At 43.0% G+C, this 70,322-nt stretch overlaps 5 protein-coding genes across 6 annotated transcripts; all 5 read left to right on the top strand.

Moving 5' to 3' along the window:
- The first annotated feature begins 3,322 nt into the window (after positions 1-3,322).
- Positions 3,323-13,264, top strand: LOC143102632 (hemicentin-1-like). Its single transcript, XM_076266368.1, has 10 exons — positions 3,323-3,510; positions 3,953-4,231; positions 4,372-4,710; positions 5,060-5,287; positions 5,486-5,713; positions 6,236-6,502; positions 7,817-8,086; positions 8,632-8,982; positions 10,605-10,841; positions 11,673-13,264. The coding sequence occupies exons 1-10, from the start codon at positions 3,453-3,455 to the stop codon at positions 11,906-11,908; spliced, it is 2,493 nt and encodes an 830-aa protein (XP_076122483.1). The 5' UTR covers positions 3,323-3,452; the 3' UTR covers positions 11,909-13,264.
- Positions 13,265-14,897: 1,633 nt separating this feature from the next.
- On the top strand, positions 14,898-20,557 carry LOC143102631 (intercellular adhesion molecule 1-like). Its single transcript, XM_076266367.1, has 5 exons — positions 14,898-15,341; positions 16,614-16,871; positions 16,995-17,315; positions 17,946-18,185; positions 19,188-20,557. The coding sequence occupies exons 1-5, from the start codon at positions 15,287-15,289 to the stop codon at positions 19,289-19,291; spliced, it is 978 nt and encodes a 325-aa protein (XP_076122482.1). The 5' UTR covers positions 14,898-15,286; the 3' UTR covers positions 19,292-20,557.
- Positions 20,558-23,198: 2,641 nt separating this feature from the next.
- LOC143102630 (vascular cell adhesion protein 1-like) lies at positions 23,199-28,722 on the top strand. The gene is made up of 4 exons (XM_076266366.1): positions 23,199-25,827; positions 26,319-26,588; positions 26,737-27,066; positions 27,538-28,722. Exons 1-4 carry the CDS (start codon positions 25,776-25,778, stop codon positions 27,789-27,791), a joined length of 906 nt encoding a protein of 301 aa, XP_076122481.1. The 5' UTR covers positions 23,199-25,775; the 3' UTR covers positions 27,792-28,722.
- Positions 28,723-30,190: 1,468 nt separating this feature from the next.
- Positions 30,191-49,436, top strand: tyk2 (tyrosine kinase 2). 2 transcript variants are annotated; one of them, XM_076266365.1, is made up of 24 exons: positions 30,191-30,348; positions 30,901-31,111; positions 31,213-31,333; positions 31,537-31,672; positions 32,069-32,232; positions 32,850-33,228; positions 33,657-33,836; positions 34,269-34,426; positions 34,999-35,116; positions 35,750-35,927; positions 36,485-36,603; positions 36,828-36,995; positions 38,083-38,170; positions 38,425-38,552; positions 39,004-39,139; positions 39,384-39,535; positions 39,671-39,821; positions 40,049-40,143; positions 41,493-41,685; positions 42,208-42,326; positions 42,489-42,661; positions 42,786-42,903; positions 48,372-48,482; positions 48,594-49,436. In XM_076266365.1, exons 2-24 carry the CDS (start codon positions 30,928-30,930, stop codon positions 48,735-48,737), a joined length of 3,513 nt encoding a protein of 1,170 aa, XP_076122480.1. In that variant the 5' UTR covers positions 30,191-30,348; positions 30,901-30,927; the 3' UTR covers positions 48,738-49,436. The 2 variants fall into 2 exon arrangements, with proteins under 2 accessions (XP_076122480.1, XP_076122479.1); XM_076266364.1 differs by having other exon boundaries at positions 39,384-39,821.
- A 293-nt stretch (positions 49,437-49,729) lies between these two features.
- Positions 49,730-66,947, top strand: raver1 (ribonucleoprotein, PTB-binding 1). Its single transcript, XM_076267167.1, has 14 exons — positions 49,730-50,059; positions 51,990-52,056; positions 52,800-53,269; positions 56,379-56,570; positions 57,271-57,391; positions 58,567-58,667; positions 59,274-59,352; positions 59,701-59,897; positions 62,245-62,326; positions 62,568-62,722; positions 64,296-64,364; positions 64,505-64,627; positions 65,763-65,828; positions 66,622-66,947. The coding sequence occupies exons 1-14, from the start codon at positions 49,730-49,732 to the stop codon at positions 66,766-66,768; spliced, it is 2,199 nt and encodes a 732-aa protein (XP_076123282.1). The 3' UTR covers positions 66,769-66,947.
- The last annotated feature ends 3,375 nt before the right edge of the window (positions 66,948-70,322 follow it).

Here is a 70,322-nt window from a genome sequence, read left to right as displayed (position 1 = left end):
CTGTTTTGTTCTACCCTTACACGATGGAATTTGCTTCGCTCTGTGCTTGTGAAAGTCATCTGCTCTCTGTCCCTCCTGCCAAGAAATGCATGTAGAGCACTCTGTAGGGAACCTGGTCATACAATATCGTATTTGACATAGCCTATATTATTACACGTGTGAGCAGTTGCATGATTTTGTTTGGAGTTTTGTTTAGTTTTATCACATATTTCATCTTACTATTTCCATTATACACTACTAATTTATTTCCATAAACAACACACACACACACACTCACAAAGACCATACATTTTCATCAGCAAAACAGCACTAACTTGTTATCTGGTGCGATACATTTCGTTGTTGCATGATATTGTCATCCTTTTCATATGGCCATCAATTCCAATTTTCCATCCCCCCATGTGTTCCCCCCATACCATCCTTGTAGGTTACCCAGTTGGCTTTATAGATACAGGGCAGTCGTGGCCTACTGGTTAGCACCTCGGAGGGTTGCCGGTTCGAACCCCGACCAGTAGCACGGCTGAAGTGCCCTTGAGCAAGGCACCTAACCCCTCACTGCTCCCCGAGCGCCGCTGTTGATGCAGGCAGCTCACTGCGCCAGGATTAGTGTGTGCTTCACCTCACTGTGCTGTGTGTGTTTCACTAATTCACGGATTGGGAAAAATGCAGAGACCAAATTTCCCTCACAGGATCAAAAGAGTATATATACTTATACTTATACTATTGATCAGTCCATAGGCCTATCCAAAAGAATCACTGACAGCATTTTAACTATTTCAGATTTGTTTACTGAGTCAGCTGAGACATGTGATTTCCAAAAATGTGAGTGAATTAAAGTGGTATACTCATGTGATACACATCACTTCCTTAACAACCTCTGACATTTACCACTTCTTATTAGACTTATGACTCCAAATATGCTTTAAGCCTTCTGTGCAGAAGTGAAAGTTATGTCTATTTTCTATCACTCCTGGGAACTGAACTTAACCACTGGGCCAATTTCTCCTTTGGGAGAAAAGGATTATCTTAAGGATTATCTTATCTTATCAAACCTGTGCCATGGGGGAAATCCACATTCTTCAAATTTATTCCTCTCCTTTTCTGCTTTCCAGAAATGAGAGCAATGGTTGAGAATACAGAGAGCAGAGAGAAATGGCAGCTCTTGTGAGCCTGGAGTCTTCCTGTGCCTTTCTTCAGGATTTTCAACATTGTTGGCTTCAGCATTCAGCATTGGCTTCAGATGTGGCTTGAGATGCGTGGGGAGCGGGAACCAGCTACCAGATGATAAACATTCTACCGTCTCTTCCGGACAACAGCCTAATACCCAGTGATGCAGCAGCTTACTCATCCTCTCGCCCACTCCTCCTCCCTACACAGTTGTCAGGTTTTCACGCAAAGCGTGAGCAGGCCATCCAATATGTGACTATCTATTATCGAGAATCTCTGCGCATCAGACATGTTCATTAACATTGATAAAGAACTGGTGGTGAAGGGTTCTGGTTCATTAGCATAATGCTTGCACAATGAAACCTTAGAACTGGAGAGGTTATATAATGTCCATTAGGAGACCAAGACAACCAGTTTGGAAACTGTTTGTTTTGTGAAAGGGAGATTTTGACCTGGTTGCCCAGACACAAGAATCAATGGTTGGATCTCTCTTTCTCTGGCAAGCTTGAGGTGACAGCGAGTACATCCAACAGTTTAGATCACATTCTTTTCATCATGCTGTGAGACCCTTGCTTTGTGTGATGATCAAGTGTGACTGTGCGTGTGTGTATATATATGTGTGTGTGTGTGTGTGTGTCTGTGTGTGTGTGTGTGTGTGTTTTTGTGTGTGGAGGGGGGTGGAGGGTTACCATTTTTTTATTATTATTATTATGCCTGGGACTGCAAATTCAACAAATATGTGCTTTGAAGGCTATTAGATTTCACACAAACACACAAATCACACTCTAATTCAGATTTATTTGACCACGTGAGTTAGTACCCACAAGTAATTTGTTTACAGCCGATGGTGTCACTCTAGCTTTATAGACAATATATCAACATTGTATAACACAATATATAGACAAAATACAATCACGCTGGTACCAACATGTTGCAAGCAACTGATAATGCCTACTTGCAAAGATATGTTTGCGGTTACTTTGTTCTGCTTTCTGGTACGCCCCCTTTCCAACATGTCACATCCTCCTTGTTCAGTTCGATTGTCATAGCAACGTTCTACACTTAATGACCTCAGGTTTGTCAAAGGGTCATGATTTTTGGTGGATTTCTACAAATCATTGCTGTACACCCAAGAGAGATTATTCATAGTTACAGAGATGTTGACGTCATAACCCATACTGGCAGACAATTTCTTGAAATCAAGAACCTTGTTGTGTGATTAAAAGTGTGACTGTGTGTGTGTGTGTGTGTGTGTTTTAAATCATGCCTGTGATGGACTATGTTGAATGAGGGATTATTCACACAAACACACATCTAACACACTTTCAGCTGCACAGGATTTTTAGGACCTCCCTCCTTTTCTCTGTCACTCACAAACACACACACACACAACGCTATGTCTTGCTGGGCTTGTTAAGTAAAATTAAACATCTTGTTAAGTTAAATATCTGATTGCCTCACAATTTTTTTTTTAAATCTGGAAGGGTTGTAGCTTAGGCCCTAGCCTTAAGAGGACAGCAAAATGTGCTGCATTCTTAGAATGTAATGTAGCATGTAAAAGCAGTAATCCAGAACGTATTCCCACTGTCCAACTGAAATAACAATAGCAAAACCAAGTTCATCTTCAGTTCTCAGACAGCGTCCTGGCCTTTTCACTTGCCAAAAGGCACCTGCTTAAGAAACTGCGAAAACACTTCTTCAAACCTTCTCTTGATAATAGTAACACATTCTTTGTTTCAGTGCAATGCTCAGGTGTTTTGATTTTTTTTTTGGAACAGTGCATTGTGAGCCGCAGACAACGTGTGGGTGTAGGCCTACTGTGGGCCTGACCTGCGTGTGGGCGAGTGAACAAAAATAGATGATGCAAAAAATAAACGTTATAAAGGTTTTTGGTCGCATAATTTAATCCCTATTTCAAATGACCTACACAAGGTTTGGTTAACTAAAATTACACCAGCTGTATTGAACCTGCCTCTGTGCCATTGCTTGATTTCAGTCAGGGGTTGTTTCTCCGTCTCTGGTAAAGATAATTTAACGTCAATTCACGTAGATAAAGAGTGTCAGCGTAAGAGCCCTTTCTTCCAGAGAAAGCTGTGGGTGCATCAGCACGTGTCCATTCTCTATTTTATCTAGCCCTGGATGTAACTCAATACAGAACTGAAATAGACTGAGAGACCACAGCAACAGACAGTGGACTACCTACGTGGACTATTCATTGTAAATTTTCACCGTGCGCCTCGTTTGTCATTATTTTTCGTTGAGTGGAGCTTTGTCACGTCTTGTAAATGTATGTGGGAATTTATTTTCGGGTCTTTTTAAGTTTGCTGCCCTTATGGGTTGTTGGTAAGTAACTGAACTTTTGCCTACATCAGCTCATTCGAGCATCATTGTTCAAATGACCACAACACTATTACTTTAATACTACTATTACTACTACTAGGCTACTACATTTTGGTTTGGTTTGTGCTCACATGTTGAACATTTAGAATCTAATAATGTCTAAACTTGCTTTGAAAGATTTACGCCGAGTCATAAAACTTAAATCGTGTAAAGGACTATAAACTAATGCAGCATAAATTGTAATAGCCAAGTTGATTAAGACCAACCCTACCCCCACATCAAGGAGAGAATAAACTGTCTACGTTAAAATATTAGGGTTGGAGAGTTTAAACTTAAAAACTTAACCACAGGAGGGCGGAATAATGCTCCCCTGTGTTTGTTCCTGACCACGATAACGTGAAACGCCATTTCGACACCAACAAATAGTTTTCTGTATTGTGTTTAGATGCGAATCAGTGTCCTGAAGGCGCGATAACACTCAATCCTGAGAGACTGACTGTGAAATATGGGGATTCTGTGGAGGTGAACTGTAGCTCCTTAGTACCGCACGATGGGATGGGCTGGGAGTCCGCGGTTGGGAAGACGGGCATTCGGGAGGACGTCCAGCTGGTCACCTGGACTGTGGAAGCGTTAACAGACTGGGATGTGACAGCCCTATGCTTCATCAATCGTTTGGAAGAGTATGGAGGACAGTGTATGACAGACCTTACTGTCATTGTATACAGTAAGTAGGCTATCACATTGAAAACCTTGATTATTTTCAGCTATCCACACACACACACACTCACACAGTGAGTACATTTGCAATCATATTTTTCAGCTGGTGTTAACTAATAATGATAGCCTAACTTTCACTCCTTACAGAGGATATAGAACATGCACCTGTACTCTCCTCTAATCACACTGGACCAATGATTGAGGGAACGACATATCATTTCAAGTGTGCCATATACAACGTTGCGCCTGTCCGATACCTCACTGTGACATGGTACAGGGGGAATTTACCTATAGGTCGTCGTGCCCTAGCTAACAGCAGCGATGAGGCCAGCCCAGTAAATATGACAGATACCTTGTGGATCACCCCAACCAGACATGACGATGGAGCCCAGTTTCGGTGCGAGGCAGAGCTCAATCTGGGAGAAGGGGGACCCCAACCGCCACCCCCTAAAATGACATCTCAGGATGTCAACATCACTGTACACTGTGAGTCTGAAGCATGTGTTGCTTAAATCACGGCAAGAGAAAATTCTAATCTGAGGGAGTGTGATTGCAATACGTTTGTGATTTCAAATGAAACAGAAGCACTCTCAACTTTTTTCCCTCTCTTCATTTGTCAAATGATAACCTCATGCAACTTATTCTTCATCATTCATAAATGCACAGCCATAGATTCGTTTTTGAATCACATGCATTATACCTTAGCCTATAGGATTAACCAAGTATCTTAGGCTAATGGTTAAACTTCATAATGATACTCCGGAGTCAATGTACTCTCAAATGGCACCTTACTTCTGATACAATAACACATGAAATATGTTTTTGGTCTCCTCAGATGGTCCAGTAACAAACAACTGTCCAGATAGCATTCAAGTATCAGAGGGGGAAGAATTGGCAAAATGTTGTTCCTATGAAGGAAATCCACATCCTACCGTTACATGGCAACGAAATGGGCTACCCATAGACCCCAGCCGTCCACTCAGCAGAGAGGACGTTGGTGTCTATACTGTCACTGTTACAGGGCTGACGCGGTTTGAAAAAACTATACTTGTCCATGTGATGTGTAAGTGTACTAACTGTCACACTATCACACAAGGTCTCAGTTATGTCTAATGTATGTGAAATGCATGCTAAAGATTTCACTTCTTTATGTTCACATCTATTTATTTATTATTTATTTATTTTGCATCCAACTACACATCTTAATATACCTGTCGAGCGTACGTTTTCTTCCTTGAACTGTCTCACACTTTGTTTTTAGATGGCCCAGTATTCGACTGTCCGAACAGTTACACCGTAGAGGAGTATAAGTCTCATAACCTGTCGTGTGAGGTGGAAGGTTACCCTACACCTGACATGCTGTGGTTTAAAGATGGTGAAGAAGTGGCTTTGCCAGAAAAACTCTCCAGGGGTTATGGGGGGCAGTATTTCATCCTGGCAAACAGCAGCTATGGAAATGCCTCTCACTTGCTTGAGATCAAAGTTCTCTGTGAGTAGTTTTTTTTTTTTTTTTTTTTTTGGGGGGGGGGGGGTGTAAACTTTTAGTTACATGGGATAGTAGAAACAGGAAACTTGTGGGAAAGAGATAATGTGATGCTATCAGGATATCATTTTTATTATCATTATCCTTTTTTAATTGTTAGCCTGTTAGCCCAGCTCTGTCAACAATGTTGTCACCATGTCTAATGGTCATGGGTGTTTTTTTTTTGTTTTTTGTTTTTTTTTGTGTGTGTGGGGGGGGGGGGGGGTAAACATTTAGTTACATGGGATACAGGAAACTTTTGGGAAAGAGATAAGGTGGTGCTATCAGGATATAATTATTGGTTGGACTTAAACCTATGAGCACATGGTCAATATGGTAGTGGATGCTGCTTGTGCAATAGGTCTACACTTCATCTTAAATGCTTTACATCCATATATTTTAAATGACCATGTTTTCTCATATAAACTGCATGTTTAGCTTGTTTAGGGCTATAATATAAGTGTGTGCATCTTGATCTTACATCCTCAGATCCTCCTTCACGTATTACTGAACTTGAGGACAGCGAGGTAGACTTGGTGGGGTCTGAAGTGGTGCTGAAATGTTCCTCTTACGGAGACCCTCGGCCACAGTATAGGTGGAGCTACCACCGGGTCAAAAATGTGAGGGTGAACAATGAGGATGGGGTGTCCCTTTTGCACATACATGGAGCCACCGGAGAAAACATAGGAACATATACATGTTTTGCCTTCAACAATCTTGGAGAGGAGAGCAAATCGGTCAGAGTCACTGTGAAAGGTAGGCTACAGAATGACATTCTCAGAGGTGAGCCTATGTATGGCCTTATACTATGCACTGGCATTTCTCAGTTTGTGTCCTGACTGTCCTGAAAACCGTTAGTTTGGCATATAGCGTCATTTCATTTAGGCTGTTATTAATTTACCGTTGACCGTGTAGGTTACTGGCCAGAGAATTAATGTTGTGTTATGGGCAATGTAGCATATTATAGACGTGGGGGAGGTCTGATAGGCATTAGGGCTACATTTAACCGGGAGCCAAAGGAAAGGAAGAGAGATTGGGCAGTGCTTTTCCTGAACCAAGGGAAACGCGCCTCTTTCCCCCCACAATGAACTTAGGGAAAAGCCAGAGAAGTCAGTCGACGACAGCCATATGAAAACCTACCAGTTAAACGTGAATCAAAATGAAACTATCATGGATAGAATTTGTAACTTTTGTTGTTTGGAGTCTTTACGGAGCGACATTGAGTAAGTGTTTGAAGCATTTCAGTTTCTCTCTTGTCCACGTTTTGTTTAAATGGGAGGAATTTTAGTTTAGCCAACTTCCTGCTGCTGATGTGTGCTGCTAGAAGCCTACGTTTAAACTGGGCACAAAAACTAGGCTGGTGTAAAGTAGCCTACGTTTTGGCATCTTATAGCCTATCGTGAACCGAATGGAATAGTCTTTAGCTGCGAGCTTGCGTGATGATGCTTTACCGAACAAAAAGTGTTACATTATCGCGTCCTTCTCACTCGAAATCAGTTGCCCTTGTCGGAGCTGAATGTTGGCCACACTCATACGAAAAGCTGTAAATATTATGCCACTTGCTCTGGAACGGATTTGGTAGTCTAGTCTACAGATGTGGCTCATACACCATTAACCATTAACCGCTCCGGCCATAGGGCGAGCTGATCTCTATTTTAGTGCCACGAGTGATAGTCACACTGTGTTGGTCATCTGAATACGCCCTTCCACCAAGAACAGCAAACTTTTTGTCTCGGTATAAATGGCTACTTCTTTATCGTTAGCCTTTGACTTCTCAAACAACTAGAGGTGTTGCCCTCAGACGTCTCTGTCAACGACTGTATGTTGTCTCCATGTCTAATGGTCAGTCAGTTTGTCGGGTGTTCAATTCGATCTGGCACACAGCTTTCCGTGAAAGAATGAGAGGAAGTTGACAACATAGCGGGCCTGCCATGCCAGTCATTCATTATATCCTGTTGTATCCCATTAGTGTCAGGCTGCTCATTCAGGAACTATCACAAATTATACTTGAATTGATTGTTAAATTGTACTAATATAGCAGCTATTGTCTCCCTTTTTTTACTTATGCAGGTGTACAGGCTTCATGCCCAATAGAGTTTTCCATTGATGGCAAACAACTAAATGAAACAGTGGTGGAATATAGCAAGAATGTTTCAGTCAAATGTAAAGTGTCTACCAAAGCACAAGCAACGCTTCAGTGGTTAGTTTCACACAAACACATCACCACAGGAGACACTTGGACAGAGAGAGCCCTAACAGACTGGGATGTGAAGCCAAACTGCACAGCAACTTTTGAGGGCCGCGACCCCTGCCACCAACTCTTCAATGTTACTCTTTTTAGTAAGTTATCATTAGTTCAACCAGTTATTCAATTAATTGTCGTATGTGTTTCCTTCCGTCATAGGCAGAGCAATTTTAAAAATATTGTTTTTTTTATTATCATTGATTGGGGTTTAAACAGAAAACATTGTAGGCTGTACAAATCCAAGCATAGTCTGTAGCAATGCAGTTTGTATTGAACATTGAATACAGTAGGAAGTTTTGGCTAAAACTGCCAAGACGTCTAGATAATAGCCAACAGACTGCTTGTTATATAGTTTGTACATACTTTTGTGATCTTGTGGTTTAGCAATTTTTAATTTCTTGTTTGGTTTCTTATCCGGAAGGAATATGCACACGTTACGCTGTTTACATACTGTGCAATATAAGTCTATTATTTGCTTGTTTTTCAATCTACCCCTTTGACAAGTCCAACTGGATAAAGTCTAGTTGTGCAGAGAAGAGTATATCTCTCGACAGTATGTACCTGCAGCTTGTCATAAAGGAAAAAGGGGAAAAAGAAACTCAACGATTGCTAAGGTGTTTTGTCTATTTTTATTTCACAGAATTTCCAGAGGTGTTATCCATCCGTTATCAGAACCACTCTCAACCAGTAATTGTTGATGGCAACAATTATACACTTGTGTGTGAGATTCTAAACATTGCTCCAGTCAAGAACCTTGTTGTGAACTGGTACAAGGAAATAAAATCGAATGAAAAAAATAGCTCATCAATGGTTTATGAAGAACAGTTCTCGGAAAACACCAACAAGCGACCTCAAAATGTTTCCTCTACAATCCTCATCAATGCCAACAAATCCGAAAACGGGGTGCAATACTGGTGTGAGGCCACACTGAGGCTGGGACCACATGGACCCCAGGAAGTGAAATCACCAGCCCTCACCGTCCACGTGCACTGTAAGTGATGTTTTGATCAGGGAAACTAATTAAAGGTACAGTTTGTGATTCTAGGCTTGTTAAAGGTTTTTGAGATCTGGGCTCAAACAGCCAATCAAATTACACCTATACTGTGCCTAATAATATCTTATAATAAACCTATAAGATAAACCCAGAGGAAGTTGTCAACCTGATCATTAAAAGAACAGCCTGGGTGGCTTCAATCTCCAAACTAAACAAAGCTTCTTCTATTAGGAGGTTTACCACTTCCTGGTTAACTTGCCCAGGTCTGCCACTTAACCATTACCATGGAATACACCCCAAATGCCAAGAGTTTGACACTGACAGGGTTGATTCAGAGAACCTGTGCAATGGAGTTGAAAGGAAATATCCATCAATACATTGCTACATAGTATAACAGGATTTACCCCATTTATACTTGATCATAAATATACATAGATTTTGTTTGCAGTCAAAGATCAAATTATCGTGATTTTTGGTGGATTTCTACAAAACATTGCAACACCCAAGAGAGATTATTCATTACATTGCATTTTGGCTGACGCATTTTTAACCAAAGCAACTAACAACATGGTTAACAGTTTAAGCTTTTTGAAACAATTTCCTCAACAATTCTAGGACAGGATTAAAAAAGAGGGCTTGTACAATAAGAATAAGTGCATCAGTGAGTGCTGTTTATTAAACAACCGAGAGTCAGCTCTAGTCAGGTGGTAAGTGCTAGGATCAGCAAGACTAGTTGTAAGTAGTGCTATGAGAGTAGATGTTCTCTGAAGAGCTGGGTCTTCAGGTGTTTTTTGAAGATGGAGAGGGATGTCCCTGCTATTCAGAGCTATAGAATATCTAATTGTACAATCTCTGCATGACGTGGGTTTAATACCCCTAATCAATTATCACTCAGATATTAGTACGATTAAACTTAATCATGAAGGTTCAGCTGATCCGGAACCACACACATACAAGATAAACACTCATGGTCATACACTGATCCTATGGATGTGTATACTCATGGACACATTACAGTCACGTTCTGATTAAAGCGGCGGTACTAAAATAGTATTACAGTTCAGTACTGCATCAGAGTATTATAGATGTTTTTTACAAAGCACTTATACTTATTCATTTGGCTGACACTTATAACCAATGCTACTTACAGAAGTAATTTATTACAAGGGCCAGTCTCCCCACACCAAACCCAAGGCTCTTTCCCATGAGACATGAGCGAGTGGGGAGGGAGAGGGAAGCTGTTGATAAGAGGAGCTGGGCAGGTGGGAGGATGCTCTTAGATAAGGTCTGTTTGCTCACCGAGATGCTTGGGGAAAGGTGGGGATGGATTGTGTATGGGAGCCCACACTGTGTTCCAACAAAGTACATTTATTCATTTAGCAGACACTGTTGTGCAAAGCAACTTACATGTCAATTATTATAAGGGCTAGTCTCCCCAGAGCAGCTTGGGGTTAAGTGACTTGCTACTGAATGCTAGCCTAGCTCATTAGCCACTTTTTTATCAGCATGTGTGTTGAGCACATTGAACCCATGATATTGGTGTTGGTAGCACTTTGCTGTAATTGACGTAGCATTGACTTTCTGCTACCCTTTCCCATGTCTCTTCCTACACCCTTTAGATGCACCAAGTATCATGCAGCCAAATGTCAGTGTTGTGCCTGTGTTCAACGACTACAAGGAGGTATTGGTTTGTGAAGCAGATGGAAACCCCAAGCCAGAAATCACTTGGATCTTCAATAATCAATCCAGCAAAGGACGCGATCTCACCATCAGCATCGAAATGGTGGGGTCGATCATCTGCAATGCAAGCAACAAGTATGGCATCGCTTTGAAAACCATCAAGTTGGTGCCCAAAGGTAAACAAAATCTCCAACAATGCTTAAATGCTGCTTTAGATGCAATGGCTGCTTAAGTGTGTCACTAATGCTTTCTCTTTCATTATTATTCAGTACGTTGGTCTGTAGCCTGTGCTCTTGCTTTGTGTGCTTTTTGCATGTAGCCATTGCATGCTTCATTCCCATGTGTCCTTGTCCTTTGTCCAAGAAAAATGGTCCACAAAACTCTGATCTGGGACTTTTTTGTAACCACCAGAGTAGCAGTACTCCCACTCATTGCCATTGTTTCAGGGTAGATAGTCATGAGAATGTCAGTTAGTAGGTACTTTTTTCAAATCCCTAGAGATATTCATGATTAACATTATCTTAACAGTATCTGAGGTTGAAGACTATTATGTGAGCCAATGGACTCTGTTTGGGCACACCCTGCACATACAGAACTGTTTTCACCATGAATTCTTAAGCAACAGTTTTCCATTAAGGTTCTCCTCCAAAACAAAACACAAAAGTGATACAGCTTATTAGCATGCAGCATACTCTAATAAGAGTTGCTTAACATGGCTTTTAATCCAGTTGAGGAGGTGTGTGTCAAGGGATCTTTGAGACTAAAAGGACATCAGGGAGTCCCTAAAATCTCCCTCGGCATATGGTGGACTGAACAGCAATGCTTGAAAACCTTTTGTGCCTCGCTTTGCTCCCTTTAGAAGAGGCAAACTGCCTTGTTGATGCATTGATGCACAGCTGTTCTAAACTGGAATTAATTGTTCTTACTTTTGGATGATAACGTCATGATGGACGCCGTTTCCATGGAGAGTGATTGACAGCTTTTTGTTTTTGTTTCTCTTGCAACAGAGGACTACTTGCCCCTGATTGCAGGCTTCGTGGCTGTCGTGGTGGTGATCATCTCCGTGATCTTTGTGTTCATCTACTCCATCTACTACACAAACACCAAGATGGGCCACTACAGCCTGAAGGACGCCAAGCCCAACACGCAAAAGGGCGACGTAGCGCAGAACGGCCTTGACAGCAGCCTTCCCATGAAAAAGCTCTCCCAACAGAACATCTATGTCATGGGCATGACTCCGTGACTTTGATGCACCATCTGAGGACAAGCCTGACTTTAACAAAGCAGGCTCGAGATAGATTTGAGGCTCTGGAACAGCCCATGAGACACTTACATGAACGGAGAGGGTTATGGGTCCTGAGCCTGGTTCACAGGAACACACACTTCAAAAGTCTTCATCCAAATCTGCTCAAACCTTGGCAGATCTGTTTAGCTTGGCAGCACAACAGAGAATGACATTGTTAGAGAATAGCAATGTCATGATCCCCCCCCCCCCCCATGTGATATCTGTTTTGCCCTGGGAAGCCAAAGGACCCCTTGTGGTGAATGATTATTTTACACAGTACAGCCCATGCTGTAACCTAAAGCTTATACAGCTTACCTACTAAGTGTAGCCTACCAAGAGAATATTGCACATTCCAGCATGTTCTTTCCTCCGAGTCAGGTATGTAGCTTGGGTTCCTACTGCATATGCAGGAGGTGCTGTGTTCTGAGGTCATCACTACTACATTGTCATCAACATGCTGGACTGGATGTATGGCACTGTTTTGTTTTTGTTTGTTCATTTGTTTGTTTTTAATGGTGCTTTTGTAGATTTCTCTTTCTATGATTGTCACTGGAGACATGCCTGGCCCTGTGCTATCTCCTGCATGTTATGGGCCATATTAACTTATAATTGTATGTCAGTATCTACATATATGAATGTAAATATGAAGAGTTCAGATGCAAAAACCCTCTAAATGCCACCTCCATCACACTGAGATCATGGTGGTGAGTGAATGCTCTCCACACATAGTCTACGTTGATCAAATAATTTTGTTTCAAAACCCGCTAAATACCACTCTTTACCTGGTCTGAAGTATCGAAAAATCTATAGGAGCCTAATGAAGAAATGCTCATTTAAAAGAAAAATGGTCAGACAAATTTAGAGGGTTTTGCATCTCTGTCATTACTGTTTGGGAATTTAAACAAGATGCAAAGCAGAAGGCATGGGAAAATGCAGAGCTCCTGACTTAGATACAGCTGGGTTTGTTTTAGAGAGACGTACTGTAGCACAATATCCACCGCTGAGTGGAAATTATGAGTCGTTAAAATTAAAATGTAACTTATCACATGGGCAAATACCCATAATGGGATATTTGTAGGAATGCCTATGGTATTTGCTATGAGGGCCTATATGTGCCTATATGGAGGATGTCCTCGGCTTTGCAGAAATGAAATTGACTGCCTGCATTAGCATATATACCTGCCTTGATTCTGGAGCCCGTTGTACACTGGATGAGATCTGTGATATCACACTGTAGGCATATGGAGTCTGTTTTTACGAAGATGGAAAGCTAATTGAAGGATGTATTTTATTTATATAAAGTATTTCATAATATCTGTTTTATGACTGCTTCACTTAATCAGAATGTCACATTTGTTTTGAATTTAGTGCACAGTTACATACATTGTATTGCACATGTCCTTCCAGGTATGTGCAGGATAGGCCTATGGACATTGCTAGTTTTTAGAGAAGCAAAATAGAGACCACTGGAATACTATTTTTTTTTCAATGCGTTCAGCTGTCTTGATAATGATCTTACTCAATCTACATGGCTTTCTCAATCAAAAATCTGCTTATCAAAATTATGGTATCTTTCAAAAGTAGACAAAGTATGGTAGCCTATTACAGCCACATGAAAAAAAGAGAAAGAAATGATCACAAATTAAGTGAAATTCGAGAGATACTATTGAGTAGGCCTACGTTTTTTTTGGATGTGTTGCTGATCGGATCATAAACGTCCACAGTAGTGAAACAAAATGATTTTGGAATTTGTTGGTAGAGAACCCATCATGAGGGTGGTGGGTCTGACTCTGGACTGGCAGACTCCACTATTGAACCTTTTGGAGGTGTTGTGGACCTATTTCAACGAAAAACAGATGATGGAAGGTGCTTGCTTGATAACCTCAGTGAAATGCACACGATGGCTGTTCTGTTGGTGATTTTTTTCACCCACAAGGGTTCAGGGTGTCCACGCAGTAGTAAAAGGTAAAAGCAAAGTCCTTTTAGGCAAGTCCCTCCACTCGGCGGCCATATAGCAACGCTTTTTGGGCACTCATCGGGCATCCTCTTCGGCAAAAATGCGCGTGAGCAAGGCTTCACGACACCAATCTTGCTCCAGCGGCGAGTTCACAACACATGATTGGCACGATGTCTTCACAACACACCATATGATTGGCTCAATGTATTCACATTGTGTCATTTAATTTTGAGGTGGAAAAGTACAGCATGCTCATTTAAGTCAATTAAACTATACTTGAATTGTTGAAGTTTGTGCTATAAGGCCATGAGACATGTTGGTTGCTTCTAGGGATTGTGGGTAAATGTTATTTTCTTATTTCTAATGGTTTTAGACATTTTAGAGAGACTCTGGGTTCAATGCAAAATGTACGGCGTACGGTGCAGGTGCCCCAGCCAGTTGCGCCACGGCTGGGGCCTGAAATGTTTTTTAATCTTGGTCAATTGTATGATATTGTATATTGGGGCCGCATTTGAGGGGTGTCTGGCAGGCCCTTTGCAGCAAGTAATTTGTCTGGCATGGTGATAGTCGGGTTCGGTAGGATGTGCTTTTTCATGGTTTCATGTGGTACCTCCTTCATTTGATCTAGGCCATATCTGAGGGCAAGGCCGTAGTCATGATGTCAACGGGGGGGGCAAATCTGTGGTGGGGTCTGAGGGAACCATGTAGTTCTGCATTCATAATCTAGGCGCTTGATTTTATACATCTGTGGAAAGGGACCTGATGAAACCCATGAATTGTATTTGAGAGTGCGACATCGCGCGCCCCACTAGAAATGTGTGCGACTTCACGCCCCCACTTGCTAAGTGTTCGCGGCCCCCAGTTTGAGAACCAGTGTAAAGAGATAAAATGGGCTACGGTGTTGGCCCTAAGACGTAAAATATAGTCACTCCCGCGGCCCGCCCCGCCCGGCTGCCTCAACAAGTTCCAAACTTGCTGATTCGTCCAAAGGTTGTCCCTGCTGTATGAGTGACTAACATAGCATATCTTCAGAGCCCTTCTAGCCCTTCCTTATTAGACATTCTCTGCTATCTTCAATTCATTTCGGCTACTGAACATCGACTGAGAAATGCAATTATCTCTGCCAAACGACCGGTGCTATAATTTAGTCTACTCTACATGAAGACGGTCCACAATCAGATTGGTAAAGTTACCGTAGGCTGGTGGAGTTGTAATTTACAGTGGTCAGGGCTATGGATAGGGCTGTGGATATAACGTACTGGAACCGCTAGACTTGTTAAATTGTATTTTAAAGATTTTTACTACCAAAGGCTGCTAAGTAGGCTAGCCTACTCTTATAAATCTAACGACCGAAAACTGCGGAAGAAATCATCTCAACGATGACTCGACTATACTGTGGACTGCTGTTTTACCTGGTGTTGCTTGGTTTTTCAGGTAGGAAATTGTGTCAATTCTCGTTGTTCTGCACTTGTAGCCTATGTGATGTACTTGAGTTAACATAGGCTACTATTCGTGTCTCTCACTGTTCTTTCCAATTATTGTTGGATTCATATAATTTATATAAGTAGGCTAGCTCATGTCATGATCAACGCATAGGCTATTTTTTTCCACACGACTTTTTTAAATAAGTCATGAATTCGTCGATGGAGCAGACCTAGCCTATATTTTCGACCATGGCACTCATGTTGTAGCCTACCCTATATCTAAAAATACATCAACATGCTTGCTGGCTATGGATTGTAGTCAGGGCTCGTCGTTTGCTACTTGGATATAGGTTGGGGCTATGTTGAGTGCAGGCTAAATTCCCCCTGTTTTTGGACATTAGATTTTCTGGAAAATAGCACCCCCACGTTTGATGGGGGGGAAATCAAATTTCCCAGATTACATCATGGGTGTGGCCTTGCTTTTCAAGGAATACAAACCAAGTAATCCCAGATTTAGCAGTTTGATAGATGGATAGATGTCTAAATTCTAGGATAAACGATCTTAAGGGGTTTATCCCCAACTTTTGTAGGGTACCAGTGAATATTATGTAAAGTATTGTAACTGTAAGGGCTCAGCCATTCCATTAATGGATGCATGAACATTTTGGTTAGTTTAATGTCTGCACCAAGATTTGATCATTTGTTTCTGAATTGAGTTGCTATGCTTAGTCAATGTTATATTAAACTTTTTTCATGAGAGACAGTAGTATGAGCAAAAACTGTAGGCTACTGTATTGGTTTTGGCGGCACGTACCACTCGTCGACTCTCTTGTGCCACTTGCATACTGTTCCATGGCACTGACCTGTAGCACTTGCCAGCTATTCCAACCCTAAGCAAGTGGCACAGGACAGTAGGCAAGTGGCACGTGCCACCAGGTGCAGTACAGTAAAGTTTTTGATCTTACAGCTACTGTTTTTTTATTTATGAGCTAATACAAGGTTACACATGGCTTGGTAATATTTAATAACAACATAGAACATGTCCAATTAACTCAAATCCCAAAAGGTGAAACATATTTAAGCAGTTCCATCATACACTTCTTATGTATTGTATAATAGCAAGCTTCATATTTGTGTTCTAAGACACACTCTTTTTTTTTTTTACATTAAGTCTACTTTCATCAGATTCAAGGTAGAGAATGAAGTAGAGTTATATCATGCTATGGAGGCTCCTTTTTGATGCATTGCATGAAGCTGTAATTGTCCCACTGTGTTCCCATAGGTGGCTGTCCAGTTGCAATCAGTCCCTCTACTCTGGTGGTGAGGTATGGAGGTCCTGCTTCGTCCACCTGTCGTTCACTCGTACCCATCGACGGCATGGGCTGGGAGTCCCCTGTGGGGGCTGTGGGTATGGAGGAGGGAGTCACTGAGCTCAACTGGACGATGAAGGAGCTGAGAGAGTGGACAGTGACTCCACAATGCTTCATCAACAAAAAGGATGGTGAACAGTGCACGAAAGAACTTTCTGTTCTGGCTTTCAGTGAGTCACCTTTTAATTATCTTGTAATGAAGCCTTGTGTGATGTAACTGATTATCTTTTTTTATTTTTAAAAATGATAAATGTTTAAATGTCAGGGTTTATTTGTCATTGTTCTTTCTACAGAAATGCCAGACAGTGTGGCCCTAGTGGAAGATGATTCTGGGCCCAAGTATGTAAACAAGTCGTACAGCTTTGCTTGCCACATAAAAAATTTTGCTCCTGTCAAGAACTTGACTGTGAAGTGGTTTAAAGGAGAGAAGCTGTTGAAAGAAACGACTCTGCATGAAGATCACGAGGGTCAAGAAGGTCCACAGAACAGGACTGTTAAAATGGAAAGTGTCTTCTCTCCACCTGATGATGGATCAGAATATCGTTGTGAAGCTGGACTGGATTTTACACCTGATCTTCCTATTCAGTCACAGCCGGTCCTCATGGCTGTCCACTGTAAGAGACACTGCCTATGGGTCTAAGTTGTACACCAGTCAAGCATTTTTTTAACAGTACAGTAGAGAAGACATTTTATAAAATGTGACAGTTATTTCTTCACTCTTCACTTACAGAAGACTTATTCTACTGTAAGTCTACTGTAAGTCGCTTAGGACAAAAGTGACTGCAAAATACTTTAACAATAAGACAAAACATGAGGTGTTCACACAGGTGTTTACTTGTTCTGACAGACTGACTTTAAGCATCTGTTTCTGTACTAAAATTCTGCACTTATTGAATAGTTAACTGAGTTACAATCAAAGGAGCAATGGAATATACACTAATAAAGTAAAATCATGTTTGTACCATTTTCAGTACAGTCATCTTGTGATTCAATGTGGGTTACATTGAATCACAAGTAAAGTATAATAATGATAATTTATGTAAAGTAACTGTAGAATGGGACTGTATTGACTATATCTATTTACCACTATTAGGTGCTATCAGAGTTCAGATATCACTGAACATTTTCTGCTGTGTACTGCTGATTTAAATGCCTATTTTAGAATGAGAGAACAGTGAGAGGAAATTGTGCCTGATGACTCAGTTTAGTGATGCCTCAGACTTCCTTTCTGCTTCTTTCCTCAGATCCCCCAGATCACAATCATCCAGAGATTGAGGTCTTAGTCCTGGAGGGTGACACCAAATTGAACTGCACAGTCAATGGCAACCCCCCTCCTGATTATGCCTGGACATTGTCGGGAGCACAAGAGAAGATAGAGAACAAGCCTGTCCTTGCTGTTAAACAAGCTGGGGACTATATATGCACAGCCTCCAACAAGCTTGGTAGTAGCAACAAGCATTTCAAAGTACAGTCCAGATCTTCAGGTATTTCAGGAATTTATAGCTTGGCGTGGCGAGAATCCTTATCAGAATTTGAGTCTGGTACCACGCTATTTGAATTTGATAATGGGACGTGTTTCAACCAAGCCTGGAAGCCAGCCCAAATTTACCTTGGCCACAGAATTTGAGAATGTCAAATGTTTTAGTTGCTGTTTTCTGTTCATCTTTTAAAGTTATTGCGCTGTCATCGTTATCTTGTATCACAGACGCTAGCCTATAGCAGAATCTTAACATCTCACTTCTCCAACGGCAACGATTTTGTTGGAAACAAAATCAACTCAAGCGTGATCAGGTGACATGGAGGACTGCTTCACTGTTTCTTATCTGTCCATCATTGTATAAAGCCCATCCAAACGATTTGATAGGCCGGGACACATCCAGATCAAATTTCCCTCCCTCAAATATTGTGGGCGGGGTAAATTCAGGCTGGCTTGCAGGTGAGCAGCTCAGAAGTACTGTATATTTAAACGCCTCTTTCATCTTCACGCTACGTCATGGCTTTGGTGCTCTATTGCGCGGTAGGGAAAAAAGAAAGAAAAAGAAACTGTGCTTCCTATCTCGAGTTATCCTGCTAGTGCCTAGCGTAGCCAGGTGGCCACAAAGCTACTGTATGCTATGGGGGCAGAGTTTAGACTGTGGTTGTGCCTCTTAACAGACTCAAAAGTGCTGTGCAACCTGAACAGAATCCTTACAAGACACCACTATGTGTGGTGCCAAGTGTGGAAAAAGTCACACACTTCTGTTTCCCTTGGTCACTTCCTGTAAAGTCCAAATACTGGAGTCCAAAGTACATGTTCCAAAACAGCCAGAATTAACACGATTTTAACTCAATCTAGTTCTAATTTAAAATACATCACACCTCTTTTACGAGGCGTTAACCTGGATTAAGTTGCCTCCTGCATCTTACTGTATGTGTGGTGATTGGTTGACTTGACTTTTTTGCACAGTGATCATAATTCTGCTCCCCTTCTCTGCGTTCTGCCACAGGTACATTCTGGACCATCATCATTGTTGGTGTTGTCGTGGCTGTGCTGCTAATAGTGTCATATGGAGTATGGAAGTGGAAAGCTGGTACCAATTCGATTATCTGATCAACAAGCAGTGCATCAGATGCCCAAAGAACATGAACAATTCCCCCACCACCACCACCACAAGCAATGCATGCACTATTTTATATATTTACTTTTTTGCCTTTAATATTATGTATAGTTTATATGCTTTAGATCCCTCTGTGTTTTTGGAAGTCTTGCATGTGAGGGACTGTGGTATGGGGACTACAATGGCCAGGGTGAAGGGCACTGACGCTTGGGGATGAGGACGGTAAAGGTTTGGACCACAGCATTGTACAAGGAAGACTGGGCCTCTACCTGCAGCAGTGCACAATGCAAACCGAGCCTGTATCAGCAGCTGTTTGTGTTTTGTTATGATTTTTTTATTTCTTTAAAAATGCTATTAATGCACTGAGTTATCTTTTGCTACTCTTTGTCTTTGTAACTTTTTAGCTTATAGGAAGTAGTGTGTGGTTGATTGTGTGTTCAGAGCCTCATGTCAGTCGATGTGATTCAAATTATCGGTGAAATGTTATTTTATCATTTCAAACACCTCCAAATATGCTGTACAGAATAGTTGTATTAACAGTAGACACTGTGCCTTGTCCTTTTCAGCATTTAACTAAAATATGTGCTAATAGACTTAAATTATATACTGTTACTATTGTTTCTAAAATGTATCCTATCCAAAGTAACTCACTCTTACTCAAATGCCTTGTTAGACATGTGTTTGAGCAGCCATCTTAGCTTTTCACATTTGCATTGTATTTTATTTAGTGACCCTCAGGTATAGTATGTTGAGTATGTTAACCACTGTGCCATAGCCGCTTAATTTAGTTTTAATCCATTTTGATTTTATTGACTCATAGCCACAAAACCTCTTGTCAGGCAATTGATAGATGGTCACTAGTCTGATTGGAAATAATTTTGCTCATAATGGCGACACTGACTGTTGCTGGGGATTTAGAATTAGATTGTTTCAAGGAATGTGACTTGATTGTTTTCTGGCCGAAGATATGTACAGTGAAACAGTATCTTTCAGTTAGATTTAACAGAGTTGTGTATATTTGTTATACTCAGGGAAGTGCACTATAAGCCATACCAGACAATTGTATAGACAATTGGTCAATACATTTGTCAGCAGGAAGTGGCAGTCTAACCACTTTCACTTTTCAGATTCTCAGTGGCTTTTGTTAAGTGCTCTCATTGTTTGTTTTGTGTGCCAAAGTTCTTGGCCTTAAGGAGAAATGAGTTCATCAACATCTCTGCCTTGAGGCCGTGTTAATACATTTTATCGTTTTGAATTCCTCCCTGTGGTCATCCCTCTTTGTTTGGCGGATGAAATACTTTGTTTGTTTAATCATGTCTGTCATAGATTTACCAGTATTGCATCAGTAGGCTACTTTGAAACTTTTTTTTCATGACTCACTCCTCATTAGCACATTGCCTACATGTTTAGATGGGAGAGAGAAGTGTAGATTAACTGTATCTGTCCAGGAGTAGTTTTTTTGCTATGTAAATTAAGAGGGACCATTCACTTTCCCTTTAGGAAGTTCTGATAGGCATGCTTCTCCTCCTCCATACCCAAACACACATCCGAAACGGACAGTTTATCAGTTGACTGACAGTTGACAGAAACTGTCCTTTAAGTAAGGGATAACGGCCGCCGAGGTGTCCTGTTATACGGAATTAATGGACGAGGGCGAGGGGCAAAAACTCCAACTATGGTTGTTATAGTTACCATTCATAAGCATTGATATGGAACGGTGTCCTGTTATTCAGGATTAAAGGCCACCCGCCAGCCAATCAGAAAAGAGTATTTCTTCTCTCCGGGTGATAAACAGAACCGCGTGTTTCCAGTGTTTACAGTGGCAACCGGGTGATAAGCGGGATAACGGCCTTCGAGATGTGTCCAGTTATACGGAATTAATAGACTCGGGCTCCGCGCGTCGGGGAGTTTTTTGCCCCTCGCCCTCGTCCATTAATTCCGTATAACAGGACACCTCGGCGGCCGTTATCCCTTACGTGACTATGGGTGAGAGCCTCACATTATCTGCTTCTAAGGTTATAATATTTTTTTAAACCTTAATGTGCAGTAAAATTGGTGGGGCTCACACATGTTCAAAGTGGCCTTTAGGAGAATCGAGCATGTGCTCTTCTCCAAACATGGGATCTAGGAGACATCAGAAAAGGAATAATGCTCCTGTCCAGCTCTATTTGTCTCAAACATAAACTGGCTAGTCAAATAAAAAAAGGCTATCAGTAGGCTACTTTGAAACTTTTGACTTTAACTCAAAAGTCCTCCCCATAGCACATTGCCTACATGTTTAGATGGGAGAGAGTGTAGAATGACACGAGTGTTTCAATATCAGTAATGGTTGACAACACCCTTTAGGCACATGTTTGCCCTTGCTATCTGTTGCTATGTAAATTAAGAGGGACCTTTAGCTTTCTGAAAGCCACGCTCCTCCATGCCCAAACACACATAGCTTCTAATGAAGCAATGATATCTTTTTTTAGACTTAATGGATGTGCCTGGATAGACCGTCCCCTTAGAATTATATGGTTATATCTATGGAATGCTCTGTATGGAATTCTAAAACTATATCCCAGAGCACTCAAAACGCAGATAGAACCTTATAATAGATACATAGATAGATAGATAGAGTCTTTATTGACCCATAATCATTTCCACACATCTTCTTTTCATGTGCCATAGCACAGCACCACATATAAACACATAAAACATGTAACACATATATCCCATTCACCCATGTGACATATCATCCACACAGCATAAAAAACACGTAACACATATTCCATCCGACATATCTCATCCACACAACACATATGACGTATAACAGTAACATATCCCATCCTCATTCAACACCAAAAAACACATCACATTGAGACACCCACACATCAAATGTGAAAACTAAAGCAAAACTGAAGTGGTGGTATAGCATTACAGTTTGTTCTGCACTGTGATGGCAGTGGGGACAAAAAAAGGCTTTAGTCCGGTTCAGTGCTCTGTCTCTGCAGCCGGATGGGAGAAGGCTGTGAAGAACTGATTCAAGGGGATGATGCGTCTTTAGAGTCAGTCAGGGGGTCGTTTCTAGAAAAGTTAGCAACGACGTTGCTCAACCACCATGGTACGACGCAACTTGCGACCAAACAACGACACTGTTACACCTGTTTCCAGAAAGCATCGTACCTGTGTCGCAATTCGCTACCTCCGACGTTCGAACACCATAGTTCCAACAACGTTGTTGATGATGCAGCGATACATATAATTGGTGGAAACAGTGACAACGTGTAATACCCCACCCCCTAGAAATGTCCTGTCACGGCCTATGTCGACATGTTTCTAATCTAAACCGAGTGATTAATGCTGGTATTGTCATTGCCATCAGCCAAAACCGAAACCTATTGCAAGCATATAAAACAGTTAACTTAAGCAGACCAATATGAGTCATTAGTTGTGTTAAATATCTATGTGTTGGAAAAAATATATAGCCTGGACAAATATCTGGGTATCCCATAGGTTACCAACTGTCTCGTGGCTTAACGGCAGCGCGTTGGTGCACTGCGCGCTCGGCCGGAGTTCGCATCCTATGTCTTCTTTTCTTTTCATCTCTGAGTAAGAGTAGGCCTACGAGACACAACAATAGGTTTTGACCATACATATTTATGTATATAGTTACTCTACATCGAGAGACCATAGGTACAATACATCAGTCAAAAACAACTGAATCTACGTGTCACACAGTTCACCTGCAGGTAGCGAGAAGCAAGAGGACAATCTCACATCATAATAAAATCGAACCTACAACGTTGGGATAACAAGTCATCTGCTTTAGCCACTACACCATTTAACACTGCTGTTGTTAGGGACTGTGAATATTATAATACTAAAAGCAAGGCAATACTTTAATTAACATAAATAGCAAGAATGAGCCAAGTAGGGGAGCAGTGTCTTAATCAAAATTAAGCTAGAGGATAGATCAATCATTGAGTCACGAGATAAACATCCACTTCACAAATTTTGGTTAGGCGGTTGTGATTTTTGGTTAGGCGCTCCGGACACCAACAGGAACTACCAAGGAACGACACAAGTGCGACTGCCTAGGGGCAGTAGTTCAAACGACCCAACTTTGCGTCCTTGTTTGCGATTGAGAGTTCGAACTACCCTTTCTAGAAACACCAAATCCAAGAACGATGGAGCGTACTACCAAGGTTGCGACGCAAGTTAGCAAACGACGCTTTCTAGAAACGACCCCCAGATCAGTGCCGCCGCTATACAATGACGCGCATCACGCAAAGTAGTAGTAACAAAAGTAATTTTTTTGGAGGGGGTGTCAATACATTTGGCCAGCAGCAGCTGCGAAGTCAGATTGATGGGTCTCACATGTTAAAAGTGGTCTTTCGGGGAATCGAGCGTGTGTTCTTTTATCCTGCTATATAGGAGCCTCCAAAGGAAAATGAGTTAGCTTCTTGAGCATGAGCTAGCTTTTTCATATGTAAACATAAACGGGATAGTCAAATAGTAAAAGGCTATCTGTATGCATGACAGAAGGCTCCCTGAGAACATCCGCTTGTTTGACGCTGTAAGGTATGCATGCATGCCCTATCCTGCTCAGGCAAGCTTTGTCATACTATTTGTGTTTTTTCAGTGATTGTTCAGACCTGTTTTATAGGGTTGCTGAGGAACATATGGTAAATAAAGTAACTAAGAAGCATTGCATTTTCAATTTGACAGAGCCTGGGCTGTATATGTTTGTAGAGATTCCTCTTGGGGACCTTATGAACTGAATGTGAAATGTGAATGTGAATTGACTATTTTTTCCTCTGTTATTTTCCAGTAAGTGTCTGGATCATTTCCAAATGAGTGATGAATGAATGAGGACATATTGTGTGTGATGTTTATAGTATGTCTTAATTCATAAATCATAAATAGTTTTTGCCTTGAGTCATCTCAGTATTGCAGACATGAAACATGACTACAAACAATAATTACCAACCCCATATTCATTATGAGAGCAATTGTGATAATTGAACACATATGCACTTTGTGTCTTTTTTATGGGACAATAATCCAAACCTTGTCTGATTATGTGTGTTAGCCTATTTAATTGTGCTGATGACTCAAAAGGTGTAGAATTGTGTTCTGTTACTTATTGATACAACTTGGTACGATTGTGCCAGACATTTACTTTGAGTGACAATACTGGAAAAGTGAAGTAGGCCTAAACAAAGTGAAATAAATGCAGGGGGAAAAGTAGCCTAAGAAAGTGAAAGAAAAACAAAACTGTCAAACAGATCTTTCTGCTGTGTGCAAATATCCCACTAAGTAAACCAGGGCCAGACTAAACTTAACACATCCAGCACTGTGAGGTTTATCTCTGGAATTATGTTTAGCTACAAACACGGCCTCAGTGCAGTGTTTGTCTTTTGTTTGATGTGCTCTGTTACTGAAGGACTGGAGGACGAGCATTGCCAAGTGTTTGTGTAGTCCGGATAAGGGTTGCCATAACAACCTCTGCACTGCAGTCAGGGCTGGGACAGCATGCCAGAGTAGCCTACATGGCCCTGGAATTAACACTCGAGCACAAGCAAGGGGTTAAAATTAGGCTTTGAAATGGTGTCACATGGTGTGTCTTTTCATGAGATATGATATCATAGCATTGATATGTGAAACGATCCTGTTGAATGTTGAGTGGTATGATGGCACAATTGAATGGCTGTATAGCAAAATGTAGGTCACCTCTCAATAGTTAGGCTATTTTACCATTTTGTGCAAATGAGAATACAATGCTGCAATCATTTGGGGCTAGGCTCTGTTCATATTTCACGTTCAAGACAGACACACCCAGAAACAGCTGTCCACTGCTGTTCAGAGAAGGCCTGGTAAGCAGACTTAACTCTTTTTAATGCTTCTTAAAAACACAATGCTCTGCAGTGTTTTCATTCCCATGTCTGGTCCTATTGGTGAGCAGCTGTTGAGCAAGCACATTAATGCAGTTCCTCACAGAATAACCGGTCACTTTGGCCTTTTCAGAGAGCATCTTTGTGAACTGTCAGCTGCTGTAAATTCATGGATGTTGTGATTGAGACTAGCTGGTGTTTTTAAGTGCAACTGCCCTAGCCTAGCTGTCAGTCTTTCCTTCCTTGAATTCCTTTCCATCCTTTCATACCCAAGTTTCCATCAATCCATATCTACCTCAAGTTTTCTATGTTTGTGATAGGCTATTGAAAGGAGCAGACTGTTATTTTGTAACAATGCACAGTGGGGGTTGGGAAAGAGAAACATTACTATGCTGCAGGGAGAGCGGCTTTCTATATGGCCCGGGCCTGAGAGTCCCCTTCATGGGCCTTAGCCGAACACTGAGATGAGAGGCGAGCGAAGGTCCCCGGGAAGGGGGGCTTTTGTTAGCCAGAGTTCATGACGTTGCCAAGCAGGACAAAGTCGGAATTCCGCTCGCTTTCAACCCAAATCACAGCAGAGTGAGGCGAAGTCTTAATCAAAATGGAGAGGACCACGTTGAGATGCTTTTATATAGTCTGCATGTTCTGCACAGGTGAGATGGTCGCTATTTGTATGTGCGCAACAAGGCTTTAAAAAACAGAAGAAAAAGGCATTTTGTTTACCGTGAGTCGAAATACTGACACGGATAGAGAAAGTCACCGGGTAGCTAGTCATACTCAATTTATTTTAAAACAGACTTTAATGCCTTAACTAAGAGGGCTTTTGCATTTCCTTTGTGAATGTCATTTTAAAGCATGCTATGACAGAACTGTAACGTAGCCCAAATGTGTCATCCAAGCCAACATAGCCTACTTTAGGAATTTTGAATGCGGTTATGTAACTTCAACCGATTAAGTCCAATCCTTGTATTAATGTGGCGGTATGGTATGAAGGCCAGGCAGTTTTCAAACCTGATTTGTAGAACAACCTGTTGAACATGATTTCGGTGCAGTGCATCAGTGCAGTGAATGTTGATTGTCTAAACTGTTATCTCTGAGAGGTGCTGAGAGGATGTTGTCAATGTAGTCTACTGTATCTGCTCAGCTCTCGCAGGTGACAGTTGCACGCTTGAGCTGAAGCCTGCTAGGGTTGTGGTGGCCTTCGGGGAGCCCGTGACGGTCAACTGCGTGGCCTCTCGGCCGGTACGTGTGTTGGGCTGGGAGTCAGCTGTGGGCGCCACGCACACGCAGAATGACCTAACTGTCCAGTGGAAAGTGGACAGTCTGATCGACTGGATTGAAGAGCCAATCTGCTACGGAGTATTTTTCACAGCGCCCAGGCAGTGTGAGGAGAAACTAAATCTCGTCCTTTACAGTGAGTGTATAAAATAGCCAACTCAATTAATGCATAGAAAGGAGCCAATGATTGTAAGTCTTACATACTATTGTAAAACAGTTCAACTGTCTGAAAAGGTGATCATGATGACAGCAGTGTGCTGCATTCAGTCTGTTTTTGTTTTCAGAAACCCCAGACAGTGTGTCTATCAGCCTTAATCACACAGGTACCATGATGGAGGGGAAGGAATACCAGCTACTGTGTGAGGTGCAGAACATAGCGCCCGTACAGTACCTCACATTGAGGTGGTACAGAGGTCAGACCGAGGTGTACAACCACTCATTCTCCGACCTGACACCGACCACACCGGTCCAAGTGTCCTCCTCCCTGCTCATCACTCCGACCATGGCAGACCACAGGGTCCAGTACACGTGTGCAGCTGAGCTGGACCTGGGCATCGACGGTCCCCGATCTCCTCCCCGTGTCTCCTCAAAGCCTCTTGATATCACTGTACATTGTGAGTATTATTGTGAACTTGGCCTGCTTTGCAGGGCTGAATCTACTGTGTATTTGCTTTTGATATGAGTGATTAATCTCATTTTATGTATTCCATTATTTTTCTCTCTCTCTCTCTCTCTCTCTCTCTCTCTTTCTCTTTCTCTTCCTCTCATTTTCTTTCTCTCTCTATCTGTTTGTCTGTGTGTACATTTGTATGATGTGGTCGCACATTTGGGGTGTATCTGTGTGTATGTGTATGTGTGCGTCATCTGTGTGTGTATGTTTATCTGGCTGTATGTGTATGTGTGCGTGATGTGTGTGTGTATGTGTATCTGTGTGTATGTGTATGTGTGCATGATCTGTGTGTGTATGTGTATCTGTGTGTATGTGCGTATCTGTGTGTATGTGTATGTGTGCGTGATCTGTGTGTGCGTGCGTATCTGGGTGTATGTGTATGTGTGTGTGCGCCCTTGTGGACACCATGCTCCAGTCTCTCCTTCCTTCTCCCAGCCTGAGGACGAGACCCTGGAGCTGAGCAAAGGGGACGAGGCGTCGTTGAACTGCACGGCTGTGGGGAGCCCCCCACCATCATACACCTGGAGCACCGCTGCACTTTCCCTGGAGAAGATGGAGGACCAACCCGTCCTGACCTCCACTGCCCTGCGGCCTGGGACTTACACATGCACTGCCTCCAATATACTGGGCAAGAAAAGCAAGCAGTTTATCATCAAGCCCAAAGCCTAGGCATGCCACTGAATGAGGATGTACGCCACACCGTTATATGCTCATGCCAGCTCCATGGTTTCAACTAGCCTGATTTGTTGTGTTACCTCTTCTCAGGTGGGCAATGTGAGAGGTCATTGTGAATGTCCAAGGGAAGCCAGTGCACATAAAGTGTCATTAGAACTGAAAGCTGACCACTGAATATACTGGATTCTTTGTTGGCTGACATTTTTTTCAGTTTCACACAGCTACAAGTTGGCCAGGTGATACTCTTGTGGTGTGGAATTTAGGCCTGGATCATTTTGTAGCGTATTGTTTTAAATAGCTCTTTACATTTTTTATAGATTAAATGTTTTGTTATTTTAGATGTGATGACCTCATAACTGTGTGTCAGTCTGATAATGCGTTGACACACCAGATGTCTCTCTCAGAAAATGTTTAAGCTAGTAATGTTTTGGATTTTTTGAGTGGTGTTTTGTTTCTGTTCTAAACAGGTTGTATATTCCAACTAATATTTCTATGTTACTTTCTTAGAGCTTTCTTATTTGATTCAATATAGTACAACTTGGTATTTGTTTTTATGTCTGACCTAATACTAATACAATTGCAAGTGTAAAACATTTTGTTGTTCTATTGATTTTTGAACTGCCCTGAGTTGTTTACTTTCTGTTGAGTCCGCACACTCCAGTCTGTGCAGATTTTTCTTATCTTTTATAAGTTACCTACCAATCCTGCACCTCGACAGATGAGCGGTGATCTTTGACTTTATTACTTTCTGGTGAGTAAAAAAAAAATCTGCAGAGTTTCCATGAAGACAAAAAAATGTAACCATATTTATCATGCCACTCACTTGCATTGCAGTCTCTTATGTCAAGAATGTCTTCTGCACTGCACATTCCTCATAATATTCATGTAAACAATATATTGGAATAAAGTGTCAAAGAATATTGCACATATGGCATCTGAACTGACTGTTATAGAAATTGAACAAACAAAAACAGAGCTGCAGATCTTTGGCGTGCCCTGAACTGGGGATTCAAAGACAGGCAGTAAGTAAAGAGTGAGGCTGCATTTCCAGAGTTTGTGTATTTCAGAAAAAATGCATTAGCCTACACAGGTTAGAAATATCAGGGGACTCTGAGGTATCCTGGAAAGAATGTCCTGAAAATTATAGAAATGTAACCTAAAATACAATATGAGTGGCCAGAACTTTTTTGCTCTGTTTTTGCTAACCAGTGGCCTTCTGGGACAGGGAGAGAGAAAAAAACTAACAGAACTGAAGAGAAATGAAATAGCCTCCATGAATGGGTGTTTGTTGCTTGGTCTGAAGCTGCTCTTGTTACAATTAAGAGTGGCCTACATGCAATGCCATTGTTTTTTTTTTCATTTCTTCACTCGCTTTTGTTTGTCTTTTGAACAAGGGTCTTGATGCACTCTGTTTCTATTCAAGGCTTACGTCATACTCTATCTCTTCTTGTCTTCCTCTAAATGAAACACGACAATGTGAGAGATCAATTGAAATGCAAGACAGACAAGCGAACTCTGGTTAAATATGCAGAGAGACATCTTTGACACAAGTGAGAATGTGTTGCAGAGCTCTAGATTTCTCAACACATCTGGGTCAGCTAGGCCTGGGAACAGTGATTTGTTTGTTGTTCCTGTGCTTAATGCAGTTTCCCTGTAAAACTAGAATATTGTTTGGAAAACGGTCAGCTTGTTTTGTTTTACACTCAAAAACAAAGCATTTTTTAGTTACAGTCATACTAACTTCTGTATTCTATTTAAGTGTGCTGATTCACCAGTTACCAGAGATAGTCAAAAACAACTCATTGGTCTTTCCTGTTTCCGTGGACAAGACGTTTTTGTTTTATCTGGACAATGAAAATGAATGATATATAATAGTTGCAATAGGCTAGTAGGAGGCTGAAGCTAATAAACCATCCAAGCAATTAGACCTAACTTGAACTAGGTTACACTGTAAATAAATGTCAAATAGTTTTGCAGGTTTAGTAGGCCTTCAACTATAATGTAGGCTATTCATAGCCACATAATAGCCACATAATGTGATTTAATAATGTAAAATAGCAATCTGATTAACAGTTGCAACTGGCACCATTCATTCTTTGTCTTTTTTGTAGTAGCCTACAGAATAACACCACTAGATGTCCCCATGTTCCATATTAACATTTTGTTGATTACTTGATTCAGAAAATTATAGATTCTGTTGCGTTCCATAATCATAATCAAACACGCGTGGAAGACAGCGCGTTAGACATAATATATGTGATATATTCGCTGTATTTAACTATATAGACGTATATAAACAGGCCTAAATTCTGTTGCATGGCGCTGTTCTGTGTACGGGTATTTCCAAACAGCTTTAGGGGAGTGGCTCCGCTCAAACAATCGCGGACGCGCTTGATAGCCGTCACGTACCAAGGACTGCGTGCGACGAGATCAGTGAATGCGTGATCATGCGATGAAAACTACGAAAAAGATCGTTTTAAGTCACAAAGGATAACCTACCAAGAAGTCTGGGATCAATAACACTGAGGATTCAGGACCTTTCAATTGAATGGTAAAACACATTACCACACGTCTACACATTATTAAGCTATTATGTAGCCTAAGCGGAAGGGGCTATACGGTCATATTATATTTTTTGATAAGTGTTAACCAAAAAGTTTATTGTCCTGTAGCCTATTAACTGATTGTCTAAGGCTACCTAAAAGTCAAATTGCGTTGTCTTTGTTGAAGGTTACGAATGCATTATGTGTACACATAAGTAGGCTACATCATGTTTACTTTCACTCTTAAGATTTTGACTGGTCTCCCCCCGGAAGGCCTTGCCAGTTGATTGTCGAGTGCATAGGATAGAATTGTTGTGTTGAAATAGGATAGTCAGCCTTTGCTGTCAGTTTTTTCCGTCAGTGTTTATCATTCCAAGTCTCTTGATGGCTTGACGTATTCCTCTCATTTAGCCTTATTGATATTGATTATTCTGTGACACATCAGTGCACAACAATCATTAAATATTTATGGTTCTTCACGTGGATAATCTCATGATCTGCATTAGTGGGGCCCTATAGTTGTAACCAAGAATAAAAAAAAATTGTTTCTCTTTCATCAGTGGTGTATGTGTGAGACTTGATGGACGATGTCTAGACGCGGACGCTACAGGCTCACCAAGACGGGGCCATCCACCTCTGAGTGTGAGACTCCTCAGGGGCCTGGCATTCATGTCTATCTCTTCTGGACCAAAGGCGGCGAGCGTTATCTGACCCACAAGGACAAGGTGGTCACTGCTGAGGAGCTGTCAATCAGGGCAGCTCAGGATGCTGGTATGGAATATGACTGCAGTTTCACATCACATGGCAAAATACATTTGCTGTTACAAGACGAGGGGGACAATCCTTGTAATCGTTTGTATTTTGCTTTTTAGGGATTACTCCGATGTGCCACAATCTTTTTGCTCTATACGACCCTCAGTCTCACTGCTGGTACAGTCCGAACCACAGCTTTGACCCACAAAATGTATCTGTAGAAGTTCACTTCCGCATGAGGCAAGTACAATACCTGAGTGAATGTCTTTTTAAGCACATATGAGGATTGTGGGTGTTCCTCCGTTTGTTCATTGATCATCCAGCCCAACCCTGGGCAATTAGACCGAATGAGGATGTACACATTGCAACACTGTTATGTTCATGCTTTCAACTGGCACGAACTTCCTCTCAGGTGTTCATCATTTTATGGTCTGTTTACGTAGGTTTTACTTCCGTAACTGGCATGGGTTGAGTGACAAGGAACCTGCCGTGTTCCGCTATGCCCAACGGACAGCGGGGTCAGAGAAGTTGGGCTCCCCTCTGTTGGAGATGCCCTCTCTGGATTACCTGTTTGCCCAGGTGAGCCTAGACTAAACCACAGAGTTGTAAAAATCCACCATCTGAAAGTAAAAGTCCTACCATGTAGGATCTACCTGAGCACATGAAACAGATGATCAGACTTTCACCTTTGATTCCACTAAGAAGCTAATCTACCTGGCTGAGGAGTTGTGCTAATTAGAATCTCCTGGGTTAGTGAATGGTCGGGACAAATATGGGGTAGGACTTTTACTTTCTGAAGCCAGACTTTAACAACTCTGCTTAAGCAAACATGCATTGTAAACTATAAGAAATGCCAATGCATTTTAGTGTTATCAAAGTAAACACCGTATAGTAATAGTGAAGTAGTATAAATGACTGATTGTGTAAAGTAGAGATTTTATTTCAGCTAAAGATACATCATCTGTTGTCCTGCAGGCAAAGTTTGACTTTGTGAATGACATTGCGCCCATGGAAGACGTACGAGGCAATGCAGAGCTGGTTCGGTATAAAGATGAGAGCTTGGGGATGGCTGTGCTTCACATGTCTCACAAGGCCCTGCAGTCGGACTCCAACCTGCAAGATGTGGCCAGACACATCAGGTAAATGCTTTTCAAAAACACACTCTGGAATGACTCATGTTTATGAGGTAATAAGGAATTCATGTTAACTGGATTGTTAACTTGCTCTTTCACCTTTAATTCTCCCTGCTTCCTGCTCGAGGATTTTTCCTGTAAAAAGGGAGTGTTTCCTTTGAGCCACTGATGACTCTAGGGGTTTGGGCATCAGACTTAATAAAGTACCCTGAGGCTATGTGCTCAAATCAAATGAGTCAAATAAGTTTTTGAATTGGATAGAACTGCTTTCAAGCTGGGTAGACCCCCGCCCCCCTCCCCTTCCCTTTTTTTTCTCTTCGTACCAACAGTACTCGGTGATCGTGAGAAACAGATCTGTTTTTGTTTTTTTTTCCGTACCGTCAGTACTCTGACTTCGAGGAACAGAGTTCGGTGTGAAAAATCGTCGGAATTCTCCTTTAATGTTTCCAACACAGCATTTTTAATGTTTTCAGTCAGTTCAAATCATCAAATGAATCCACTGGAACTAGACTAAACAGTACCAATTCGAATTGAAATTAATTGCAATTCTGGTTTTACTTTACGGAGCTCTGTTTGGAAAAAGCACTGACTGGTATCTGCTTGGTGTCACCCATTCTTCCCAGCTACCTGCGCTGCATCCCGCGTTCCTTCTCCCGGCACATCTCGCGCGACAACTTCCTCACCAAGCTGCGAATCCGCCGCGTCTTCGCAGAGTTCGTGCGGAGCTTCCAGCAGCACACCGTGGCCCAGGGCAAGCTGGGCCCCCAGGAAGTCATGTACAAGTACCTGGCCACCCTGGAGAACCTGGCGCCCCGCTTCGGCACGGAGACATTCGTCGCGGTCCGCCTGGCACTGAAGAAGGACGGCGACAGCAGCGGCTCTTACCTGAGCGACTCCCGGGTGCAGGGGGACGTGGAGGATGTCGCTGAGCAGGAGGCCACACACGAGGTTATGATCTCTGGCACCACAGGCATCCAGTGGAGGGAGATCTCGGCTCTAAAGGTGTGTGTCCTTCCGAGGAATGAGATCTCAGAGGAATCACGTTTCTCTGAGCATGATGTGACATTTGTTAAGGTCACTGTTCTGGTCTTTCAGGTTCAGTGCTTCAGCTATCTGGCTAATATGTGGGGTAGCGTCTCTTATCTCGGTCGGCTTTGATGACCCCGCTATCAGGGGAATGTGTGGGGTAGGCTATCAGGGGAATGTGTGGGGTAGGTTACCTGGGGAATGTGTGGGGAATGTGTGGGGTAGGTTACCTGGAGAATGTGTGGGGTAGGCTACCTGAGGAATGTGTGGGGAATGTGTGGGGTAGGTTACCTGGGGAATGTGTGAGGAATGTGTGGGGTAGGCTACCTGGGGAATGTGTGGGCCAGTGTCTCCTACCTCAGACTGCTTTGATGACTCTTTACTTTTGCCCGCTGGCTCCTCAGGCTCCGGACAATGACTACCTGGGGAACATGAACAATAAAAAGAAAAACAGGCAACAGTCCTTCTCCCAGGAACCGAGCACCCCAGACAAATGGAACAACTTTTGTGACTTCCCTGAAATCTCCCACATCGCCATAGTCGGAGCCAATGTCTGCATCTGTCATCAGGACAATCACGCAATGGTGAGAGAAGACTATCATGCTCTCATGTTCATGTGGCTGCAGCTTGGAGTACCACTATGAGTGCTACACATAGTGTAACTCAGAAGGGTTCAAATGATGTTCAAATGATGTTTAGTACTAGATAAATGCAAAGAAATCTAATTTGAGTTATTTTCACATTATTTCAATTTGAAATGTTAACTGTAGCGTGTTACGATGTCCCAGATCATTTAGAGCTGCCAGAAAAGGCTTAATACCAGTGCATCAGCATTAGCTGTTTGTGGGAAGCCATCTTCTTTGATGGTTTGCAGCATCCCAAGTTATTATAACAGACAAAATATGTATTATCTGCATCAGAATAACTGGAATCTCACTTCACTGCTATATTTGCTTCCATAAATTGTTCATGTCCTTGCTGATTCTTAGCTGTCAAACCATTTTGTGTGTCTGTAGGATCTGCAGCTGAGGTCCAGTCAGGAGGCTCGCTCCCTCGTCTCCCTGCTGGACGGCTACTTCCGCCTCATCGCCGATGCCCACCACTACTTGTGCCATGAGGTGGCTCCGCCCAGAGTGGTCCTCAGCGCCACCAACGGAATCCACGGCCCTCTCAGGTGAGTACTGGGCCCAACAAGCCCAGGTGCGTCTTCATTGCAAGAATTCAATGGCAGCTGGCATACATTTAAGGATAAGTATATATACTCTTTTGATCCCGTGAGGGAAATTTGGTCTCTGCATTTATCCCAATCCGTGAATTAGTGAAACACACTCAGCACACAGTGAACACACAGTGAGGGGAAGCACACACTAATCCCAGCAGTGAGCTGCCTGCAACAACAGCGGCGCTCGAGGTGCAGTGAGGAGTTAGGTGCCTTGCTCAAGGGCACTTCAGTCAGAGTTCGAACCGGCAACTCTCCGGTAACAAGTCCGAAGCGCTAACCAGTAGACCACATTTTTCAATAGTGGTTTTCCCCCAGACTAATGTTATGTAATAGATGTCTTGACGTTGCAACACTAGGAAGGAAAAAACCTGATGCCATCATGCATCACCACCTTATCACCCAACACCATAAGTCTCTTACTGAGTCAAACAAATGGCAAACTGCTTATGAACTGTCTCTCTCTCTCTCTCTCTCTCTCTCTCTCTCTCTCTCTCTCTCTTTCTCTTTCTCTTTGTCTTTCTCAGGGAAGAGTTTGTCCAACAGAAACTGAAAAAAGAGGCAGGCTCGGAGGGGGTATATATCCTGCGTTGGAGTGTCCTGGATTACCATTGCATCATTTTAGCTGTGCTGAGCAAGAATGAGGTAGTCACGCATAATGTTTCAGATACTAAGCAATTATTCGCCTGGTAGCCCATGGCTTGCTTATATTTGGTTAGAGTATCTGTGTCTTGTTACATTGCACCCCATTTGCTTGTATGAGTAGCAACACTAAACCTCTGGAGGGAATCATCTTGGTAAAGCTCCAGTCACTTTGTATTATAATCTGGTGCAGTTTTCATCATCTATTCCACCCAATCTACTACATCGCTTGATACACTATTCCACCCAATCTACTACATCGCTTCAGGGGCACGGTAGAGAGGGGCACACATGATTGGCTATTGAACTCCAGTATGATTAACCTCTTACCAGCATCAAGGACTGCACCTTTAATACCCTTATAGTAAACATCTCTGTCTTCATCCCCCTGAAAGCTGTGCTCGTCCTCGAGCCTAAGGCACTGGTGTGACTCAGCAAGTCAAATGACTGTGCTGTTTAACACTTGGTGCTTTTCTTCCAAAGAAATTAAACAATTTTATTTTGGCTACTAGGATCTTAAAAAAAATTTCCACAAAAGACCATTTGCAACCCTCCCTGAGTGATTATTAGTTGACTAATTATTGCTGTATTCATATTAATTGTATCTCTGGTCCATTCTCCCTTTGTGACCTGTAGAAGGGTGAAACATACAAACAGTTCAGGATCCTTCAGAAGGAGGACAAGTTTGTGCTCGAGGGCTGGAACAAGGAGTTTTGTAGTGTGAAAGAGCTCACCGATGGCCTCAAGACCTTCGTGCTCCGGTCTGGTGACGACTCGTTCACTGTGAAGAGATGCTGCCCTCCCCGCTCTGCAGGTATGTCTGTGCTCCGTCACTTAAAGTATCTCACAGGCGTTCAAATCTTGCCATGCCATCACTGCATGCACCAGCATAGAGCTCTTTTCATAGTGGAAATAAGTTGATTTAATTATATAATGCAGTATATATGGTATGTACAATATAATAACATACATTTCCCATAATATATATTTTTCATCAGTATGTGCATTTTCTGCCAAACCCATAATCTTAGTGTTGGTAGCATCTTGCATAACCAGTTGTTCTACGGGTTGAGCCACAGGAAGACAATTTAGGTCATATTGTCATGGTATTGGCAGTGGTAGCATCGTGCTTAAAGAGCTGGGCTAGCAGCTATCCAAAAAAGTTGTGGGTTCAATACCCGACTTCCACCGTTGTGCCCTTGAGCAATGCACCCCGAGTTGCTCCTGGGACAGTGGCCCTTGTATAATGGGCATATGTAAGTCGCTTTGGATAAAAGTGTCTGCTAAATTAATAAATGGTAAATGTAAATGTCACTTTTGTGTATATTGTTTTGAAATGATTTCATGTTTTCATTTCTTTCCCATTGGCAGAGCTTTCAAACCTGCTGGTGATCAGACCGGGCGCCAGCAGCAGCAGCAAGCCGGTCTCAGAAACCCTCAACCTGAGCCAGCTCAGATTTCACCAGATTAAAGACAAGGAAATCACACGCGTGGGTTTCCCCCTGTCCCATTTACTTTTTTCTTCTGCATACCTTTACAGAAATGAAATTCATTAGTGTAATACCTGTCATTTCTGTTTCTGTCAGTTGTGTTCTATCAATCTATTGATCTGTCAATCTGTCTGTCGATTTATCTATCTATTTATCTATATATCTATTTTTTTTATCTATCTATCTACTGTGTCTGGTAAATGCTTTTTGTTTTTACTTGACAGGATCAGCATCTGGGAAGGGGCACCAGGACAAACATCTACTCTGGCCGCCTGCAAGTGCATGGTGGGGCTGAGGACGATGAGGACGAATCGAATAACAACCACATCAGTGCCAAAGGCATCCGAGTAGTTCTCAAGATCCTGGACCAGAGCCATAAGGACATAGCCCTGGTGAGAACAACTTAAAAGACAAATCTGGCGAGTTTTCACATAGATCTCCATTTCTCAAGGTCACCGAGTACTGCCGGTACGAAACACCCACCCCCCACAGTTGATTACCTGCAAAAGCATGTAACCTGCTCAAAATCCTTACTGGTAGGATGTCTTAAGCAGATTATTTATGCCAACCAATATAGTGCCACCAGAATGAAAAGTTCCTCTGTCACTGGAACGAAGATAGTCAAAATGCTTAGCTGGTTTATCTGTTTACTCTGTATTTACTTTGCACATTTGCCATAGGCTATATCAATTTCAGCAGTAGACAGATACACATTACCTTTGGTAGAATACTTTTACAGTACTGTTTGTGCTGCAGTTTGTTGCCAGACCATGTAATACATTGTTATACCGTACAGGAAACAAATGTAAAGAGAACACAGATCATGGCCCCAGCTGTGGCGCAACTGGCTGGGGCACCTGCACCGTACGCCGGCGACCCGGGTTCGATTCCCGCCCCGTGGTCCTTTCCGGATCCCACCCCTGCTCTCTCTCCCATTCACTTCCTGTCAATCTCCACTGTCCTATAATTAAAGGCATAAAAAGCCCAAAAAATATACTTTAAAAAAAAAAAAAAAAAAGAGAACACAGATCACATTAGGTAACTGGTTCACCGTTCAACACTTTTGCACGTAATGATTCAAGCAAGGAACTAATGGTTAAATGGTTTGGAAGGAAAGACTGTTGACCTGTTGATCTACTAGAGGATTTCAATTGTAATCTGAGAAATGCACCAAAGCAACTAAGAAAAACTACTACTACTACTACTACTACTACTAGTAATAATAGAATGTATAATACCGTTTAGACAAAAAAGCTAAATTAAGATAAACACTCCACACAAAATATGAAGAATGAGAAAAGCCCCAGTATAATTCAACTGAAAGCCTGTCTTTTTCTCTGTCCTCCTCTCCTTCTCTTCCCTCTCCCTCTCTCTCTCTCTCTCTCTCTCTCTCTCTATCTCTCTATTTCTCTCTCTCTCTCTCCCAACCCTCGCCACCCTCTCTGCAACCCTTTGTGCTGTGTCTGTTCCACTCCACAGGCATTCTTTGAGACGGCCAGCCTCATGAGCCAGGTGTCCCACGGTCACCTGGTGTTTGTCCATGGAGTATCAGTAAAGGGATCTGAGAGTGAGTTTTGGCTATTGTTGATTCCTCTTTCATGCACGTCCATCTCTTGCTTTTGGTCAGGTTTGCACCTGTCTCTGCCACAGTCTTGTCTTTGTTAAATACAAATAGTTTTCTGTAGGAGTTGTTTCAACAGTCACTATAAACTAATAATGCTTTTATGTTGTAAAGAAAGTCATTTCATGATTACAGATACCACATGGCATGCCAAGATCTAGAGTAATATATGAGTATTAATGACTACAATCTCCCTGTAGACGTCATGGTTGAGGAGTTTGTGGAATTTGGTCCCTTGGATAATTTCCTCCGGAAAGAGAGAGGGCGACTCACTCCGCAGTGGAAATTTACAGTGGCTAAACAGTTAGCCAGTGCTCTCAGTTACCTGGTAAGACTCTTTAGCATGAGAGAGGGGTCTAAAGGCATATCTGTTCAGCATGCACTTAGTTCATTAATCCTTTCTTATGAGTTATGGTTTGTGTATTATAGTATTGGTTTATTTTTTTTGTTCATTTTCATTAGGCTATTGATTGCTTTGACATTATTGTTTATTATTGCTATTCTTCTCAATGTAGTCTCACCAAAATTTTAAAACTGTTCACTGTTAATTTTAACTATTGTATTGTTTTTGTTTGTAAGTTGCTTTGGAAAAAAGTGTCTTCCAAATCCCATGATCATAACCATAACCATATATGTGTCATATATATACCAGTATTTATGGTTTATCTTACACTGTTGAACATAGCAGAGTCATAGTGCCACTTGTCTATTTGCACATTTTCTGCAGTTGTTTCTGTAATTTTTAAATCAGTTTTTGTGTTATGATTCTTACATTGCAGGAGACAAAGCGCTTAGTCCATGGAAACGTCTGCGCCAAGAATATTCTGGTGGTGAGACGAGGACTAGAGGAGGGTACTTCTCCTTTCATTAAGCTGAGTGACCCGGGCATCTCGCTCACAGCCCTGACACGTCAAGGTAATTGGGAAGATAAACTAAACGCATTCATGCTGACCAGTGGCTGTCGCATGAAGTGGTGATGTCGAAATGAAGCTACTGCATAACAAGGCCATTTCAAAACTGGTCTCAGTCCTGTCAGATTTTTTTCGTCACATTTGATAATGGAACAGGAAACCAGATAGCAGCCACTTCCTTTTAAAGTTTCACACTCGCAGTGACATTTAAGTTTTGAGGTTTTGTGTCGTTTTTTGTTCTTGCGCAGAGCGTGTCGAACGAATCCCCTGGATCGCCCCGGAGTGTGTGCCGCCCGGAGCTCCCCTGGGCCACGCCGCTGACCAGTGGAGCTTTGGCACCACGCTGCTGGAGATCTGCAACAACGGAGACCTGCCTATGAGCACCAGCTCACCCCACGAGGCACGCCATTGCAAACCCCGCCCACCCAGGCTCACAGTCTCACACACACACTCACACTCAAACCAGTACTCACACCAAGCCTCTTTCTGTTTGCTTTCCTCTTTCTCTCTTTTCTTTTCTATTTCTCCTGAGCAGAAAGAGCGTTTCTATGAAACGCAGAGCCGCCTGGCTGAGCCCTCGTCTCAGGAGTTGGCCAGCTTCATCAGCAAGTGCCTGACCTACAATCCGGCTGAGAGACCTTCCTTCCGCGCCATTCTAAGGGAGCTGACAGAACTGCAGCTCAAGAGTAAGTTCATGTCCACCACTTCCTCCTTTCATTTCCTACGTTTGTTTTCTATCTTTTTCTTCTTTCCACTTCAACATGTTTTACAACTTCTCTTACGTAATGAACACAAACACAGTACTAATGTTTCTACTTAAAGTTATGAATTACCCTATTCATTGTGCTATATATATTTAAAGCATTTTAGTACAGTTGTTGGTGATGGTATTAATTTTTTCGTCCATCACCAGATCCTGACATTTCCTCAAAGTGTGACTCAAATCCAGACACTGACCCAAGTGTCTTCCTCAAGCGTTACCTTAAGAAGATCAGGGACCTGGGAGAGGTAAGTACATTACATTCTTTTGTCTTAAAAGGAAATTCCAGTCTTACAACACCCTAGGGTCTATTTATGGGTGATGACGAGTGTAAATTTTCATTTGAGACTAAGACGACATCAATCAGTGCAGCTTTGAGTAAGACCAGGATATGGATTTGCAAATGCATATATGCATATAGCATAGCCTTTGGTGGCAACTTCACCACGTCAAAATAAATCGTTTTTTTTTTTAGGCAAAAAAATCATTTAATGTCTATGCTACTATGAAGAGGGTCTCTGCAGGCAAACTGAAGTATTTTTGCCTTTCTAATTGTAAAGAAAGCTTCTTTTAGTTTCTGCCATCTTCTGAGTGAGTCCATATAAATCGATTACCGAATGTGGCACAAACTACTGTCAATTGGTGCAAAAGGAGTTCGGATATCGACTAGGTGAGAAGTGTTCCCCTCAGGCCACCCGGAATGCACGTCCCTGGTTAGAATTCTCACAGCGTATGTTTCTCAAGAAATTGAGTCATCAATGGCATGCCAATCTTTTTAGGTAAAAGGGAAGTGTGCTTATTGCAGTGACGATCGGAACATTCAAGTCTGAACTTTTTTCAGTCTTTGTTAGTAAACATTCAGGTCTGGACTTGTAAGTTTGTTAGTAAACCCGTTGTCATAACAAATAGGCAAAAAAATCATTAAATGTCTATGCTACTATGAAGAGGGTCTTTGCAGGCAAACTGAAGTATTTTTGCCTTTCTAATTGTTTCTAAAAGCTTCTTTTAGTTTCTGCCATCTTATGTGGAGTGAGTCCATATAAATCGGTTACCGAATGTGGCACAAACTACTGTCATTTGATGCAAAAGGAGTTTGGATATCGACTCGTATTGAATTGTTGTTAGACCGTTGTTAGAGTTTTCCTTTAAGCTCAGTTTTCCTTTCAGGCTCATTTATTGACTTGGGTTTCTGAAGGACCTTCTGCAAAAATGTTTGCATCTGCCACTTCTGTAAACCTGACAGAGATATAATGAGAAAATTGACTTGAGACAGTCCTTTAGAGTTAGGTTTGGCTACTTGTTTGCTGGTTTTGAGATTGTGTTTTAGCCTATCAATTTAGCCCATCTGATCCATGCAGTATGCTCCTGTCATCTTACTTTTTTCTAGGGTTGGTTAGTTTATTAGTGGCGTTAGTATACATGACTATCTTTTCACTTTGTCATATGATCCTCAAATCAAAGGCATTGATCTGTCTCTCATTCAAGGCCTTCATAAAAGCCTTCTCCAAATTTCAGGGTGCATTAGAATGAAGGATCTCTGCTTGTGCTTGTGATCTAAATGGGTTTTTTGAGATTTGTTTTTGTGCATTACCTCAAGGGCCACTTTGGAAAGGTCATGCTGTATATTTACGACCCGTCCAACGATGGTACTGGGGAGTACGTGGCGGTGAAGGCCTTGAAACACGATGGAGGTGGACATCTCCATGATGGCTGGATGAAAGAAATTAAAATTCTCAAAAACCTCTACCACGACAACATCGTCAAGTACAAGGGCTGCTGCTCGGAACTAGGTAAGAAGTGTTCCCCTCAGGCCACCTGGAATGCACGTCCATGGTTAGAATTCTCACACTGTATGCTTCTCAAGAAATTAAGTCATCAATGGCATGCCAATCTTTTTAGGTAAAAGGGAAGTGTGCATATTGCAGTGATGATCGGAACATTCAAGGCTGAACTTTTAAGTCTTTGTTAGTAAACATTCAAGGCTGGACTTCTAAGTTTGTTACTAAACCGGTTGTCATAACAAATTGTGGTTCATGAAAAATGGACAAAAAGGGATCAGTGCCCCATGCAAATGCAAACAGAGAAAGGATCCAACAGAAGCTGTTTTCTCCAATCAAATTAGCCCCCTGCTGGTGACTATATGGAACTTACATAACTGTGCCTCGGTCCCTCCTTAGAGACCACCATAACAGCAGTTTGGAAATAGACCGTTTGTATGTCAGTACTGTATGTGATCGAAATAGACAAAGAGAACATCAGGACGAGGTTTGTATAAGTCATAAAAGCTAAACCTGAGCTGTTTGGTCGAGCAGGAGGGCAGGTCGTGCAGCTGATCATGGAGTTCCTCCCACTGGGCAGCCTGAGGGAGTATCTTCCCAAGCACCGCCTGGGGATGGCACAGAGTCTACTCTTTGCTCAGCAAATATGCCAGGTGAGTGCCAACCTCTATGATTACACGTTCAATGGAATGGTTGCATTGATTTGAGTATAAGATTTGCAAGAGTGATGTCATGCTTTTGACTTGACACCCTCTGACACGACAGCCTATCCCGATCCACGCTCATGCCCCTCTCTGTTGTCTGGTCTCCTGCAGGGAATGGATTACCTCCACTCAATGCGCTATATCCACAGGGATTTGGCTGCCAGGAATGTGCTTGTGGAGAATGAGGGCGTTGTGAAGATTGGCGACTTTGGATTGACAAAATACATTCCAGAAGGGGATGTCTACTATCGCGTCCGTGAGGATGGCGACAGCCCGGTGTTTTGGTATGTTCCGGTTACATGCATCAGTTTTTCCAATTACATTCATTATCCATTACATTTATGGGATTTTTTTTCTCTCTTTTGAATACAGATAATGTATGAAGTGTCTTGTTTTCTTATTTGACAGGTATGCTATTGAGTGTCTGAAAGAGAGCAAGTTCTCTTTCTCTTCTGATGTGTGGTCCTTTGGAGTGACACTGTATGAGATTTTTACCCACTGTGACCCTCGACAAAGCCCTCCTTCGGTATGTGATTCCCACCACTGTCACACTGTAGTAATCATAGTGTTGCCTGGATTAGATAGACAGATAGACTAGATAAACAGTAGTCTTATTTGTCCAGACATGCCTTAGTCACTACTGCATAAATCAGTAGAAAAATTGAAAAAAAAATTTGAAATTTGAATTTGCATCAAGAGGATTTCCTATGAAAATACTGTTCTCTGACTTCAGGAGAATTTATTGAGAAGCCCCAAGTTCTTACTCAAATTCCTAGACCAAATTCCTCCATAGACTTCTCAAGACATTTATAGTTGTACAACTCCGGCTCCATTAGCTACACATCACATAACACCAAGGCTGTAGTGTAGGCTAAATGCACCTAAACGCAGTTTATCGTTTACACATCTCTAAATTATGCTTATGCACCTCTAAATTGCGTTTATCCACTACTAAACAGCCTACCGTTCTTAAGCCATTCTAAATTAAGTTTAATTTAATAATTTTACAATTGCTTATAGTTTCATATTGTTAGTTTCATGTGGTTATACATGCACAAGATGTAGTTTGCTATGATTGAGGAGGGAAGTCCCCCCTCCCCCTTGCCCTTGAAATGCTACTGGCACATAGACGTGTACAGTATAATTAATTACAATATAATTACAATACAATATAATTACAGTACAACATTATAATTACATCAATTAACTTAAATGTGTAGGTAGGCATTCAGATTGGACACCTACACTAAATGCATGCTAAATAAATTATTTCAGTGGTATTGATATTAATTCATTATAGCTAGTCTGTCTGATTTATGATTTAATATTTGTCTTTACTCTTTATGGTGATTAGACCATTCTTTCATACTGACTTTTTTCATAATCAAAATTTTTGTTCTGCCTTTATTGTGATTTAAAAGACGTTATAGACTTCAACCATATTCCATCGGGAGTCTTTTTAACAATGAACTTAGATTAATGTAGGAATTGAATAGTGGTTGTGTGGCATATGAGGTAACACCCAGTGATACCCTTGGTAGCCTATATCGATGTGGTCAGGATACATATTAGAGCCCGATATGGGATTTTAAAGACCAATACCGACTTTGATATTTGAGGATTTCAAAAACCGGTAAACAATAAATCACTGATAAATCAGGAGATTGATTTTCATTCAGCGGAACGTGCAGAGCAGTAAAATAAAAACATAAGTCATAGGAGAGTATACCCCTAGAAAGGAATAGGCCTATAAGGAGAAATTGGGGGGTGTCCTCATTTTAGTCAATTTGTCCTCCGAGTCTGGTTGGTGGCCCCCCTGTTTCAGTGTATTTGGGGGCCAAGCAGCGAAGCTGCGAAGGCACCCATTGTGTTTCTACGTTTTCCTATTATTATTATTCCGCCATGGAAGTCAATGGCAGCCCATAGAACCGTCTGGTCAAAAGTTGTGAAATTTGGCACACTGATTGGGGACAGTCCAATAATTAATTGAACCAAGTTTCCTGCCGGCACCTTGAGTGCTCTAGCGCCACCAACAGGCCAAATTTGGATGTGCGTTCACGCACGTAACTTTTGACCCGTATGCCCAATTGTCAAAAATGAGGTATCGTTGGAATCCTTAGACCAAGCCGAGTTCAACTCTTGCACCCTATGACGTTAATTTCCGCCATGATGGATTTTACGCCATATTGGATTTTATCGAAAGTGAAACTAAAGTTTCACTTCTCACATAGTTTGTCCGATTTTCACGAAACTTAGTACATATGATCTTCAGACCAAGCAGCACAAAAGTTATCCCTTTTCGTCTTCGGAACTAAAACCGTTCTCCCGTAACAGCCAATCAAAATTTGTGGCGAAGCCGCCAAACAGGAAGTGACCTCATTTCTCCGCAACCATTTCATGTATCATAACCAAACTTAGTACGTGGACTCATAACCACATCAGGAGGATGTTCAAAAACGTTGGTGACCTTTCACCTCTAGGGGGCGCTGCAATTAGGAAAAATGTGTTTTGGCCTGTAGCTGCTGTTGTGTTTGGAATTAAAATGTATTAGTGGGGTCTGTTAATACTGTTGGAGGTCCATAGGCTGACCCATGCCAAATTGTGATGCCATCGTAATTAATTTGGCCGCCATATTGGATTTAATCAAAAACACCTAAAAGTTTTCACAGGTCACAAAGTTTGTCCGATTTTCACGAAACTTGGTGCAGATGATCTTCAGACCAAGCCTCAAAAAAGTTATCCCTTTTTGTCTTCAAATCTAAAACCGTTCTCCCGTAACAGCCAATTAAAACTGTCAGCAAAGCTGCCAAACAGGAAGTGAAGTGATATCTAAGCAAGGTTTTCTCGTGTCAAGACTTACTACATGTGCTCAGGACCCAATTAGGAGGAGGCTCAAGAAATTTGGTACATTTTGACCACAGTGTGGCGCTATAGTCACAGGAAGTAGGCTCATATCTCAGCAATGCTTACACATATTGAAACCAAACTTGGTACATGGACTTGAGACCCCATCCGGAAGACGCACAATACATTTGGTGACGTTTGTCCACTAGGGGGTCGCTAGAGATACAGGAAATCAGCTCATATCTCAGCAAGGCCTTTACATATCGAAACCAAACTTGGTATATGGACTCGGCACCCGACCCTGAGGACGCACATTTGGTGTACTTTGACCACTAGGGGTGCTATAATTATCAACACTTTCACCGATTTAAACCAAACTTGGTATGTGGACTTTCGAATCCAGTCCAGTCCAATTCAATCAAGTCCAATCCAATCCAATCTAACACAACACAGTCAAGTCCAGTCCAATCCAATCCAATCCCAACTCCTGCTTAACTGCTTGGCCCCCTCATTGCTGCTTGCAGCTATATTTCTGTATAGAACCACTTGCGTCAAGCGGAAAAAATAGGCGTCCCTTCTGTTCTCTAGCTGGGTCGCAGTTGCAGCGCGGTTTGGCACGGATGTGTTGGAGGCAGTGTGGCTGCTCTAACCTGTTAACTTTGACCATGATGCGTTGTAAATCATAGCTATTTTGCACTGAGTCCAGCGGTAAGCACAACACAAATCTTTGTCCCATTCACTCAACCCAGCGCAACCTAGCAGTGCATGACACCTCCTATCTGTAAGCCCCTCATGTACGACCGCAGAGAATTCATTGTTTTTTTTTTTTTAACCTGGGTCCCCGTGGGCACTCGGACCCGTATATGGTACGGGTGCTGTAGCCTGCTGCGCCACAGCGCCCCCGAGAATGCATTGTTTTCTATCATCGATCGCTACTTAAGCCTCGTTTGCGGTGGAGCACTTGACACATCACACATCATCGCTTCTTACAAGCATTGTTTGCTGTGGAGCACAAACGGGCAAAAAAGAGGACAGTTTACCTAGGTCTGGGCAAGACATCCTGATGAATAGTCACCCTAGCCTAGACCATCATTTCCCAACCTAAGGGCCGGGACCCCATGTGAGGTCGCCTGAAATTCAAATGGGGTCGGCTGAGATACTGGGTATCTTACAATTGAACAGTACATTACACACACACACACACACACACACACACACACACACATATATACATATATACATATATACATATATACATATATATATATATATGCACTCTCAAACATTTCCCAACTCTGAACTCCCCCACACACACACACACACCTACAAGACTTTTAGCACTTCCCTCTCCCTATGCTACAGACCTTTTATTTATTTTCTTATTTCATCACACATCAAAACACACGCACACACACACACACACACACATCTGACTTTCTCCAACTTTTGCACATCTCCATAGAACTTTTTATTTATTATTTTGATTTCTCCTCCATCTACCCATGTCCTTGATTGACTAGCCTTTCTGCCCCCCCCACCCCCCACCCCACCCCCATCCCCAACACGCACACAAAAAACACACACACTTACATCATCACTGTCATCACCTCACATACATACAGCACACTGTTTGCTACAGTAAGCCTCCTCTACATACTTGCTGCACACTGCCCCCCCCTCCCTACATACACAGCACATTGTCTTCAGGATCTTCTCCAACACACATCCTCTACATACTTACAGCACACTGCCCCCACCTACCCACACACACACTACACACACACACACACAGACAGTCACTGCTCCACTCCCCTCCCGCCCACACACACATCTTCACTGTCATCACTCACATACATCATACATACAGTACTCTGCTTGCAATAGTAAGTCCCTTCACCATACTTGCAGTACACTGCCCCCCCCCCACCCCCCCTACATACACAGCACATTATTTCATAAGGAAGCTTCTCCAACACACATCCCCAACATACTTACAGCACACTGCCCCCCCCCCCCCCCCCCCCCCCCAATACACAGCACATTGTCTCATGAGGAAGCTTCTCCAACACACATATTGCACACTGCCCTCTCCCCACATACACAGCACACTATCCCATCTCCCCTGTCATCCCCCCAACACACACACCAAGACCCCTGGCAGTTGGGTTAGCCCCTTGAGCCGTGGATCTGCCCAAGGTTTCTTCCTTGGTAAGGGAGTTTCCTTGCCCCTGTTGCTCTTGGGTGCTCCTTGTTGGTGCCCCCCCCCAATCCCAATCCTCCCCCACCTTTCTTATGCAGCCCTTGCCACTTTATCTACTAAACCCCACTTCTACTGCACTTTTTACCCCCCCCCCCCCCCCCCATAAATGCACAAATAGGCTGACACCAGACATAATTTCACTGCATTTCTTACTTCCAGTAACTATATGCATGTGACAATAAACTTCCTTGTATCCTTGTATATATATAAAACCCCCATGATATCAAAGTTAATTAACTAATCGGATCCTTTATTACAATCTTGCTATGTAAAAATAAACGTAGACATCCCGCACACTGCAAAAAATAAAATCTACAGTCGCCAACATTTTGTGACATCAAAATAGGGCCACCTGCCAAAAATAGTTGGGAACCCCTTCCCTTGACAAACAATGGCTCTTAGCTAACGCTATCATTGTGGCTACATGGTCAGAAAATATGGAATGACAGTCGAAAGAGAAAATTATAGTACTGTTGTTAAGTTACTCGGTATAACTGTGTTTACAGTATGTGTTTCTGTATGTTCATGTCAACCAATGCTAACATTATTTCACTGTTGGATGCAATGTTAAGCTGGACAATACTGGACATTTAGATGAAGGATTTGGCTTTCCTTTACTTAATTTTCGCCCGTAATAAACAATACCAATAGATTGGCAAATAGCTAATATTGGCCGATAACATCGGCACACCTATTTATCGGTTGGCCTCCTATACATATACACCGGTATGCCGTGGTCCACCTTACCAGTGACCGTGTGTGATCCACTTGATCACAGAATTTATAGCCTAGTTTACCCACCTCTTTTTTTACCACTACACCCCTGCATAATACCATTATGAGCCTTCCTGCATTTTTATGCGTGCTGTTTCCATGACCATGTCCTGCAGAAATTTTTTGAGATGATGGGAAGCGTTCAAGGCCAGATGACCGTGATGAAGCTGATCTCTCTGCTGGAGAGACATAGACGACTGCTCTGCCCAAAAGACTGCACTCAAGAAGTAAACCAGTTCTCCTTACCTTCACGCATGTTGTCACACACACATGCACAGACATACACACACTAAAGCTCCATACATGACCAATAACCTGTTTTTCCATCCATGTTGCAGGTGTACACATTGATGAGACGGTGTTGGGAAGTTGACGCATCAGAGCGGCCGTCATTTAAAGACCTCATCGGATCCATAGAAAACATCAGGCAGGGATACGAACACCAGCCCACTGTGCGACTGGCCCAGATCAACCCCTGCTGAAGACCTCTTTCCAAAAGCGTCTGCCTGTTACAACCACTCTCTGGAGCACAAAGCCATCCCTGGTATTCGCCTCACAGGGCCCTCGCCCTGCACTGAGGAGCTGCTAATGCACTATGCCTAACTGTCATTGTTTGGTCTCACGAGCCCACTTTCATGAACTTTCCTCTGGCACTTTAGACCCCACTGCACTGCATACCATCGGTCCCAGTTCATTTTATATCTGCAGTTTATGTCTGCAGCTTTGTGTGCTGTTCCACGAAGTAGATCGCCATGATTCTGAATGTGTATAGTAAAATGCCTTGTGCCACTTATCACTGCAATCACTGTGTTACCTTATGAATGGCCCTCTGTCACCTGCCATGCATTTTCTTTAACCAATAAAGAATTCCAACATATACATGACGGCACTTACTTTCATATGCATGGGCAAAAAATGTGCTGCTGTTTTTTTTGTACAGTTGTTCAAAAGCCAATGTGTTTTTTTTGTGTGTGTTTTTTTCCCTGTGTGTGTGGGGGGGGGGCAGTTAATGATGGGATAACTTTAAATGTGTTGGCCTTTTTGTTGTGTATTTGTAACTATGGGCATATGTTGTGATCACTCACCTTTGGTTTCTTAAAAATGTATGCATGTGTTGATTTGACCAAACTTCGTATGTTTTGCTCTGTATTTCTCTGTAATAAACCATGTTATTAAAGTAATCTAAATCTATGCAGTTTCTGTATAAATATAGTATTAATAGATTAGACCGTATTAAATACACAATAATATCCATTACTACAAATACAAAGCTAACACAAATCAGCTCAGCTTCTTAGTAACAATCAGATGAGATGTTTAAATGTAACATGTGACTGGAAGTGCCCGCCCCTAACAATGAAAAAAGGCATCATCCTCTCGTCCAATGAGCGACCGAGTTGCGCCCATGTGTGTATTGTTTAAACTGCTCTGAACTGCTAGTGCTTGTTCGAGCAAAAACTTCCCAGCACAAGCGATGGCGGCCGCGGTGTCCGTTAGCGCAGCTGCCAGAGATGAAAAACCCTATGCCGGGCAAAATTGTGGTTCCCGTCCACTAACGTTGTATGAAAACTACGGTACTGTTGTAGAACAGGAGGAATGGGTTTTGGGAGAGAGAAGGGATCCAGATGCTGAGACTACTGATGAAACGGCACCTAGGGGTAGTGAATGCCAAAGGAGAGTTGACGATGAGTTGCCTGTTTTGAATCCTGAAGAGATTGAGAGCAGACTCGAGAGGACTCGAAAAGAGTTTTACAATCGTCGGAAGATCATCATTAAAAATCTTCCTTCCGATATAACCAATCAGGTAATTGTCTCTTCTCTCTCGGTTTATCAAATAACGTCAGTGATAACTCGGCTAGCTAGGCTAACGTTAGCCATTCGCTAACGTAACGTTAGTTGTCGAACATTCTGGCTGGCTACCCAGCCACCAAGTATGACCACGTTAGCTATAGCTATTTAGCTGTAAACGTTAAGTCACTGCTACAAGTTTGCTTGCTATGCAGATTTGTTGGTCGACCCGTGGGCTTTCGGTGCCCTTATCTGCCACCGTTGTAGCTAATATACCACCTGCGGTTAACGTTAGCAGGTGTTCTCTAACGTTAGTAAATTTGACTGGGTGGCCTGGTGCTGTCTAGTTCTAGCTAGGAGGTTTTTGTTGAATGTAGTGTTAACGTTAATTTGAAGTTTACGTTACTTGTTACTGTAACTGTTAGTATGTATGTCAACTTGATGTGATGTAAAACTTAAGTCTGTGACTCGAAAGTGCCGAAACCTACTTTGTTAGTTTTTAGCCAGCTGTAACATTAATTAGGACTTGCCACTAACGTTAGTGCGCCATGTATAACTTATGCTCAAACCATCAGCCTGGCAATCCCATTCATTGTATGGTTAGCGTGCTAATTGCCTGGCTAGCAATTGTAACTATCAAGTAGGCTAACTTAATCGAGGCATCATGATTTGAATTTGTAGTTTTACATCTAATTTAACAGATTAGTAATTAATTACTGAAATAATTAATTAGGTAACGTGACCAACGAAGAGAGGTGGTTAACTCCAGGGAATCATATGTCTAAACTTTGTTACAATTAGTGTATAACCTACGTTTTTCTACTTCGCAATTGAGCTGTCGTGAAATGCTGGTGGGCCGTGTAAATAATTGCTACTAGTATAACGTTATTGCTAAACTACCCCAACGTGAAAGTAGCTGGGTTTGGCCTGTAATTTGCAGGTTCCTTGCTGGCAATCAGATTTTGAACACGCTTTCCGTTAGTTTGACAGGATGACTTAACTAACCAAAGAAGCGTGTAATTAATAATTAACAAGATTTGTCTGTAGTCTAGTGCGTGTGCATGGGCATTATCTTCTACTTTAAAATTAAAAACCTAAACGTTACTTTTTGAGGCACATCTTACACTGTCAACATTGGCTGTTTGAATGAATGGACTAACATTGTGGTTGAATCTGGCATGGTTGATCTAAATGACCCGTGTGACCTCTTGAACAAATTGTGATTGTCAAATGGCGACCTTGCCAGTAATGAATGGCCGTCCAGTTGAAAACCTTTCAAGTTAAACAGTGTTACCTTCGTTAAACGATTATCATCTTGAAAAAAGATGGTAAAGTATGCTTGTAATTTTCTGGATGAAGGTTTGCACCCGGTTACTGTGAGGTGTCCACAAGAGGGGCGCCATTTACCATTTTTAGCAGGGGTTGTTTGGAAGGAAAAGATAAGTTAACATGAATAACTAAATAACTAACGATAATTGAACACTGCAGTTTCGTTGTAGTGGATATCGTTTTGTGTACCCCTCTAAAGATAGGCACTGAATGACTATTTATTTTAGGAATATGCCTGACCTGTGGTGAACTGTGTTGCGTGCACATGGTATTGTTTGTATGGACGCACATTGGGAGTTCCAGATGGGGACGGAGCTGTGAGGATGACAAAGGGGTTGAAGGCGCAGGAACAAAACCATAGCCATTCACCTGGTGCAAATGAACGTTCTGGAAATATGTTTCACAGTGATGGAGCCTTTCTGGCTAAGATGTCTTTTTGTGAACTCTCTGAAATTACTCTGTGAATTAAATCCCCCTTCTTGCATGGATTGCATATCTATTCCAATCCATTTAGCTGTGCACCAATATTCACTAAGAATGTAGTTCCTTTGTGCCTTCCCCTTTAGAAAGAATGATTGCATGATGTTGATGAATGATATTATGGTGTTTTTTTGCAGGAGGTGCATGACCTGCTGAGCAGTTATGACCTGAAGTACTGCTTTGTCGATAAGTATAAGGGCACAGGTATGTTTTTGTTTTTTTCCCCCTCTTATTTGCGTTGCCTGATTTTCCGCACTTAATCTAAAAGCAGGTTTAAGTTTGATTCAATTCATTTGCTCTGTTTTCAAATTAGCCATATTAGCACCTGACTCGCTTGCTGTAGACACTTTAAGAATTAGTCTGTAATCTGTAAGGAAAAAACTACCCAATCTCTTTCAATCACTTTAACTGCTTTATTTGACCCTGCTGCTAAAAGTGCATTTTAGTGTTAGGTGTGAGAATTTCCACATTCACTGCATATATTCAATTAATTATGATTCTTATTAATGATGGGGAAATCCAGCTTGGCATGGTTGAGTATGCATGAGTTAGTCGCAACAAATTGTTGTTCCAACCCTGTGAAGGACGTCATTCAGAAACTATCCATTAAGTGCCAGGCATTAGTGCATTATTTAAAAGCCCGTAGACCATGAAAATGAGGAATTATTAACTGTTGGCTGTGGCCAGTGACCTTGTCCGTCTTGTCCCACTGACATCTTCAAGCATCTTTTCTCTTGTTCTCTCGCTTGCTTGTGATCTCTCTCCCTCCCCCTCTCCCTCTTTTATCAATTTGTATAGTTGTTATACATTTTAATGTCTTTTGGCATCAAATATCAGTAAACCAAAATCTGCCAGTAAAGATTATTTTAGGTCAGCATCTTTTGGTGCCAGTAAGGTGCTGTAAAGTCAAAGTGTCTTTGTCTCTGTCTCTGTTCCTGCCTCCACAGCTTTCGTCACCTTGCTCAACGGTGAGCAGGCCCAGCATGCCATTGGAGAGTTCCACCAGCACGTGCTGCGTGAGCGTGAGATTTCGGTGCAGCTGCAGCCCACGGACGCGCTGCTGTGCATCGCCAACCTGCCTCGCGCCTTCAGCCAGCAGCAGTTTGAGGAGCTGGTGCGTCCCTTCGGCAACCTGGAGCGCTGCTTCCTGGTGCACAGCGCAGTCACGGGCCACTCCAAGGGCTACGGCTTCGTGGAGTACATGAAGAAGGACTCGGCTGCGCGTGCCAAGTCGGAGCTGCTGGGCAAGCAGCTGGGCTCACGCATGCTCTATGTGCACTGGACCGAGGTGGGCTCGCTCACCTTCCCCATGCTGCACTCGCGCTGCCTCTGCGTCGACCGGCTGCCCCCCAGCCTGGTCAGTGCTCAGGACCTGCTGGCGGCACTGGCTGATACGCACGCGCCCATCTTCTGCCAGGTGCGTAGGGCCATGAGGTGGGATTGATTGGGTGGGAGATTGGGGGAGGGTCTACTTTGGTCTACTAATCCAAGCAGAGGGAGTCCCTTTGAATAATCACTAGTTGGTGAAATCTTGGGTTAGGTTGTAGAGGTGATTGGGCCACAGCACTCAGAGCTGCCCAGCCCCCCACATACTGGTGCATCTCCGGAAATTAGAATATCACAGGAAAGTCCATTGCCCTGCCCAGACTGAGATATTTAAAACCATTGCCAGTGTTTTGACTCAGTTAGCTGATAAGAGCTCTTCTCAGGTGAACATTTCTGTATTATAAATTCTTTATTCCAATATTGAGATACTGGATTTTTGATTTCCATGAGCTGTAAACCGTAATCATCAAGATAAAAATTAAAAAAAGGCTTGAACTATTTCACTTTTCTTTTCTAGGATATTGACCTTTTTTTAGATGCATTTGTGAATGTTTGTCCTGCATCACTAGCGACAGTCTGACTTGTCTTGATTCTAATGCTAGTAACTTGGGGAGCAACAGGGAGAGCAGAGAGGTGTTGTGTCTATATTGTAAGTCACTTGGAACAACAGTGTGTAGTGTCTTGTGTGCACACTACCTCGATCAAACTGCATAGGAGAAGCCAACTGCCCTAGGTGCTAATGTCCTTTGGGTGCACATGCAATACTTGCACAACATGGATCAAATTTTTCTGGTTAACATTTTTAAAGGCCAATTTATACCGAAGACTTGCGATGAGTCTAGCTGCAATGTTGTAAAATGCTCTAGCAACTTGGTGCAACATCATATATTTTAAAAGTTCACACCGGTGCAATAACTCTCAACAGCACCCATGTTTCTATCATAGCTCAACTTGTAGCCAGTTGAACTTGCTAGCTGGCTTGTTAGCCAGCAAAGTTAACCAACAAAGCTGGCCAACAGTCTGTGGTATAACATTTGTTTTTGTGACGTTAGCATACCCGTTTTGACAGATGTGCAGGCATGGGTATTCTTTAAATCTTAAGAATTTCCTGACAAGAATTGGGTAAAGTAAAAGTCTGTAAAGTAAGCGTTTATTTATATTGCACATGTTTTAATAAGATACAAATAGCTAGAATAGGTAAACACTTCCTGCCTGTCCTTTGACCAGAACTCTGACCTGACACCTCTGCTGGACTGACTGAGTGGTGTCACATCATAAATACTTTTGAGATATAAGTGTTCTAGAACCTCTCGACAGTGATTTGACATGTCAAATTTTTTGAAACGGCTTGCAACAACTGACAAAGTTTAATTCACACTGCTGCAACTCCTCTGCAATGATTTAGTCTCATTGCAATTGGCAATCTTGAGAAATGTATGAACGTGAGCAGGAGATGTCACCAAACTGTCAAAAAAGTTGAAAGTAATTTGATCGTTTCACAAAACGTATTTTCCTAAATTATTTGTGTGGATTGCTCCTATTTATAAAGAAATCTGAATTCCCACTAGGTTACTATGTTATTCTCTCTTGAACATCCGTAAGTTTATACATTTTCATGTCATTTAATCACAGATGACTTGACATTTAAAAGCTTCTGAAACCTAATCAACGCCAATTTGGATGTGTCCAAGCGAAACGCCCTTTGAAAAATGTGCGCTTTGTATTTTTACATAGATTTACTAATCTGTCGACTTCATTTTATATAGTCTCAGTTTTGAGCATGAACTGTTTGAAGACTGTTATTTATGTTTTTTTTGGAATGTTTTACATTAAATTATGACGATGGGCCATGCTATTAAGATCAAGTTTAAAAACATAGAAGCTTGAACATGAAAGACCCATATAAGCCAGCGCAGTACTGATTCGCCTGTGGCTTTAAACAATGGTGATTTAAAAAAAAAGAAGAATTATAGCATGCAAGGCTAATCATGCTCAGCCTAGTGAAGGGAATGTTTTTGACCGCCTCAGTCAGATTGCTCTTTTGTAATTAGGCTCAGATGTCTTTCTGCCTCTGTGATTAAAGTAAAAAAAAGTCACTTGTGGCAAAATGTATAATGAGCCCTCTCTTGCTGTACATTTTTGATTGCTGCTCTGAACTCGTTCCAGCCATTTTGTGCATAGATGGAGATTCGGTTCTCCTCGGGCACTCACCTTTGTCCTGCTTTTTGCATTTTCTCTCTCCTCTCTCTCTCTCTCTCTCTCTCTCTCTCTCTCTCTCTCTCTCTCTCTCTCTCTCTCTCTCTCTCTCTCTCTCTCTCTCTCTCTCTCTCTCTCTCTCTCTCTCTCTCTCTCTCTCTCTCTCTCTCTCTCTCTCTCTCTCGTTTCCCCCTGGCGGGTCACTCAGTGTTTCTATAGCGATGTGCGCTGCTGGTTTCTATGGCGATGACCACCTGACTCTCCCAGGTGCCGTCCGTCAGCTGGCCTCTGGCCCTGCAGGGCTTTCTGGAATGGGAGAGAGCAGCGTACTCGGGTTTTTTCATATGTTAAACATACACACACACACACACACCTGCTGCAGATAGTGTGTCGTTTCAGTAGAGGCAGTATTAGGCATTGTTCTATGTGGTAGCCCCTCTGTCTTTGTCATGACACACACACGCACGCACAGGCACACAGTTGGAAGGTCATGAGTGCACAATGGGCAGTGGGGTGGAAGAGTGGAGTTGGTTTTATGGGGGTTTGTTCGATCCGCTCACAGCCGATTGCCTCTTAAATGAGTAGGATTTGTCTCTGTCAAGGGGGCCCTGGTCCACCCCTCCACAGGGCTCCTCTTGAGTAACTAGCCAGCGGGGCTGGAGACTCCTTTGAAAGCCAACAGCACACAGAAGAGACGGTAGGCAGTGAGTCTCTGTGAGCTCCACCCTCGTGGTTTTCGCTGGGGAAGCCACTTTGTTCGCCGTGTTCACTGAAATGCTCAAGTGCAGCTCTTTGAGTCTCTGCCCTCAAACTGACATTGTGTTGCCTTAGAGAGGCTTTAAAAGCTGACTCTGCTGGTTTGAAATGTAGGCTATGACTGCTGACTTTGTGATGCATCGCTGCGTTGGTTGGCGGGTGGGTGTAGGGAGGGATGAGCAGCGTAATCTGATTAACACGCTCCTATGTTAATTAACTCATTAGTTTTGCCTTTATCTTCACTGCAGCTCGCCCAGGGCCAGGACGGGAGTTTCCGGCGCTTCGCCGTGCTCGAGTTCTCCACACCAGAGATGGCCGAGGAAGTGCAGCGGGTGGCGGACGGCCGAGCACTGGGCGGCGCCCACATTCGCGTCTCCTTCTGCGCCCCAGGACCGCCAGGCAGGAGCATGCTGGCTGCCCTCATTGCAGCCCAGACCATGGTACACCCCATCAATCCTCTCGCACACCCCTAATATTAACTGCTCCGGCAACTAACCCCCATACCCCCGCTCCGCAAAAACAAGTCTTACTGTGGTCAGTTTTGCCTCTACAAAACGCCTCCCTTACTTTGGTGGGCCATATTAAAGCTTGTTTATACCCTTGACCTTTTCAACAGCATAAACAAATGTGTGTCAAGGTTTTATCTTCTCCAGACAACATGTTTACACAGTTCATGACAAACATGCTCCATTTTAAAGACCATATCCTCCACCCACTTGCCTTGTATTGGCTCTTACCAACAACCCAGTGTAGCATCTGATTTCCTGTGTTAGTTTTATGTGGTCTAAAAAAGCAGTGTGCGGCCTGTCCAGCAGCTTGTTTGTTGTGTTTCCAGCTTGAGGAAGGGAACGCTCATGCTGTGCGTGTCCCTCTTGCTCTCTCTGTGTGTGTCCGTGTGGCTCTCTCTCTCGCTCTCTCTCTCTCTCTCTCTCTCGCTCTCTCTCTCCCTCTCTCTCGCTCCCTCTCTCTCTCTCTCTCTCTCTCTCTCTCTTGCTTCCTCTCTCTCTTGCTTCCTCTCTCTCTCTTGCTTCCTCTCTCTCTCTTGCTCCCTCTCTCTCTCTCTCTCTCTCTCTCTCTCTCTCTCTCTCTGCGTGTTTCTAAGCTGTCTGAAGCTTGTGCTGTGTGTGTTTATGATCTCAGGCTCTGAACCGTGGGAAGGGGCTTCTGCCGGAGCCCACAGCCATGCAGATCCTCACTGGCCTCAGCAACCCCGCCACACTCAAGATGCTTCTGACGCCTCTGGCCCAGGGCCGCAAGCAGGGTGAGGACGGCACACACACACACACACACACACTCTCTACACTTTATTAATTTGCAGTGCAACGCACATACACACACTGACAGCACTACTGTGTGGGGAGATGTACGTGTGCACACACACCATACGACACTACTTCAGAGAGGCGTGCAGGCGTGCATACACTCACACAACGCTACACTGATGTGCAGGGTAGGGCAGCCCTCACACACACACACACACTCCCCCACACCATGCTGCAGCACGGTCGTTACTCATCACCACCCGGGGTGGACGCTCAATTAGCATGCTTGTCTGAAGCTGTCAGAGGAGATGGTTCCGCCTCTCTGGCATACACACACACACACACACACACACACACACAAAATACCCAACCGCAGGGTAGAGGGATAACACAGAACAGAACACATCAGCAGCTGAGGTCATTCTTGTTCTCACTCATTTCCCCATCTCCCTCTGTTCTTTTCTCCTCTCTTTTCCTCCTTTACATTCTCCCCTTTCACTCCACTCTTTCCTCCTTTTCTGCGTGTCTCCCTCCATTCTCTCTTCCTCCATTTTATTCCCTCATTTTCTGTTATTCTTCATCTGCCTCTCATTCTTTTGTTTTATTCATCCATCCATCTTCCTCCAAACCCTGCCCCACACTCCTCCTCAAGCTGGTGTGTGGAGAGTTCTGGCACATAATGGCTGTCGTGCATCACCCAGGTGGTGGTTAGTGAGTAGCCTGGCTCCGCCCTCCTACGTACTACCGCTCATTTTCATTTCTCTTCAGTACGTCGTCTGGGTCTGCGGTATATTTGCAGGTTTTCTCCTGCAAAAATCTGCAGGTTCAATCAGCGAACAGAGGGAGTGGCTGAGAACAATGACGTTGAGGTCGTGCTCTAGTTTGAGCCAGGCATACGTCACGACCAAACATTAGCGATTGGTTATGGCAGATCCAGAGTGGCTCTGGGCAGATCCAATAGTTTTAAACTTCAACAGAGTACTTGCCTTTAAGCAAGGAAGGCAATAGAAAGTGGCCAGACTCTCTACATTATGAAATGTACAAGAGTCTGGTTGGACCAGGCTAGTTAGTGAGCACCCCCCCCTTTATTGGAAAAAGCTTTGATAAAGCGCTATACAAGTACAGTGAGACATAATTGTTGTTGTTGTTGTGACTGACCCTCGTGTCTCTGCAGGTCTGTTGGGTGCTGCTCCCACCATGCCCCTGCTGGGCAACCCTGCCCTCTCCGCTGCCCTCCTGCAGTTGCTGCTTCAGAACCAGGCCCAAGTCCAACAGGTACCGTTCCCTCGTGTCCACCACGTGCTGTCCGTCCCTCTCACAGCGTCCTCCCCTCTCCTTACACCTCCGCTCTCCATGCCTGGTGTCGCTCCTCCCCCTCATCTCTCCCTCTCTCCTCTTCCCTGTCAGCAAGCTTTTTTGGGAAACCCTCTTCTCTGGGCACAGGTCCTGCACAGTAAAGACAGCCGCCTTCTTCCCTGTGTGAGTGACCAATTTTGTGTGTGTGTGTGTGTGTGTGTGTGTGTGTGTGTGTGTGTGTGGCTTTTGTAGTTCTAGAGCTACTTTGCTGAAACCCCTTGGCTCTGATGTGACTCCTGTCAAACTTTTCCCAAACACTCTTCTACTGATCTTCGTCCTCATTTCCCTCTCCCTGTTTGCTCTTTGTAATGCCGTGTTCATTTTTCTTAATCTTCACACCGCTCTGAATATTCAGTAACAAGGTAACTATGTGGTAAGTTAAGATGTGATTTAATGGGTTGACTTGAACTGGAGAGGTAAGTCAACTGACGTGTGTGTCTGTGTACGTGTGTGCCCGTGTTGGTGACCACCACACGACTTGGCGTGGCATGACTAACGCAGTCGTCTCTCGTCCTTCCCCGACAGGCCGGACTCCTGGGCGAGAACCCTCTGGGCCCTCATGCCCTCCAGCAGGGCGTCACCATGCTGGGAGATCTACCTCAAGGTGAGTCCCTGTGTGCGTTGCATTCTGGGCCGGCTCGTCAGAACTCTGCAGTGTTCAGTGCTGTTGCCAGTGCTGTGCTCCTGTGGCATTGACTCTCATTAAAGGCATTGATCTGTCTGTGGGCGCCGTCGCCAGGTCTCTATGGCCTTCATTACCGGGCGGCTGAAAGGTTATCTTCCAAACTCCTGCGTACCGCACATCTGCTCCGCCTTGCTGGAGTATGGATGAGCTTTAGCACCTGCCAATGGCCCCACAGGACTTCAGCAGATTGTTTTGGCTACTTGATGACTCACACTGTCTCATGGCCTTTTTGTGTGTGTGTGCGTTCTTTGTGTTCTCTGTATCCAGGCGGAATGGTTCCAGGGCTGACGCTACCAGCGGAGGCCCCAGGCCCCATCAAGCCCCCCTCTCGTCCGCTGGGCCGTGAGCAGGAGTCTCCCACCCCCCCCTGTAGCTTCCCCTCCACCCCCTCCCCAGCTCTGCAGGGCCTGCCCATGCCGCTCCTGGGAGGCGTGCTTGGAGCTGAGGCACCTGCCATACCCGGGGTAAGACACCTGTGCAATGAGCAAAATTAGGAAATGAGGAAGACTTTATTATATGGAAAGTATGATCACTAGGTGGGTTTACGTGGACACTCTGGTTGTCATTTTTATTCCGATTCTAAACCCCTTCATCGGAATAAAACTGCTGATCCTAATAGAAATTTAATCGGAATGTAGGAGGTGGTGTATTCCGTTCTTATTCCGATTGAACAGCCATGTATATGCTCAATCAGGTCGCCCACTGTGGCTTCTCAAGCAAAAGCAAAGCAGCCACGGCTATTCAGGCCTAAGGTTCTAAACAGATGGCACGTGGTGTTCATTTGGAACAGCTTAATCGGAATGACTCAAACGACCATGTAAACCCACCTAGTGATGCACTTTGTCTTTGTGTGCTCAGAAGGGACTCTGCTGGTTTCACCTATTATGGCCACCTTACACTTTGACAAGATTTGGGAAAGAGCCTTGAAAGATTGTAGTCTTTTAACGAATGCCCCCCATTCAAGCTTTACTCAAGACTCCAATCTTTCAAGAATCTTTGCCAAATCTTGTCAAAGTTGTTTCGTGTAAGGAGGCCATAAGTTGGTTCTTCTGCTTTAGGCAAGACACGGCAGGTGAAAACATCGTTTTTTCATGCACTTGTCAATTTCGAGATTTTGGGCTAATTTGCTACCTTAGCATCTATTCTTTCACACTACTACAACAAAGTCTGACTTACACATTTAGGTGTTTATTTCATTACATTTTGTCTACTCGCGCCTGTATATTTCTCCTAAATTCACCAGAAGTTGGCCTTCTAACGTTTTATGCTCTACCGCGACCGTGATACGAAACATATCATGTGTAGTACCGTTGGAAAGCCCTGTTTTTCCTGCATGACGTTGTGCAATCCAAATATGGACACTTCATTTGTATCCGCAACCAATCGCGAAAGTTCAAAGGCGAGTGTAGGCTGAGAACAGAATCTCCAAGGCTGTTTTCTCAAATTGAGTTCTCATTTTCCAGTAGAAACATCTCAGCCTATGTAGAACCTATAGCACCAGTTATACACTTTCTGAAGATATTTACAGAGGGATTTGTTAATAACCTCATTCTTGGCCTGATTTATGTTACATTTTAATCAAAGAAATATGGCAAAAATCAAAAAAAAGAAAAAAAATTAAGGCTATGGACAGTATATTTTGATTTCTTAGGTAATGAAAGCAGATATCCTGAAATCCCTCTAATTTTATTTTCATCTTGTGTAAATAAAATAAAAAAGAATTTTGTACCTGGCTTTATCATGTTCAGATCTACCTACTGAAAATATATGCAAAATCGTGCATTTTTAATGAGTGCCTAATTTGCATAATTAAACATTAAATTTTTAAAAACTTGTTATACATTTTTTGTTCATACTTCTGTAAGTGATCAACTGACCAAGTTTCATGGTGATGTCTATTATTTTAAAGGGACACCAGGCAAGCATGATGCTTTTTCTTTACGAAACTCCACCTCGCTCGGCCTCAAGTTCTTTTCCTTTTCTTTGCGTCTTCCGGTCAAGGGTTTTCGTTGCCTCTTCGCCGGCTCTGCCATTATACACACGTTTGCAACAATCTCTAGCGTTTCGTTAGCCTGCCTCTGTGCTGTAAACTGATCCTGCTTCGGTCGGCGGGTAGGATACACCAAACTTGCAAGTGGGATATTCTTCCTACAGGCAGTAGGGGCGGGCGAGAGAGCCTTCATTCGCCCCGTAATGAGTCATTTAACCATATACCGACTTACGAAGATGATTAATTAACACAAAAACGTTGCCTGGTGTCCCTTTAAAATTTTACCCTATTCACCTGTAGTGTCTCGCCATAAGAAGGGATAAGCAGCCTGGAGACCCAAACCTGAGCAGTCATTTGTTTATCTTCAGCCATTTATTTATTCTCGTCCTTTTTGCGCTACAGCTGTTAAATGCGGAAGATGTAGTTGCGAGAGGTACGGAGGCTGTAAGTGTCATCAGTCATACTTTTCCTGGCATTTCTGTTGCCATTTAACGGTCTAGTCACAGTCTAGTCACGGACGAGGTCAAGAGCTTGTGACATTTCCGCTCGTTCACCGTTTTGTCGATACAGCAGTGTGCCGGTGTCGGCACTGCAGCGCTGAAACCTGAAATGACGCCCTAAGCCACGTTGAGGCTAGTAGATGCAATTAACTCATAGTGTGTGATCTGATGCTGCGGAGAAGTTCAGTGCATGTTTGCAAAGGATGTATCAAAAGGCACCATGCATCGATTTCAGTGAAGTACTTTGTTTAAAAAAAAAAAAAAAAAAAAGGTATAATGGTTGTAAGCTAACCTGTCTGTTACTGCTTTCCCAATCCCCAGTCACTGTTAGGAGCGCCTCCCAAAGAGGTGGGGGTATCCCACAATCCATTCCTGAACAACCCCAACGTTTTCCCCTCTGCTGGTAAGTCTCTGTCCTGCTGGGCTTGGGCTTCTATATCTGTGTGAGCCTCATGCTGATCACTTCACCCAGCGCCACCTGCTCAATTTGCTCAAAAATGAGGACGGATGGTCTGTGTAGTCTGCTGATTCAGGCGATGACTAAAATGCATTTTCTCTCTCTCTCTCCCCCCCTCTCTCTCTCTCCCCCCCTCTCTCCCTCTCCCCCCCTCTCTCCCTCTCCCCCCCTCTCTCCCTCTCCCCAGCCTCCAGCAGCAGGCCCCACCCCTACAGTCACGCCTACAGGAAGAGGCCCACGTTAGGCAGCGCGTCCAGCCAGCGCACGGGCCACACCCTCCACTCCAGCTTCAACCTGCGCTACCAGGACTCCTACACCCCAGAGTACCCGCCCCTGCACCAGGTGAGGACACACTCGCCTCCAGGAATCTCCAGGGTTCCCACCCGTCATGGAGGTCATTGAATATCAGGGAGTTTTGTTGTTGAATTGGTGTATATCTGGTTATTATCTTTACTGCTTGCTTGAGTAGCCCATCTGTTTATTCAATGCCCATTTATTCATCTCCTGCTCTAAAAAGGTAAAAGATTATAGAACACTACGCGGGTGCTCTGAAATCATTGGTCAGTATATTGTATTATTCATTATATAGTAAGTCATGGACTCAATGCATGATGGAAGACTAGTGATGAACTGGCTTCAGTACGGTTTGTGTATGGCTGTGTTCTAAGGATTCTAGTCCTTGTTTAAATGGTAGACTGTACAGGAGGTAGCATGTGTTATTTCCTTTGTGGTGCTTGAAATTCAAATTGTGACCTATATAATGGGATCGCTAGTGCTTGGTTGGTACAAAAATCATGTCAGACATGCCAACACATTTTATTTAAATGCTGGATAGGCATTGGGCAAATGTTCATACAGGTTAACGAAGATCCCTGTATAGAATCTGAACTGGAGAATGTCATTCTGCAAGTGGAGCTAGTCGCACTTTCCAAAATTATCATTTTTAAAATGAAAATATGTGTGCAAATTGTTGCAGTGTGAAGATGAGTGCCGCAGCTGCTTGTATTCCAATAATTTTTGATTTGCGTCTCAACTGTAATGCACCCCATGTTGATTTGAATCAGTCCCCCATGGGGCGTCTCCAGCTCTTTCTCTGTGTCCTAATTTGTGAAAATGGCTGCCAGATACAAGCCTTTGATTGTCCAGATTGCCAGCGTTTGTTTCATCGTTATTGTGCCGTTCACTGTGCAGATGAAAAGGGGAATGGGGAGTTTTCTTGGCAGGTTGCAAATTAGAGTTCCCAGGTTTGGTGTTTTGTTTATGTATTTTTGAGAATGATTGCCAGGAGGTAAGGAGAAGTAATTTTAAGCCCCATTGGCACCCAATATTGAGGTAGACTGCAACTGACTTATATTTTCATCGTTGAGTAATTGTCAATGAACCAAATATTTGTTTGAGATTTCACGATTTTCTGACATTCTTTGTTTCCCAAACAATAATTGACTGATCGATTTATTTTTCCTGCTGTACACTAAGCTTATTTGTGTCTTCATAATGATTATGACCGGCTTTGTTTGGCCCAGTTTGCACTCGGGCATGAACAGATTATTAGTGTTTGGCTCTTTGGGCCTCTTGTTTCAGTGCTCAGTGTGTAGGCCCCTACGTTTGGACCTCCACCGCTTCCAAATGTTTAATGTTCTGCTGTTGGAAGATAAAGGGTCATGCTTGTGGCACTTCCATAATTCTTATTTTCTGTGCTTTTCAAAATTTTTATTTTATTTTTTTTATTTATAATTATTTATTTTCTGTGCCTTTCAACATTTTAAAATGTATAATTATTTATTTTCCTCCCCCATTTTATTTCTTTTACTCGACTCCAATGGCTAAGCCTCCATATAGCACATTTTAGAGTTGCAAGTGTATCCATTCATCTCTGCCAACTTGATCTTTTCTCTCTCTCTGCCTCCCTTTGCAGGACCCTCTGTCTCACTTGTATGAGCCAGAGACTCTGGATGGAGCTTCGCTACCAGGGTTCGGCGTTCAGGTAATTCACTCCGCCGCCCTCTCCCTCTGTAGCCGCTGTCTCCTTTAAATATGAATGGCATTTATATTTAATTGCTCTGTCTGTGACCGTAACCTCCTGTGTCTGAGCCTATCTCCATTTCTGTGTGTGTGTGTGCGCAGCCTTCTCGCCCCTCCAGCTTCAGTGAGCGTCTCCCCTCCTATCACTACCCCCCCAGCCCTCCCCGCAACTCCTTTTTCAGCTTTGGGGCTCCAGGAAGCACCCCCTCCACCCAGCTCAATAAGGTAGGATTTATACCACACTACTCACTCCACTATGTCATTCTGCGGTGCTTTATAACGCCTACTATCCCCCGCACACCCCATATAGCATGATGCAACAGTATAACACTGCGTAGCATACGATGCTAACACCTACTTGACTACAACCCACCATACTGCACACCATGCATGACTATACACCACCATACCATATACAAACACATGCTACACTACAGAGTACTGCACTATGCTAATATTGCCCTTTAACGCTACACTACTGGAGATCAAACCCCAGAACTCCCTCATCCTTGCCTTTTTACATTACTATTGGCATACCGAGTCTAACGGGGCATGCGCAGCATTGAGTGGCAGCTTGGCTGGGGTGATGATGGATATTTGACGCTGCTCATTGATTTGCATGTGCTGCCAGAGCTGAAGAGCGAGGCTATGGGCTCAGAGGAGCCCGCAGGCTTCCCAAAGGCCGACTCATCCAAGAATGCAGCTTTTGGCCTTTCACTATTTATAGCATGGCTGGAATAAGCTGTGTGTGAGAAGGTGGAAGTAGACAGGGAGACGTGCTGACAATGTTCCGCTGCCTCTGCTGCTGTATAGCTTTGGCTTGTTTAAAATGGCAGGAAGAAGGTGCCGTCACTGTCACAGTTTGTTTGATCTGAGACTGAGGCATCTGCATAAAAATGTGTTCCCAAATTCATCAAAATCTGCACCCTTAGCATTTCCTCTGCTCACTGCTCTGAGGGAAGGACTGCTGGCTCCCTTTTTGAAGCCCCTTAAAAACTGTGACAGCTTATTTACGGCCTTGTTAAAAATGCACCTGATTCAGCTCAGGATGTCTTTTAAAGAGCGCCAGTGCATAAGGGCCTGAATTAAAAAAAATTTTTTTTAAAAAAAACACACAAGACACTGCAGCAGAGCTTGGAGATGAATCTGTAGCCTTTTATTACATGGACATATTTCTCGCGCGCACACACTGTCTCAAATGCACACTCCCTCCCTGCCTATGAGGGTGGGGGAGGACCAACGACGTGTGAGGGGGAGTATGCGTGCGTTTAAAGGGTCACTCTGTCTGCGTCTCGCCTGTGTTTCGTAGTGTAGGTTGCGTGCTGCCTGTGTTGTAACTGATTCTTATCTGTGCCCCCAGGCTGTAGGGATGCCCCCTGTAAGCCACAGTAGTCTCTACTCTGCCGCTCCGGGGAGCGAAATGAAGGTAAGCAGTGTTGTCTGCTGTCCCTGTTCAGTGCTGTCAGTCTGGATGAGTGCACGTGCTCAGAATGCACAGCGCTGGATTAAATGCTGCCTCTTTTATATGCTAATCGGCAGGCCTGCTGATTGTTTTCTGTTAATGACTGCAATTAGATCCTTTTTTTAAGTGTGTTTTTAACATTTTATAGACTCTGTAGCAAATGAACACTTTTTTTTGATGTGATGGTTGCCTTTTGGCTATATATCCAAATGTAGCTGTGCACCATCCCTCGGTTAGTGTCTTGTTTTGGGATGGATTGGGGCCAGGCTCCAGAGGTCTATACTCTATAGTAAAATCTTTCTGAGGTTCTTTTCGTTAGCTGATTGGACAAAACCTTAACAATTGCAGTCACATTTGTGACTGCTTACAAACTCGTCAAGTCAATCCGAATGTGGTTATCCACCAGGTTTTTGCATGTTTGTTATGAGCGCTTTTGCATAATGGGGTAGTGTTGGAATTTGTTAGCCAATGTTGACTAATCGTAAATAGGACCTAGAACTGTCTATATAAATGGTGCTTTTTACATTTTGTTCTCTTATGCTGAGCTTCTAAACTGCTCCAGGGTGTGTTCTAGATAAGTTCCTATGACCTTGTACCTTGATTTAAGAGAACAGTCTTTGATATTTACTAATCTCGGTTTTGATGTTCCCCAATAAACCACTTGTTATCTGTGCTCACCCTCTCCCATGGGTCTGTGCTGAGTTAGTAGTGTTTTCCTTCCCGTCATCTAAGCCGGTTTCTCTCTTTCCCACCCCAGACTCCAGTCGGAGGGCAGAAGCGCCTCTTCTCCCGCCTCATCCCCTCGCCCGAGCCCAGTCCCGAGGGTGGCTATGTGGGCCAGCACTCCCAGGGCCTGGGGGGCCACTACGCCGACTCCTACCTGAAGCGTAAGCGCATCTTCTAAGCTCTCCCTTCGAGTGACGGAGGTGTGGGTGGGTGGGGAGTCTCTCCCCTGGACGCTCCTCCACTCTGGCCTCTACAGCTGCTCCCCATCCCCCTCATCCCGCTGTGTGCATGTCTATAGCAGACATCCGGAGAGCCCCGTAGGGTGCAGCGTGTTGCTCTTGTGGGCCACTGCGTGCCAGTCACTGGGATTTAGTTTTTGTTGTGTTCTCTTTTTTTAAAATTTTTTTTTATTTTAATTTTATTATATCCTTAAGATTTTGTTTACCAAATTTGTGTAAATATTGTTATTTTCTTTTCTTTAGTGTGTATGTAAATTAAGTTTTTAATTTGTTTTCTTAAATTGTTATAATTTTTAAACGCTTTTTTTGAGTACAGCTGGTTTTATGCAGCACAGAGTTGACGGTTCAGTTCCTTCGAGTCTGGGGAGTCCTTTGCTTGGCTGTTACCATTCTTTTTAATCCTCATTTTATTTGGTTAGTTTGGTGTGTGTTGGTGGGTTTCTTTCATTTTTCGACTTCCTGTCAGTTGTTTTATATATTTATATATATTGCTGAATAGGATGGTGCTTTTCCTTTTTCATATCATCTTTTCTTTGACCCTCAGGGGTGGCGTAGAGAATGTAACCTGGACTGGCCTGTCGGTGCAGTGCTGATGCTAGCTATCTTAGTGTCTCCTTGCTTTCCTACCAACGTATTGTGTGTGTCTGTCTTCGTCTCAATATGTCTGTCTGCTAAAAATAAGATCTTGCCTGTTTGTCTTTTCATTTTTCACTTTCTCATCTTTTTCTTTCTTCCTCTTCTCTGTAATCCCTCCATCCTGTTATTGATTCAGGTTTTCTGCACGGAATGGTGGGTGTTCACACACATACACACACACACACAGATCCTATCCCTTCACACCAGTCGAGTCCTCTTACTTTTCTGTTCTCACATGTTCTGTATGCAGACCCCCCCCCCCAGTTCTTTTTGTTGAGTCTTGTAGTTTGCTGTTCTGCAGTGTTGGCACCTCGCTGTCTCGCCCACCCAAACACAGCTGTGTAATTGATCGGTGGGGCTGTGTGGCGCTTATCACTTTTTTTTTTTGGGGCTTTTTTTTTTTTTTTTCCCTCTGTTCACAGGGGAGGGCATTAGCAGGGCCAAGTGTCCCAGCGGTGCACCTTCTGTTCACCTCACCCCCTCGCTCACCTCCCTCTAACCATCCAGTTCTGCTCATTTTCTCTTTTTCTTTCTTTCTCCCTCCCTCTCTCTCTCTCTCCCTGTCTCCTTCCTCCCTCAGGGCTGCTTCTCCCCTGCTGACCAGCAGAGGGAGCCTGCCATTCTTGAGGCATTCACTGGTACTGGACTTGACCAGCAGCAACCGCAGCAGCTTTAGCCAGTCTCTGTTCATGCTATGTTCTTACTGCTGCTGCTGTCATTTTACGCTTTTCCTGCCCGAGTGGACGACCCTCTGGTGCAGGCCGGACCTGTGCTCACCCTTCTGTTGTGTCCGAAGCATTCCGTTGACAAAGCCCTCCCTGAACCTCTCGGGGAAAGTCCCATTTCATCTTCATCTCCCTCTTTGATCCACCTCATGCACAACCCCTTCTGGTCTGTTGGGTCCAAGGAACTGGGGGCGCTAGGTATGGCCTGTGCCGAGTAGCAGGACCATGTGACTCCGTTTTAAAGCTGTTCTTATTAATCTGGTTGACATTTTGATTGTGATAACCCCATTACCTCTAACTTGTGCTCTGCCTGGCCACAGATCTTAAAACAACTCCACAAGTGTGCCGGAACTTGCCAGCCTTTTTTTTTTTTTTCCTCTTCTGTGATCTCATCTCTACCTACCAAAAGCTTTAACCTGCATTTAACCATCTTTTTTTCCGTTCTTTTGCTGTGTATATACTTAAGCGTGGTTATTTTTTTTATTTATTTTTTCCCTCGAGCTTCCTTGTCTTTTATTTTTAAACCTTCCAAGCAGAAAAATGTAAGTTTAAATCTATATTTTCTGTGATCACATGATGAACAAATATATCAAGAGCTGAACTTTTCTTTTCAACCAAATGCGTTGCTCTTCAGTCTCTGTTGTGATATGCTGGTGTGTGTGTGTGTGTGTGTGTGTGTGTGTGTGCGCGCGCGCATGCCTGTATGTATTCTGTATGGACCAACTGGTGCATTTCAGTTGGCTGGAAACCCCCCTCAAAACTGGCATGTTTGTCAACTGTACAGCTCTTTTTGTGAGAATTTTTGAGCAAGTAAATGTTATTTAAGTTGGCACATTTGGTGGTCTTGTCATGATTTAATTGATTTATTGTCCCTCATACATCCTTGTCTGAGCACTGCAGATCGCCACACCATCCCAGCTGCGTCTCCTTTTCCATTGTTCTCCTACGTCCCTCATCCATCAGCTGTTCAATGCCAGAGTTTCCCTGCTTTCCTTTTTTTTTTTATGGCTGCCAAAGCTAGACTTGTTAAAATTCAGACACAAACTTTTGAGTAGTTTCAACTTTTTGGCTCTAACAGTATTGTGTCTAGACATAGCAGGGTGAAGATCTCTCGTTGGGAGCATCTTTTAGCAGGCATTTGTTTTCTACTTTTACTGAAATGTGTAATGGGGTGTGTTGAGGTTGTTTGCATTCTTAAAGAAAAGCCTCAATATAACAGCAGGCACACTGTCTGATTAATCAACCACCCAAATGCCTCTGGGTATTAATCAGCAGATAGTAGGCCAAATGTTAGAACAATTAATATTGCCACTGAGTACTAACCATGGACTTCAAAACAAGCCTCTCTTGATGCAGTATTATTAAGAATTAAATCATGATCGGGGAGATCTGCCCTCGCCTTTGGGCATATTTAACATAACTTTGCCGTGTGAAGAACACATTTGATTTGTGTTGCTTGTTAGCTGCCATTTAGTAGATGGAGGAGGAGGAGCAACAACATTGCCTCAATAATGTACGGCTTGTGAATAGGATGGCTCCTATTGTGCTGCTGTGGAATTTAAATTAAGTGTCAGAAATGCAGAATAATATTACCCCACTGGTGTTTGCTCAGGAATTATTGAGGCGCTCATTTAAATTCTGTAGTGTTGCCTTATTCCTGCTGTAAATTCAATCTGGCCCATGCTTTGCCTGTCAGTCCCATGATCTCGGTTTGTGTTGAGCTCAACTCTTAAAGGTGTATCGTCAAACCGCTGTGGTGGGAATGTTGGAAAATGAATGTTCTAAAGAATATCTGGGTTCATTGAATTCAACATAGAATTTTACAACCTTAATTGTTGCAATACGGAATCTTATGTTAGAATGTTCAAAATCCCACACCTTTTAAGGGTTAATTTGGCAAACAATAAGTTGGAAGCAAGCGGCTACTGCAGCATCTGTCGTGACATTGTTTTGTTGGTATAAGTAGATGTTACCCCAGAGATATTTCTGTTGGTTAAACCAGTGGTTTTCAAAGTGGGGGCTGGGGCCGCCAGGGGGGCCTCAGCAAGTTGGAAGGAAAAATAAAAGGAACAAATAAATACATTTGAAATTTTTTAAATATACCTATTACTATGATGGTTGTTATACAATGC

The sequence above is a fragment of the Alosa pseudoharengus genome, unplaced genomic scaffold (assembly GCF_046254945.1).
Source record: "Alosa pseudoharengus isolate Yale_2024_CS ecotype anadromous, Long Island Sound unplaced genomic scaffold, YU_APseudo_1.1 YU_APseudo_1.1_scf_4, whole genome shotgun sequence".
Taxonomy (NCBI): Eukaryota; Metazoa; Chordata; class Actinopteri; order Clupeiformes; family Clupeidae; genus Alosa; species Alosa pseudoharengus.
The sequence above is the reverse complement of the archived record's forward strand: the minus strand, read 5'-3'. Positions and strand labels throughout refer to the sequence as shown.

Excerpts from the sequence above, each read along its gene's own strand:
- LOC143102632 (XM_076266368.1), top strand. The coding sequence starts at position 3,453 with ATGTATGTGGGAATTTATTTTCGGGTCTTTTTAAGTTTGCTGCCCTTA. Across the intron at positions 3,511-3,952 it reads GCTGCCCTTATGGGTTGTTG|ATGCGAATCAGTGTCCTGAA; the intron begins GTAAGTAACTGA and ends TATTGTGTTTAG. Across the intron at positions 10,842-11,672 it reads CATCAAGTTGGTGCCCAAAG|AGGACTACTTGCCCCTGATT; the intron begins GTAAACAAAATC and ends CTCTTGCAACAG.
- LOC143102631 (XM_076266367.1), top strand. The coding sequence starts at position 15,287 with ATGACTCGACTATACTGTGGACTGCTGTTTTACCTGGTGTTGCTTGGT. Across the intron at positions 15,342-16,613 it reads GGTGTTGCTTGGTTTTTCAG|GTGGCTGTCCAGTTGCAATC; the intron begins GTAGGAAATTGT and ends GTGTTCCCATAG. Across the intron at positions 16,872-16,994 it reads ACTTTCTGTTCTGGCTTTCA|AAATGCCAGACAGTGTGGCC; the intron begins GTGAGTCACCTT and ends TTCTTTCTACAG.
- LOC143102630 (XM_076266366.1), top strand. The coding sequence starts at position 25,776 with ATGGAGAGGACCACGTTGAGATGCTTTTATATAGTCTGCATGTTCTGC. Across the intron at positions 25,828-26,318 it reads AGTCTGCATGTTCTGCACAG|CTCTCGCAGGTGACAGTTGC; the intron begins GTGAGATGGTCG and ends GTATCTGCTCAG. Across the intron at positions 26,589-26,736 it reads ACTAAATCTCGTCCTTTACA|AAACCCCAGACAGTGTGTCT; the intron begins GTGAGTGTATAA and ends TTTTGTTTTCAG.
- tyk2 (XM_076266364.1), top strand. The coding sequence starts at position 30,928 with ATGTCTAGACGCGGACGCTACAGGCTCACCAAGACGGGGCCATCCACC. Across the intron at positions 36,604-36,827 it reads AAGACAAGGAAATCACACGC|GATCAGCATCTGGGAAGGGG; the intron begins GTGGGTTTCCCC and ends TTTACTTGACAG. Across the intron at positions 42,662-42,785 it reads GGCGACAGCCCGGTGTTTTG|GTATGCTATTGAGTGTCTGA; the intron begins GTATGTTCCGGT and ends CTTATTTGACAG.
- raver1 (XM_076267167.1), top strand. The coding sequence starts at position 49,730 with ATGGCGGCCGCGGTGTCCGTTAGCGCAGCTGCCAGAGATGAAAAACCC. Across the intron at positions 59,353-59,700 it reads GCTGGGAGATCTACCTCAAG|GCGGAATGGTTCCAGGGCTG; the intron begins GTGAGTCCCTGT and ends CTCTGTATCCAG. Across the intron at positions 62,327-62,567 it reads CAACGTTTTCCCCTCTGCTG|CCTCCAGCAGCAGGCCCCAC; the intron begins GTAAGTCTCTGT and ends CCCTCTCCCCAG.